Here is a 72089-nt window from a genome sequence, read left to right on the forward strand (position 1 = left end):
TCAGGGCGCTAGGACCGAGCGTGCGTGTAAAAACGTAAAATTAGTAAAAAAGTGCAAATTTCCGGAATTTTGAATTTTAAACCGCATTTATTCGGAATTACCCTCGTGCAAAGAAAAAAATATCAGCTTTTGAAACTAAAATATTTACGAATTCCGTGGGTATTTAGAGAAGTCTGTTAAACAGAGTTTTAGGTAGTATATTCAAGTATACAAAGCGTCCTTACATGACTCAAAATGACCTAACCAGTCCTCATAAATTGACAAAATACGAACATGTATCCAACTCACCCAAAAACCTTTCGGAATAACCCACCTGCACCTTATGTGACCATTTTGTTTGTATATCGTTAATCTCAGGATGTAGCTTAAACATAACGCAGGTGTAACGATACTGATGATATTATCGACATTGCATCAGTTGCGTGGTCCCAACACTATCGACACTCATATAGGGGTCAGACCTTCAATACCTCTGAGGAGGGGCATTTCAGTGAAAAATCTCATATCCCTTTAAATGTCTTATGAAAAATTACACATTTTGTAGTCAGTGCTCGCACTTAGACCTAGTGTGAGCCTGACTCCTTATTTATACATTTATTTATTTTATTAAGGCTTAGTGCCAATAATTAACTTTAACTACTTATATAGCTAGTGTCAGTTAGGGAAATAATATATAAAGAAATCGGTATTTAGTATCGTGTTTATTTTAGTGTTGTGTGTAATCAAAATGTGTCGTTTGTTATGTGCACTGTTGTTGTTTGCTGTGTGTTGGGATGTGGCTACAGCGTTTATTAATTGTAAGTTGTGATCATTATTACTGAAACTTGTGTATACGTGTGTCTATCCATGTGATTTTACAAGAATATGCCGCCCTCACTGAGTTATGTATAAAGACACGATAGCTTAAATCTAAACCTTTTGATGCAGTTCAGCCTACAGAATGGAATTTTATCAGTGATTTAAACAGGCAGGTCAATATACATGAACAATTCATGAAAATAATTTGGTAACTTTCCGAAATTTTAGATTTCTTATACAAGATTGACGAACAATTCGATATTGATAAAAAAACTATTCGTCTGAAACTATTATGAAGTCAACTTACAAGAAGATGAAAATTTTACTATTCTGAAGACTAAGTGGAGCTAGCTGTATCGTTTATTCAGTATCCTATACCATTGGTGACCAATCCTGCGATCTACTTAACTATGATTATTTTTTAACGGAACAAGTCTGCTTCGCCAAATACCTATCAGTAAACTTCACAGAAAGTTAAATAATAATAATAGTTAGATTTCGGTGGTATAATAATAATAGTTAGATTGATAATTAGTATAGTTAGTATACTCTTTATTTTTACACCGAGGACATATAATAAAAATACATTACAACTTAGTTACGGTACAAAAATCTTCCAGTAAACCTCAAACAGATTTTTGTACATACTTTATTGGCAGATCGCACATTCAGTAAAAGTCGACCTTCGATCCAATCAAGTAGGCTCAGCCTGAGTTCAAGGGCGGGCAAGCCTGCAGTAGGGCGGTAGTGTTGTCTCATGTTCAAGGTTGTAGAGATGACACAGTGTCTCGTAGAATTTCGTAAATTATGCAACGGGCTCTTATTATTAACTTCCGACAAAAATAGGGGTGTAATGTCTGTGTTTCTGTGTATCTGTCTGTGGTACCGTAGTTGCCAAACGGCTATACTTACCGATATTGAATTTATTTTTTGGGTTATAGGTAATGTTACCCCGAGTGTTCTTAGCTACATTTAACTAACTTTTCCATTGCTCGATACTTTATATTACTATACTCTATACTTTGTATTTGTATCTATGTATCAGCTGTCATCGGACATATTACCTCTAGGTACAGATATATACGCCGCCTAGTTCAAGATAGGCTGACCGTATCTAAAACCCCCCCACACATAATTATTACTACCTCCACCTAAAACCCTCTCCTTCTAGTGGCCAACACAGAGTGCGGACTCGACGCCACCCGTCGCGGGCGCATCGTAGGCGGCGTGGACAGCCTGCCCGCCGAGTTCCCCTGGACCGCCAGCATCTGGAGACAGGGAGCGCACCAGTGCGGCGCCACCGTGCTGACTGACCGCTGGCTGGTGACCGCAGGGCATTGCGTGTGCAGGTGAGTGTTAGATGGAGTGGTTGGGGTGATAGTTTGTAGGTCAGTGTTAGATGGAACCCTGAGAAAAGATGTTTGTGTTGTGTAACTGTACCAATTCCACTAATTAGGTACGTACGTAATGCATTATTGTTATTTTTTTATAAATCTAGTACTGTAAGTAAAAGGTATTTGCTAAAAGGAATTGTCTAGTCGGCAGTCAGATATTATTTAAAAACCTTCTTAATAAATTTTCTGATATTTCAACTTCATAAAAATTCCGAGCTTTCGAATATTAGGTATAATGAAACACTACTTACAATACCAACATTCTGGGAAATCCTTCATTTTCGATATTGTCCATTTCAGCATGACACGAAATCAACTTGATTGGCTGAAAGGAATATTGGCTATAGGTATATTCCCGGAACTAATAATGACAAAGCAATAAATAGAGTTGTTGAACTTATAAACGTTAGGTAGGTACGCGGTAAAATTTTATATACCTATATAAATGCACTATTTCCCCACCCTCACATATCAAAATATCCCATATTAGGAATACCAAATTAATTACTTTGAAGCAAAACGTAACAAAACGAAGGTACAAGCGAATATTACGTAGGTATATAGCTAGTTTTTTAAGTGCCCGTATTTCTAGAAGGGGTCGTGAACTTTCTATACTTACAATAAAAATATAAATTTATAGTTACCCCTGCTATAATTAAACGTACATAATGTCAGCACTTCTATTTCGTGCGTTAAAATGTACCAAGCATTTTTCCTTTCCATTTATACGTTAGGCTCTTAGAATTCGGAATCCTTTACCGAAACCCAAATCCTGTAAGATTACACCTCTGAAGCCTACTTTATTTGATGAATACGAAGATTACAGGTTGTCATGCCAACTCTTTCTATTACGAAATGTGAATAAAGGTTTTGTAATCTCAAGATCAAGGTCCTTGGCTTTTCAAGATCACTTGGGAAAATAAAGTGTATCATTTTAATAAAGAATGGCCGCTTAACTTTTAGATGTCTCTATACTTACTTTATAACCTTTCACATAAAATATAAGTACCACCAATTTGTATATTATAGGACTAAGACCCTGTTTCACAATGTCTGGTTAGTGGCAATGGCAACCTGTGAGATAAAATACATGATGTCACTCTCTGTTATTTTTTTTGGATATTAGCAATTATTTCTATCGTGTTAATTTGAACTTCATTAACCTGAGGTTTTCATAATAGGATTACAGAAAGGACAACAGAATACTGAATGGAATATGAACCAATTGATCCTCTTAATAAACTGAAATGGAGGCCTTTTTCACCTTCAGCACTCGCCTGAATAAACATTATCATTCAATTTGTTATTGTTTTGTTATATTTTAACGTGATTTCTCTGCAAACATCATGAAACTGTGTTATTATTTATCAAAATTAAATTATTTGTATTAATTGTATAATAAGTAAAAATTTCAAAATTCACATCATCATCATCGCAATCCACCACATCCACACTCCTGGGGCTCGGGTCTCCTTCCAATGAAGGGTTTTAGGCCTAGTCCACTACGCTGGCCTATTACGGGGTTGTGAACAAAATGCTCACTCCAATACAAAATGTTTTTTTTCTATCACACAGTGTCTTTGACGAGTTCTACAAAGCAAAACAACTGAGTGTGGTGGTCGGAGCCACCGACATCGCCTCTAAAGATGACAACGAGCCAGTCTCTCACATCTTACCTCATCCAGACTACAGGTAAGTATACTGAATCTAGGTATAAAAAGTCGTGGCCATAAAATACCGTCGCTTGCTCTCTATACTCATTTTACAGTAAACATGTAGGGATTTTGGTTAAGTGTGGATAGGCAGATGATTGAACAATTGCGCTAAAATTCGTCAAAGTTCTCTCCCATATACATCGCTATCATAAATCTTCAGAACATAATAATCTGACTGTCTGTCGTAACATCCGACATGAAGTGTCAAGAATGATGATAAATAAAAGCAATCCACTATCTCATCTACATCACATTCCGGGGTTTCCCGCCCCGTACCAATAACATTCTCCTTCAACACCAGATGCAATAAGAAGACAAACGATGTTGCGCTATTGAAGACCACGAGGCTCCTCAAATGGAGCAGCAACCTTCGGCCGGCGTGCCTGCCTCAGCCAGTAGCTCCAGACTTCACGGGAACCCTGGCCACTGTCGCTGGCTGGGGATTCACACATGAGGACAGAGCTAAAGGTAAGAGATTGTGGGAGGACCTGGAATTATGGACAAAGAGTTTCTGGCGCCTGTTATTCTTGGGTGGGTAAGCAGAGTAATTCTGAAATGGCGGTAGATTGAAAGTAGATATATTATTTTTATGAAATACTTTATAAAAAAATAAGATAAAAAATAAGCTGGGCTAGTAGAAAGCTATCATTGAAAATATTTTTTTTACTTGAGTTTAAAAATAATATTAGTGAAGCTTACAAAGCGAAGGCGTATCTTGTCGCCAAAAGAAAATTAAGTCAAACAATTTTATGGTTACTTTTAAGTCTTACGGATTAGGTACTGATCGAATTCGCATTATTATTTTCTCTTCATAGCACAAATTCGTTTCGAATAATATATTTTTGTAGCTACATTTTGCCTGAGAACAATAGGCTACTAAACTTTTTATTCCGAATCCCGTAATATTTACATTTCCTATACTCAACCCTAGAAAAAAAAGAAACAAAAAAAAAACACGCACTCACGCCTTGTACTAATGTACTCCCTTGCGGGGTAGGCAGAGGTGCATTGCTGCACCCACTTTTCGCCAGAGTGTTATGTTAGTCCCAATGTAATAGGGGGCGGGCCTATTGCCATTTTACGGGCACATCCAAGACCCGAGAACAGATATCTGTGTTTAAACAAATATCTGCCCCAGCCGGGAATCGAACCCGGGACCATCGTATCAGTAGTCAGGGTCACTAACCACTACGCCATTCGGTCGTCTACCCTAGATATTAGATAATTTATACTATAGATTATAGTAGGTAATTTTTGCATTAAAAAAATCCAAGTGTGTTATAGGGGGGCTTTACTTTGGTGATTCCTATGGTCAGCACATTAATCTTTTGTTGATGGTGATTATTTTCAGAGAAGAGTTTCTATGCGAGCTTTCCATCGCCTCTGAAGGACTACCTACTTACTTGAGAGAATTACGCTATAACGAGTATTCTTTATTCTGAAATCGGTCCTTTGGTTTAGGAGCCGTCCTATATTCGCTTATTCAATTAAATATTTCGCCTTTGTAACATTGTGTGGAATTATTCTATAAGATTCTTCTGTTCATGATGTTTCTTTAAATCCAGGTGCGCGGCCGAGCGTTCTCCAGAAGACTGACGTGCAGGTGGTGAGCAACGACGAGTGCAACGACTGGTACAAGTCCCAGGGCACCAAGGTCAAGGTCATCTCCACGCAGATGTGCGCCGGACACGAGGACGGCGGCAGGGACTCTTGCTGGGTACTGGTTTATTTACTTCCTTGTTTTTAGCGTGCGAGTGACCAACACTTGAGTTGGACGTGGGTTTGTTCAAAATTCAAAATTCAAAAAAATTCAAAATTATTTATTATCCAAAATAAAAAATTAACATAAGTGAAACATAAAAGGTACAATTTGCCTTACACTTTAACCAAATATCTTATATTAAAACTTAAAATATTTACTATGGCCCCACACTAAGCAAGCTTGTATCGTGGGTACCGTTTGAAAACATTAACCAGTGTGACATTTTCGCTGAGAATACCTAGTTAGGCAGTATTTGTGTCAGTCAGTCAGTCAGTAAATACCTAATCTAAACATGCAATACAAAATAATTATAAACAACTAAAATTAACACACACAGCAAGTAGATAAGTTGTTAACCGTGGTGAAAGGATTTGCCATTCAAATTAGTGTCAGCAAGCCGAGGGTCCGCTTTATAAAGTACTGGTGATACGATATTATGATATTGACCAATTCTTTTTGTGTAGTGTGTGTTTTACGTTTTACCCAAGGCCAAAGAATAAAATTTCAAAAAGCCAAAGGCAAACCTTACGTATAAATATTATTGTTATAGTATCATTGTATCGTCTTCATATTATCATAGTATCAACGATATAATAATAAATGGGTACCTTCACGCAAGAGTAAAATTGCAGGCACCTACCAACCAGATAGGTACATACCAGCAGTCATTTTTATCTCTGTGAATTTCACTGTACATCATAACATAAAACGGCATTATAACGGAATGGTAAACTAGGCCTCAAACCCGTCCCTGAAACCCGTGCCCCATCAGTGGAGCCTTGATGGGTAGTGATGATAATCTAAACCTTCTATCCTTATCTCCAGGCAGACAGCGGCGGTCCCCTCATGGTGCACCGCGAGGGCCGCATGATGCTGATCGGCGTGGTGTCCACGGGCAGCGGCTGCGCGCGCGCACGCCAGCCCGGCATCTACACGCGCCTGTCCCGGTATACTGAGTGGATCGCTGGTATTATAAGAGGGGAGGATGGGAAGGGGTTGAGTTGGTATCCTAGGTCTGGGTAATAGAGTTATGAATCGTTTGGATGTGGCGGCAGATGGAGCGACGGACTTGATATACACATTGGAGAGAGATAAGATGATGAGAGAAATAGAGGTGGGAATTGTTTATTTGTTGTACTTAATGATGTTTGAATAGATGAGACTATAGTTATTAAGTTATATGATATATGTTTACAGTAAGTTAGGTATGTAATGTAAGAAGAGGAAGATATGAGTATTGTTACCGAAATGAAATCGAAATGTGATATTATGAAACTACTTACAAAATAGTAGGGACAATAAGTGAATGTTCAAATTAATTAAAGTTGTAATTTATTAAAGTATTTATTCGTATAGGTAAATATAACGTAAGTACATTGTTAACTAGGTATTTTTTGTGACTGTGATATAAAATTTAAGACAAAGATTTTTAAGTAAGTATCTGGATAAGTACAAATGAAAGTAATATTGTTGATAGTAAGTGGTTAAGTTTATAGAAATACCTACAATAAACATGTTTACAAAGTAACTTTCTTTTCCTTTAAGAACTTATCAAAATCTCGTTTTGTCTGTACAATAACAGCAAAAAGTTTCTTGCCTGAGGACTCTTCAATATCATCTTTCAAAGAATCTAAAGCTTCTTCCACTGCAGCCTTGGCCTTTACCAATAAAGGTTTTATTTTTTCTTCAGACTTTTCATTACTCGTTTTGAATTTTAAAACCAAAGCCGAATGAAGTTCATGGTATAAAACTGCACTGTACAAACTCAACCTCGCATTACCTGGATCCAATATCTTGGTAATCTTTAACAAATCTTCGCACATTTTGATTTTCTTATCCAAAATTTCTGGCGACATCAAATTTGGGTGTCTCCCGTACAGCTGAACCAGAGAATGCTTTATCGAGTACAGATGATAATGGTTAGGGTGCAGGAAAGTCGACAGTCTACACAACAGATTTTCCAATGTTGGCACTGATCCTCCCATCATTTGCACGTTTTCAACTTCTTCGCCCATTTGAGAAATCAGCATGTTGACTTGAGAGTTCTTAACTCGTATTCTGCATTCACAGCATACCCAATCAGTTTCCTCATCCAACGGATCTTCTGGTAAATGAATACCATTGCAGGCATTATTACCATCGCCCAGACATTTCATAGCGCTTAAATATGTCCCCAACTCGGTAGGGTCACTGCATCTTGGGCATTTGCACGCAAAGTATTTGTTATCTTTAAGATGTTGCCTCCTAGCCTGTGTGCCCCAGAGAGCATGGCTGTACATAGTGGTGATATGGTCACCCTTTTGTACAGGAACTACGACTTTAACGGTGATCTTGTAGAGGTCATCTTTGCTTTTGGGTGTGATACTGAAAGTATGTTTTGTGTTGGGTATGCAGCTGTGTTCCATGATGCATGTGTTGGTGTAGAGTGCTAGAAGCTCCACTCCGTCGTGAAGGCGGATCTCTAGTGCGTTGGTGTCGATGATGCCACACATTCTGTGCAGGAGTGCGGTCGATATATCTGGAAGCAGTTTGCTGCGGACGTCATCGTCAAGCTGAGAGATGAAACTGTTCATAAGATATTCCACGACGAACTCGTTGGCTTCACTGAAAAAAATATTGATATTCTTCATTATACAAATTGTTTATTTCCAGTTTCACAACTGAGAGCGTTAAGTTAAGCAGAAATTAAGTATGATAGATTTGCAGCGATGTGGTTAATTTGACTAGTTCCTGTTCAAGTAGATCTTTTCCAATTAGAAATTGTGTCTCAGTCACCTTTAATACCCATGCAAAGCTAATGTTAATGATAAAATATAGCTCCTAGCTACGTGTATGTTCTTAAACTCGGGGTAACATTAGCTCGGACCCAAAAAAATCCAAATCGAAAATCGGTTAAGCAGTTTAGTAGCTACCTCACCACAGACAGACACACACAGACACGTTAAACTCACAACACCCCACTCTTTGCCGCTGATTAAAACCAACAGTCCACTCACTCATAGACCTCAGTGCCGGGCAGCCTGCACTCCATGTGCGCCTGCATGTCGCTCAGCCGCCGCCAGCCGTCGGGGTCACACAGACAGATAAACACAGACAGTCATGTCAAACTCACAACACCCCACTTTTCATCGGGGGTTAACAAATCACTTACTCGTAGACCTCAGTGCCGGGCTGCCTGCACTCCATGTGCGCCTGCATGTCGCTGAGCCGCCGCCAGTCGTCGGGTTCACAGACAGCTGATACACACACACACAACACATAACACCCCTCTTTTCCCCGGGGGGTTATAAACAAATCCTCCACTCACTCATAGACCTCAGTGCCGGGCAGCCTGCACTCCATGTGCGCCTGCATGTCGCTGAGCCGCCGCCAGCCGTCGGGGTCACACAGACAGATAAACACAGACAGTCATGTCAAACTCACAACACCCCACTTTTCATCGGGGGTTAACAAATCACTTACTCGTAGACCTCAGTGCCGGGCTGCCTGCACTCCATGTGCGCCTGCATGTCGCTGAGCCGCCGCCACTCGTCGGGTTCACAGACAGCTGATACACACACACACAACACATAACACCCCTCTTTTCCCCGGGGGGTTATAAACAAATCCTCCACTCACTCATAGACCTCAGTGCCGGGCAGCCTGCACTCCATGTGCGCCTGCATGTCGCTGAGCCGCCGCCAGCCGTCGGGGTCGCTGGCCTGGAGAAGGACGCAGCGCAGCGGGAGCAGGGCGTCGTGTCTGGAAATGATACGTTTGACATTGTATCAGACAGTGTTCGGGGCCCAGCAGTGCACTGCTGATGTGGTATTCTAGTGTCCTATCGAGGGAGTCCAGGGGTTTCAATAAATGAGAGAGTGGACTGTATTAAGTATTAAACAGGAATGATCGCTTTGACGCTTGCCGAGGGTACACTCAAGTTCCCGTTGTTCTATGGTATTGGGAAATAAATTTTAATAGGTTTGTTCTTGGTAGATAAGACTTTATCTTTATAATGACTTGGTATGTATACCACATTATGGTTATATTATATTTAAGGATGTCAATGGCAGTTGGAACTTTTTTATTTCTCGTGAGAATATTAATATTAAATAATAGGCATATGGGTACTAGCATTTTATGTCCAAATCCTTTTAGTTACCTAAGCTCTTATACCTACCTACTAGAAATTGTAATTGTCTTAAAAAGTCCGCCATTCTGCCTTTAATTTCTTAGCTTGCCCTCGTCGCCGCGTGGTAAAACTAGTTAACAGTTTGAAAACTAATTCTCAGACTAACTCGACTGAAACTATAAAAACCAGTAGCCTCTTGTGACAGTTAAAAGCTGGAGAAATTACCTACTTCAAATTTTAAGTGAGTCAGAAAGTATGTTATTATAACTAGGAAGACTTTGTTAAGAATCCCGTTGACTTTTATTGGAGGAGGCTCAGGTTTGACAAAGTAAATGAAACGGTAATATCAACTGAAAGATCTTCAGCTATTTAAAGAAATCAATTTGTCGAGGACTAAAAAACGGAGGCCGAAGGTATATTTTGTTTATCTTTTCTCAGCTGTAATACGAGACAATATCCTTGGCCAATCCTCGATCAATGAACAGCGAGCTATTACCGCTATTACAATAAAATAATATTGACCGAGTGCTCGGCCGAGGATACTGTCTCATCACTCCAGATCTCTCCTGGCCGTGTTTATTTATTTATTTATTTATTCTTTTATTGCACAATATACATATGTAATTATGTACGTGTTCGGTCAACGTAAGTACCAGCTTCTCTAATGTGCTCTCTGGTGGATATTCACTTTTTCCGGTAGGTGTAAGGTACCTGTAGTAGTCAGCCATGTTATTGACAGCGCAGTGGGGGCGCGCGCTCAGCACGCGGCACTCCAGCACGTGGTGGCACGGGTCCCGCAGCCCCGGGCAGTGCCCAGAGCAGACTGGCCGGGAATCGAACCCGGGACCTTCGGCATACGTTGATACACCATACATCGGTCGTGTGATAGCCGGGACAGGAGGCTTTCAGGCACCGCTCTCAAACTTTGATTACCTAGACAGTATCCTCGGCAGAACACTCGGTCAATTGCTAGCCGTTCATTGGTCGAGGATCGACCGAGGATACTGTATTGCCACTCTATTCGGTTGGTGTCACCACACATAACTGCGAATTCGCAATAAATCGCATCGCATCGCAAAAACTTCTCCCTCCAACTCGCATGTGTTCCATAGAAGAGAGTGTGACGTCACGGGTGTTGCGAGCTCACATCGCGTCAATTCGCACTTCTGTCTTGGAGTCCTAACAAGGGTATCCTGTAGTGCACCTGTAGTAGTCAGCCATGTTGTTGACGGCGCAGTGGGGGCGCGCGCTCAGCACGCGACACTCCAGCGCGTGGTGGCGCGGGTCCCGCAGCCCCGGGCAGTGTCCCGAGCAGACTGGCCAGCCGCAACTGGGGAGAAAATAGAAAACATCATTTTTATTTAAAGTTAGTGTCATTGGACAGATTTTGGCAGAGCAATCACAACACAAACTTGCTTGCATTGAGGTCCACCAACCCGCACTGGGCCCACTTGGTGGACTAGGCCTAAACCCTTCATTCATTGGAAGGAAACCCGCGCCCCAGCGTTGTGGACGTGATGGGTTGTGATGGTTCGTATCTTTACCCAGCAGTAGGAGAAGATAGAGGTTTTTTTATTTATTTAAAAAAAACTTTTGCTACAGATACTAATACCACTGCTAGTTATGATCATTGAATTGTTATTAGAGCAAAAGTTTTAAAATTAGCGATAACCAAATAGGTAAGTACTTAACTAAGTTTTTAAACACAAAACTAAAATCTAAATAGATAGTTTTAAGTACATTAATATGTTTATATTCTTAATGAAGAGTATCTAAATATGTATTACAAAAGCTCCACCCTTGAGCATTGCACTTAATTAGCCGTATTAAGTGCTGAATCAGCCTTGCTCTCAACTTAATAAGTTAAAGCTATGTTTAACGCTGACTTCAGCTATCTAGGTAAGCACATAGTTCGCTAATTAGAAGTAGCAGCTATAGTAGGATATGGTAAGAACCTATACAAGATACTTATACATAAGTAGTTAAAATATTTCAATATCTCTCGCCAACAGAAATTTAAAATTTCAATAAATAAATATTAAAATAAATAAATGCTGTTAAAACTTCCTTCCACTCGATCACTGATTAATTTCTACCCGGTTAATCTATCAAAACAATGTTATCGCTAAGTTAGCCACGATACTGTGTTACTATTGTCTTCAGAGAGATATTGGGATTTAGTCAAGTCACTGCTCAACAAAGCTCAGTTTGCAGACGTAATGTTAAGTTCGGCGCCAGAGGCTAAAACACTTCATTCTGTCTATTAATACAAATGGATAGGTATTATACCGAGTAGGTAGTTAATCTTAGATAAAAGTGAGGTATCATCATTTATCAATATTATTAATATCATAGGTATACAGGGTGATCCTGTAAGTAATGGAGCAAAGATATACCTGACCCCTTCTCCATTGCCAGTCTGAGATGGGTATGAAGAAAAACGAAGAGTGCTGCGAAGACTCTACATAATAATATTTTATTATCTCGTTGTATTGAACATGCCGATTGCACGACAGCTCTCGTTCGTTATATAGTTTTACGTCAGTAGGTAAGAGTAACTCTACAGACTGTACTTATAGTTGTTAACAAATGAGTACTGAGTATGTCTTTCGCACATTTCCGATGTTGTCCGAGTGAGATGGGTCATAGTTAGGACATAATATAAAAAACAATAGCAACACTGAAAAAGCAATTTCAGTAGGTACTCGTTTGAATTTTTTACTATAGTGTCATTACGTACCTAGCACACCGCTCCCCCGCCTCAGTGCTCACGGGCTTGTAGCACCCGACACACGGCATGACGGCATCAGGGTCGGCCAGGGCTTTCGGCGCGAACACCAGGGGGCGCTCCGTCAGCACTAGGGCTCCTGGAGCCAGGTCGCGGGCTGCCACCAGGTACCGACCGAGCTCGGAGGATGTGCGGGCCTGGGGAATGGGAGAGTGGAGTGTGGTTATTAGGGTGAGGAAAGGAGACTGATGGGCCGAAACTACAGGCGAGAGAATCGGGGTGAGTTGACGTTTTGCCACACTCAACTACAGAGATAATATCGCCGTGTGGAGACACCTTCTATGAGAGTATATAGAAATGCGTGGCACAAGACAATAGTATCATCGCATTTTCCTTGCCTGTGGAGACGGCCTCAGAGTGATGTATCAACTGATCGTTACATCAGCAACAGACATGGAAGTAATAAGTGCTGTATAACATCAATGGCGACCGACTCTAACTGTAATCTGACTAGTAGTTCTAGGTGTTGTGCTAAAATTAAGTTCTCATTACTGTATGTAGTACTTATGGTAGGTTAGTCTGTCTAACACTCAATATCCATTTACTGCCGGTCATAGCTTAGGTCATCCTAAGAAGCCCTACAACAATCTATTCATCCACATAACTCAGCCGGCTATCTGACTAAAATAAAGGTTGTCGGTCTAAAGGAATATCACATGTCTGAAATCTGAATCGTAATATGGGTTAGGTTAGGGATTTAGTTATTGTAGAAATAAATGTAAAAGTATACTTACATGTTCAAACCCAACGTTACTTTCTTCAATAAAGCGTGTCATGTTTTAAACGGTTTATCGCAAATTATAAAATGATTTACACCCGGCCACTGGACTCTCACATGGTCTATTTCAGGATATCAAGCAAAAATAACAAAAATTGCCACGTGTAGCGACATCTTTCCATTTCAGTTTTAAACTTTATTAATCTTGCAATCATGAGATGGGTATTAGTTATAGCTACGCGACAATAGATGGCGTTGTGATAGCTTTTGTTATAATTAGTTCTTCTACTCGCCGGAAGATGTAGTTAAAATGATTTTTATGGAAAAGCTTCTGAACGTGAAAGTCTTGGGAAAAGCTCAACTCGCTTTGATGTGAGCAAACCTCATACGGAGTATCATTCGGTTTCTCCTGACCCATGTTTCTGCAATTAAAATATAATATTATTGACATCATAAACATAGGTACTTAGTATTCATAAAACTTATAAAAATATGCGGTAATTCCTACTTATACAACAATAAATAAATGTTTTTAGAAGCTAGCAATGACCGAGCCGTCAGGATGGATATATATGGATAGGTTTATTTATTAGTTACCTACCTACAGTACATACTTAGGTCTCTAATTTTCTAGATTGGTGCCTAGTTTGTTTTTGCAGTGTACGCCAAGATTTTGGCATCCATTGATGAGATCTAGATATATTTTGTGTCAAGGTTATTATCGTGATCTTGGGCAGGGATATCGATCTATCTGCTCTAATTTTAGACTAATGAACACGCATCGTTTGTTTTGATAGTGAAGAGAGTCAATAAGATGGATAGATAGATACCTACCGGGGCTACATCAAATAATTAATAAATACTTATTTCTTAAATATTATTTGCACGCAAGAGATTGACTAGCCCTCAAGAGTTAACTAGACAGGAACAAAACTAGGATATAGGATAGATCTATGTAATATATATACGGCTAATGTCAGGGGGGTCACTCTCTAAATCGACGAACGAACGAACAAGAATTGTCAACGCAATATACAGGGTGATGCAAAATTGGTATACTAAGCCGAAACCTACATGTGCAGCATGGTATATCTAAGCCCGAATCTGAAATCAGAATTTGGAAATTCGCGAAAAAAAAAATTATTTTCCCATAGTAAAAAGTCACGTGACCAACAAAGTTTCTATGGATTTTTTTTTTTTTTTTCGCGAATTTTGAAATTCTGATTTCAGTTTCAGGCTTAGATAAACCATGCTGCACATGTAGGTTTCGGCTTAGTATACCCCTTTTGCAACATCCTGTAGAGCCGTGGTTCGCACAGCGCACCGATACTTCGGAACAAGAAATATGCAGTGATAACCACGACTCTATCTCGTTGTATTATGGTTACCTATTCCATGACAGCTCTTGTTCGTTCGTAAATTTTCGTAGTAGCCCTGCCGAGACGGCTACTCTCGCCCTGGCCATCCCATTGTTCTTTTTATTTTCACAAAAAATACAATAAATAACTACCTATTTGAATATATATAGGGTAAAACTGCCAGTTATTGGCCATCGTTCATTCTGCCATATTGACGATGTCGTCTGCGCAGCGGAGGTGTGACATGTGTCCGTTCCAGTCCAACGTCTTAAAGCCATCTTCTAATGCATCGGTCTTCAGTTTCTGAGATATCACATCTCCCTGTCTCACTCCTCGTTGCCTTTGGATAGGTCTTTTCTTGTGGTCCTGTACTTGGACAGTCATAGTAGCAGCATTGTATAGACACCTCAACACCCCGATATAGCGACAGTCGATTTAGCATCTCTCCAAGGAGTCCAAAACTGCCCGTCTCGATGGAGACGAAGGCTTTCAAAGGCTAGACAGAGAGGCTTATTATACTCTTGGGTCTTCCTATAATCTGCCTTACTGTGTAGATCTATTGTACTAAAGTCTTTTCGAAACCCAGCTTGCTCTGGGGGCTGAAACTCGTCGAGCTTTTAGGCAAGACGGTTCGTCGATCGATATCCTTCAATAAAATATTGTTGAATTTCTGAAAACTATTTTCTATTGTCTTATGTCTTGTCTTGTCTTTTATGAATTTGAAGGCTTTATTTAAGTCATCTGAAGAATACTGTCTTCGCTTAGGTGGCATCCCGTTGATGATGGTTTGCGCACTGTAACAAAATACATCGGTCGGATATTGGCCACTTCACCACTAAATACTGGCCACCTATGCCAGTAACTGAATTAAATTGATAAAAATGCGTGATATTTTGCCACACGATACTACAACTTATAAATATTGTGAAAACAGTCGATTTTCATCTAAATAGAGTACTTGCATTTTTATTTAGTTATTGGCATAGGCGGCCAGTAACAGAAAATTTGCAATTAATTGATTCAATTATTGGCCACCTCCAAAAACTCACCTTCCCAAAGGTAATTGCATGAAACTATAATATATTAATAAAACTTACCATTAACACCATATAAATATGCTAAAGAAATCACTTAAATTGCGTTCAATGACCAATAATGTCAATTTTGAAGAAATGTGTTTCGTTAAGAAATACGTTACTCTGAAGCGTACACGCGGAAGTCCGACCGCCAACTGTCAGAAAAAGGCGACATAGTATGGCGCTTTTTTTCATAGTGGCAAAAAATTGTACTAAAATCAAAGTCAGTTAGATAACAAAGTTCTATTAAAAAACACAGATGGCAGGTGATGCCTCATTCCTTATTTTATGATTTTAAAGTTTATAGTGGCCAGTAACTAACGATGGCCAATAACTGGCAGTTTTACCCTATATATATTCAAATAGGTAGTTATTTATTGTATTTTTTGTGAAAATAAAAAGAACAATGGGATGGCCAGGGCGAGAGTAGCCGTCTCGGCAGGGCTACTACGAAAATTTACGAACGAACAAGAGCTGTCATGGAATAGGTAACCATAATACAACGAGATAGAGTCGTGGTTATCACTGCATATTTCTTGTTCCGAAGTATCGGTGCGCTGTGCGAACCACGGCTCTACAGGATGTTGCAAAAGGGGTATACTAAGCCGAAACCTACATGTGCAGCATGGTTTATCTAAGCCTGAAACTGAAATCAGAATTTCAAAATTCGCGAAAAAAAAAAAAAAATCCATAGAAACTTTGTTGGTCACGTGACTTTTTACTATGGGAAAATAATTTTTTTTTTCGCGAATTTCCAAATTCTGATTTCAGTTTCAGGCTTAGATAAACCATGCTGCACATGTAGGTTTCGGCTTAGTATACCCCTTTTGCAACATCCTGTAGAGCCGTGGTTCGCACAGCGCACCGATACTTCGGAACAAGAAATATGCAGTGATAACCACGACTCTATCTCGTTGTATTATGGTTACCTATTCCATGACAGCTCTTGTTCGTTCGTAAATTTTCGTAGTAGCCCTGCCGAGACGGCTACTCTCGCCCTGGCCATCCCATTGTTCTTTTTATTTTCACAAAAAATACAATAAATAACTACCTATTTGAATATATATAGGGTAAAACTGCCAGTTATTGGCCATCGTTAGTTACTGGCCACTATAAACTTTAAAATCTTAAAATAAGGAATGAGGCATCACCTGCCATCTGTGTTTTTTAATAGAACTTTGTTATCTAACTGACTTTGATTTTAGTACAATTTTTTGCCACTATGAAAAAAAGCGCCATACTATGTCGCCTTTTTCTGACAGTTGGCGGTCGGACTTCCGCGTGTACGCTTCAGAGTAACGTATTTCTTAACGAAACACATTTCTTCAAAATTGACATTATTGGTCATTGAACGCAATTTAAGTGATTTCTTTAGCATATTTATATGGTGTTAATGGTAAGTTTTATTAATATATTATAGTTTCATGCAATTACCTTTGGGAAGGTGAGTTTTTGGAGGTGGCCAATAATTGAATCAATTAATTGCAAATTTTCTGTTACTGGCCGCCTATGCCAATAACTAAATAAAAATGCAAGTACTCTATTTAGATGAAAATCGACTGTTTTCACAATATTTATAAGTTGTAGTATCGTGTGGCAAAATATCACGCATTTTTATCAATTTAATTCAGTTACTGGCATAGGTGGCCAGTATTTAGTGGTGAAGTGGCCAATATCCGACCGATGTATTTTGTTACAGTGCGCAAACCATCATCAACGGGATGCCACCTAAGCGAAGACAGTATTCTTCAGATGACTTAAATAAAGCCTTCAAATTCATAAAAGACAAGACAAGACATAAGACAATAGAAAATAGTTTTCAGAAATTCAACAATATTTTATTGAAGGATATCGATCGACGAACCGTCTTGCCTAAAAGCTCGACGAGTTTCAGCCCCCAGAGCAAGCTGGGTTTCGAAAAGACTTTAGTACAATAGATCTACACAGTAAGGCAGATTATAGGAAGACCCAAGAGTATAATAAGCCTCTCTGTCTAGCCTTTGAAAGCCTTCGTCTCCATCGAGACGGGCAGTTTTGGACTCCTTGGAGAGATGCTAAATCGACTGTCGCTATATCGGGGTGTTGAGGTGTCTATACAATGCTGCTACTATGACTGTCCAAGTACAGGACCACAAGAAAAGACCTATCCAAAGGCAACGAGGAGTGAGACAGGGAGATGTGATATCTCAGAAACTGAAGACCGATGCATTAGAAGATGGCTTTAAGACGTTGGACTGGAACGGACACATGTCACACCTCCGCTGCGCAGACGACATCGTCAATATGGCAGAATGTCTGCTGGAACTCAGCTGGATGCTAAGTGGCCTAAATGCTGCTTCCCAACCTGTAGGCATCCCTCAAAGCCTGAAGACAATAGTCTAGTCAACCACTGCATCCTGCACAGTGATGACGTATGGTGCAGACTGGTGCACATGCTATGGAGAGAGCTATATGCTTGGGGTTGCTCTGATAGATCGTATCAGAAATAGGGTTATCTATTTAAAGAACTAAGGTTACTGACAAAATGTGCTTAGATAAAATGGCAGTCATATCTCCCGATTCTTCCGAAGAACCGATAACCGTTGCCGTTGGGTTAGACGAGCTCTCGTATAGAGACCACGAACAGGCAAAAGCAACGTGGGACGCCCTCCTGCCCGCTGGACCGACGATCTTAGGCGGGTAGCTGGTAGTGGCTGGATGAGGAAGGCCGAGGACGAGGACCGAGTGTTATGTTTGGGAGAGGCCTATGTCCAGCAGTGGATGAGTATTGGCTGATGATGATTCTATGACGATGAATAAAATACGCACGTACAGCGTCGGTAGATCTTGATTTGCTTGATTGGTTGTATGTAAAGTACGCAGGAACGGTGTTTATTAAGTAATTATATAATTATGTACACAAAAAACATGTAATTGAAAATGTTATATTCCTAGTATTTTATTCTTAGAAAGTTGATTGTTTTTTTTTTGTTTTTGAAGTTTAGCCGTGGTTAATATTATTCTGCAACTGATTTTAATTAAGTTTTTATTAAAGGAGACAACATTAATTTCTATTTTTTAGCAGTTTAAAGCTTTTTTATAAAATTATTTCCTGTGGCCAATAACCAGCCTATGGATGGCCGGTAAGTGATTTTTTTGGCCAATAACTGCAATTTTACACAGGTTTTCAAAAACATGCATTTTTTTATCGGTTATAGTTTTCTAAATAAACTATTGATTTACTGCGAGGCAAAAGTAGCTTTTCTAGATTACATTCATACACCATCTGTCAATTTTGGTTTAATCTGTATGAAATAATTCAGCTTTGAAGTGGCCAATCCGCTTAGTTGGCCTATAACTGGCAGTTTTACCCATTTTTTTAAACATTAAATTTTCAAATACGATCATTTTATAACTCTTATTTGTGTCAGGTGGTGACTCTAGCTTAAGAAAAAGGAACTTTCGGGATAGTGGTAGACCACGAGACGACTCTATCTCATGGCATTATACCTACGTACGATTGCAAGCTACCTATCTTTGGCAGCTTTTGTGCGTGTCAAAGCTGCCACCAATAAGAGTTATCGTCGTTCGTAGTTTGTGAACCCAAGATAGAGTAACCCACCGGATTCAGCGTCGTCGTCGCTCGGTAGAATTATCGCGTTTACCATCAAGAAAGCATTTTGGGTCACAAATGCTATTTTCAGTAACATTCCGTGTAGCGTAGTAAGATTGGCAATTCAAAAATGCTTTGGTGATAAAGTAGATTGGCCCTATCACAAAAGCTTAAGACAGTGTTTAACACATGCTTAGCGCTAAAAAAATACTTATAACATTTTGTTTTAAACCCTTGTTTTGGTTTAAACTATTATTCAATGTTTAGGGCGACTTGCACAAACATATTAAATCTAGATTTGGTGTTAAATCTCAATTTAAGAAACGTCAATCCATATAAATTTATGGCTTAAATGGAGATTTAACATTAAATCTAGATTTTATATGTTTATTGTGTTAATACAGTAGGTTTTACATATTTGAGAAGCAAATCTTAGAGACTTTCAAAATGCTCGAACCCTAAACACTTGCATTCCTTGCTACCATAGGATAATAATATTATCATAATAATGTTATTATCCAATGAATTAAATGAACCTATCACATGGAAAATGAAGACACGATAACAATAATACTTCAATAATAATAATACGTGGGTACATCTCACACACGGCCATCCGACCCCAAACTAGGCTGAGCTTGTGTATGGGTATCAGACTTGAGCTGATACATCTACACACATACATAGATATATACATAATTAACATCCCAGATAAGTACTTGGTGTGCTGGTGGTGCATTAATGACTTTACTGGACGAGAGCGTTTAGCCTCTTAAAATATCTAGGTGCATACATTATAAGTAAAACATACCTCAATAATATCCTTTTTGTTACAACAGTCACCAATTTATATCTTCCAGAAGTTGCAGCACTTATATATAACACTAGATTGGTCTATGAAAATGATAACCTCCTTGAAGAATGCACATACACTGAGCACGAATTCACCCAAACTGCCCGTAGGTCTGCCAGCCGGAGTGAACAACTAAGGTTACGTAACGCGCATATGTGAATGAACTAAAATGTGTCAGATCTTGGAAAAATATTTCAGTTTTCAGGGTTCTTCTGAGGTTGAGGCGAAACGGTTGGGTTTCGTGCAATCCGTGGAAGATAATTTGACAAAATGTATTGAGATTTGATGAGTTGTTAGTGTGCTTACCTGCTTTATTAATGGCAAAAAATAAAATTTACAAACGTAGAAATGTGATGAAAATATATATAAGAAGATACCTGAAAGCTCCTGTTAGTATAGACTTTCAGTTTATTTTGAAATGCATTGTTATTTGCGTTGCCAGTGAAATATAGGTCGACAATAACATCGACCTATACCAGAATACATTGAGGTAAAATGTGGGATGTACTATCGAGTATAATAATATTAACAACCAACTACAGTGGACAAATAATTAAATTAGGTGATTAATGTACCTATGTACTGAATCATTGATTCAAGAAAACTTAGTATTAAATAATTACAACATAAATTGTAATTATTGGAAACTAGCTAAGAAAAAGTTATATTGGGTCACATTTTCACCTTTCATTCACAAAGGTCACCTAATCCAATCGTGAATCTATTTAATTAAAAGAAAACAATAATAAAACTATTTATGCAATGCATAGAATAGACAATTGAACATCTCGCAGTTATTTGCCCCAAAGCGATTAAACTTCAATCTTGGCACAGCCGCCAAGACGACCAGCGGACTGTGTGTGCGTAGTGATAATTATACATTTATCGGCTCGAGACGAGTATTGTGACAGAAACGAGCCGAGACAGCCGTGTTTTGTGAACTATTGTTAAGTGTGATGCTAGGAGATGGATTACCAGAAACGTGAGATCCCCACCTGTGAGGTTTGCCAGAAACCTGCAAACCAAACCTGCGGAGGGTGCAAGCTCGTCTTCTACTGCTCCAGAGCTCACCAGAAGTTGGGATGGAGGGAAGGACACAAACTCAGATGCTGCGCCTTCAAAGTACAATTCTCCGACACTGTAGGCAGACACATGGTGGCCACAAGAGACATCAAGCAAGGTGAAATGATCTTGAAGGAGAAGCCCGCAGCCATAGGACCAAAAATGGCCAGCCCCGTCCAATGCTTGGCGTGCTACAAAAAGTTGGAACCAATCAAAATGGAAGATAACAAAACCTACGATTTTTACAAGTGCTCGTCGTGTCATTGGCCCATGTGTGGACCAAAGTGTGAGAAAGCTGAAGTGCATAAAGCCGAATGTAAGATTATGACTGACAGGCAGTTCAAGTGTACTATTAAGTATGAACAACCCGACAAAATTGAGTCTGCGTACTGTGTGATTGCACCGCTAAGGGTCCTTTTAATGAAAGAAAGTAATCCTCTGCAATATGAAAACGTGTTGAGTTTGGAGTCCCATTTAGACGAACGTGTGAACACACCTCTATACACAGTGCTGAAAGCTAATCTAGTGACTTTTATCATCCAAGTCCTCGGATTGCACATTGACGAAGAAACAATATTGAAGGTGGCCTCAATATTTGACACCAACTCTTTCGAAGTTCGTACTCCCGACGGCTCTAAAAGGATGCGTGGTATTTATGTGACAGCAGCCATGATGAACCACAGCTGTACGCCAAATACCCGACATGTATTCTTGGGTGATGAATATAATTTTGCCCTCATTGCAACGATGCCAATAGCTAAGGGTGAGCTCATTACTGCTACATACACACAAAGTTTGTGGGGCACATTAGACAGAAGAAGACACTTGCAAACTACTAAATGCTTTTACTGTGAATGCGCCAGATGTAAGGATCCAACTGAATTCGACACCCATTTAGGAAACATCTATTGCTCTATGTGTAACGGCCCTTCTGGTTTAAACAAAGGAGCAATGTTGATGTCGACGAATCCACTAGATGAAGGAGCCGTATGGAAATGTGAAAAATGTGATCACACTATTTTGAGTAAGCAGATGTTCTGGGGCAATAACGCCTTGAAAGGAGATTTGAATAAAATAAACAAACTGAACCCACGTGGGTTCGAAGAGTTTATTACTAAATATAGCCAGACGTTACATCCGACGAATCACTTGGTCTTACAAGCTAAACTGTCCTTGATCCAGATTTATGGGAATCAAAAAGGCTACACCTTATCAGGTAAGTAAAACACAACATTTGGTAATAATTTATTTTGAAGTCTGTGAACAGTACACTTATAAACCTTCATATTTTTACAGAATTACCAGACCACCTCTTGAAGAGGAAAATTGATCTTTGTCATGAACTTTTGGAAATATCTGACAAGATCGAGCCTGGTTGGACTCGATTGAGGGGCACTCTCCTTCTAGACTTGCAGTCAGCTATGACTGTTGAGACTAAGAGAGAATATGAAGCTGAAAAGATTACTAAAGCTGCAGCACAGGTATTGTTTACTTTTATACTTCACAATATTTTGTATGTAAAAAAACAAGAACATAATTATTTACCACATTTTTTTTATGTGTACCTATGCTTAAAATGTAAATGTTCACATCGTTGGCAGGAAGCGTCTATTATTCTTTTGCCTAACCAGCGCTGATAAGCGCGAAAAAAACGATCGTAAAAGCAATTGGCGGCAATATTGGTAACCAGCATACTTTTATCACTTGGGTGCATCAAAAAAGTTATAAGACATCGAGTTTTTATTTCAATAATAATATACACCTATAACATACCTACGCATACAAAAATAAACTTTGCCGATCAAAGGCCCGCCAGTATTGGCAGACTGCCTATAAATTTTAGATTTTAATGAGATGGTTTATTTGTTTTTTCAGGATCAACTGATGGAGAGTATGACATTGCTGCAAGAAGCCACAAATATTTTGAGAGTGGAGCCTTACATGAGGGAGACTTTAGAGGCGAAAATCCGTGAACTAGCGAGTCAACTTGAAGATAAAATGGAAGAGAAAAACGGATCAGAGCTCTCTGTTGATTAGATTATTTTTAATATAAATCTATTAAAAAAAATCATAAAGACAAACTGTGTGTTAGACTGAATTACTAATGCAATGTTAATATTTATTGACATGAAATTCCCTTTTTTCTAATAAACTTTTTTAAAACTTCATATTATTGACTTCATTACTATTGTTTCGACACACTAAAGAGCTTTTAAAGTCCAGTGTTCTAATCACGAATATTGTCGACTCTAGTTTCTAAGTAGTAATTCGATAGCAATTTGTGTTAAATCTTGATGAGCGCCCATGTCGGTAACGTTAGAAACTAATAAAAAATCCAGTGAACCACCTTATCGAATAACTATGGATTAAAGTCGATAATATTCGTGATTCGTACACTTATACGTGTTCGAATTCAAGTCCGATGAATCGTCATACAAATTAGTTAGGTATTTAGTCTCTCTACTGAACACTAGGAGAGCTGTAGTGCTAGCGATCGAACTGAATTTTTAATGTGACAATTGCTTATACTCGCTACGCTGTACTTAAATTCCATCAGTTTTCAACGGCGTTATTCTAGTAGGCTTGTTCGTATCATCTGTCTTCGGCACGCTGAACTCCAAGGAATCCTTGTAAATGTGGAGCATGTTCTTTATCAAGTATGAAATCCTCTTGTCTTGTTTCGGTGTTCCTTCTATGACGAAAATCTTTTCTGTGTTCTTTTCTTGCTGTGATACTGGTGGCTTTTTGACCTGAAATTGTGAAACGGTTATTAGTAAGACTTCTAAAGAAAAACCAACTCTTTTTTTAGGTAGTTCATATTGATGAACACAAAATTATTTATCATACTATTTTTTTTTTTTTTTTTTTTTTTTTATGTAGCCTGGTTAGTGTCCCACTGCTGGGCAAAGGCCTCCTTATAAATTGACCACCGGTCCCGATCCTGTGCCTCCTTCGGCCATTGAGGTAAAAACTTGTCGAGGTCGTCCCGCCATCTCCGTCTGGGTCTTCCACGACGCCGACGTCCATCATTGGGCACCCACTCAGTGACAATTCTTGCCCACCGGTCCGGGTGCATGCGACAGACGTGGCCTGCCCAGGCCCACTTCAGCTTCGCAGTCTGTGCGCCCACATCAGTTATACGAGTCGAGGAGCGTAGCGTGGTGTTCCGGATTCGGTCAATCCTTCGTACACCAAGTATAGTACGCTCCATCGCTCTTTGGCAAACCTTGAGTTTGGACTTCTGATGTTCGGTCAGAGACCAAGTCTGTGCACCGTAGGTTAGGACAGGCAGTATACACATGTCGATGAGTTGGCGTTTGAGTGTTAGAGGGAGAGTGCCCTTCATAAGATCTTTCATGGACCAGAAGCTCTTCCAGGCGTTGGTAATGCGTCTTTCGACTTCCTTGTCCTGCCTGTTTTCGAAGGATGCTATCTGGCCCAAGTAGATATAGGGTAACGTAACGTACCTTGGGACGCTTGTACCTCGGGACATTGATTGTATTTTAAAAACCGGCTAAATAAACACATTAAAATTCTACTCTAGGCATAGTATTTTACTCGCTTGGTAAAACTAGTGAGTCTCGTGAATATACCAGCATCGAGTGTGTGGTGAAGACAATATGAAGTTTTTTGGAGTCAAAAGTAGCTTTTGTATAGTTTTTTGTGTTGCTTTATCTCATTGAGGCATGCTCAAAATAAAGACATGGATGTCACGTATAACTTTTCAGTTATTTAATTTGATGACATGGCAATTATCTGAAAGATTCCTAAATTAAAAATAAAGATATTTAAATTTTTGTTAAATATTGCTTTTTTGTACCTTGGGACACGATTAAATTTGTACCTTGGGACACTGTTTACTATGGCTTTGTACTATGGAAAATGCAAACATCTAAATAACGCCTTATATCTCTGTTCTTATTAGTGCCAAAGTGAAACTAGACAGAAGAGAGATGCAGTAAATCAATAAGAACGGAGATATAAGGCGTTATTTAGAAGTTTGCATTTTCCATAGTACAAAGCTATAGGAAACAGTGTCCCAAGGTACAAACGTGTAACGTACCTTGGGTCAAAACAAGCATTTTTACTTTTATCTTAATTTAATAAAATCTGGCCACACTAAAGCTTTAGCACAAATACTAGTGATAATAGATTATATATCCTACCGAATAAAGAAAATTTCACATTAGTATCTTAGTTGTACGCTGCGATAGCTTCATTCAAAGTTGGGGTAGTCGAAAATGTCCCTAGGTACGTTACGTTACCCTACTCATCGACATATCCTATTTCCTGCCCGTCTACCTCGACCCTACTTTTGGCGCTATTGGTCATGACTTGTGTCTTAGACCTATTCATCTTCAGCCCCACCTCAAGGCTCGCCGTGCTAAGGTCTTGTAGCATTTGTGTCAATTCTGATGCGGACGGAGCGAACAAGACTATATCGTCGGCGAAGCGTAGATTTGTTAGCATTCTGCCACCAACGTCTATACCCTTCCGCTCCCACGAGGCCGCTAGCTTTCTGAATACTATTATCCTAACTAATATTATAAATGCGAAAGTAACTGTGTCTGTCTGTCTGTCTGTCAGTTTGTTACTCTTTCACGCCAAAACTAATGAACGGATTTGAATGAAATTTAGTATACATATTGTCTAGACCTTGAGAAAGAACAAAGGCTACTTTTTATCCCGGAATTCCCACGGGAAATTTTTTTAAGGCGAAGTGAAGCTCGCGGGAACAGCTAGTAATATTATAAATGCGAAAGTTTGTGAGTATGTGTGTGTTTGTTACTTCTTCAAGTCAAAACGGCTATACCGATTTTAACGTTTGGTATGGACTTAGCTAACACCCTAAAAAATAGGCTACTTTATTTCGCGGTATACCTACGGGAAAACTTTTTAGGGCGAAGCGAAAATCGCGGTAACAGCTAGTAATATAATAAGTATCGGCAATTATCAGGATAAATCAATCACTTACCGTGTTACAAACACAGCACCAAGAGCCGAATCTAAAGCAGACTAATCCGGGCGTCCTGTCCATTGCTCGCCGGAACCTCTCGTTGGTGAATCCGTAGATGAGCGGGTTCACCACACAGTCGATGTACATCAGACAGTTCGCTGCGAACCACATCTTGCCGTAGCCTTCGTCCACCTGAGGTAGGAGACTATTTTGTTAGTATTATGTTTATAGATACGCAATAAATATTACATCATCACCATCTACAGAGAATCTCTCCTAAGCTAAGGAGCGCCACTATTTATTTTCGGCTTTCTCATGCAAACTACAACCAGCTAGTCTTGGACTGTCAGACCTGTCAGTCCAGGCCTGTTACCTATCTAAATCCATCTGCATCGTTCCAGTCCTCTGAATACCACATCTGTTGTGTTTCCACGCAAGAACTCACACACTACAAAAACATGATGAAATTAACAATATACCTACTTACCGAGTTAACAACAGGCTCCAAACTGTTCCTCCAGTAGACCATCACAGTGTACGGGAGCCGGCACGAAGCTCCCACCACCAGCACACACGCGGCGATCTTCATGGCCTTCCCCTTGGCTCGGCCCACCAGCTGACCGCCCCCGCGGGTCTTCAGCTTGCGAGCGGAGCGCTCGAGACGCCAGAGAATTCCACCGTACTGAGAAAAATGTTCATTACAACAACCACGTCCCCACTGAGGGGCACCTGTCTCCTAATGACGGAAGATTTTTTAGGCCAGTCCACCACGCTGGCCTAGTGCGGGCTAGTGGAAAATGTTAGGAGAATAATGTTACAGGCAACTTTTATAGTTGATAATAATGTACGTCAACAGACTCAATAGTGGGTCGAACATTTTCATTGCTCGCGAATCAATAGTTTAATTCAATTAAATCAGTCAATCTTAGGTGAATCTTCAGTGAAATAAAACATAAAGAGGTCTGAAAAAACAAGAAAATCTAAAAACGAGCGCGCATTTTGCTATCTAGGGGCAAATAGTAGTTAACCTAGTAAGGCATACTGGACTTTAAGAAGATACACGCAAATAACATAATTATTATAACAAACTGATCTTACAGTAACGATCATCAGCCCGAGGGGCACCCACACGAGGATGGTGACCACGATGTGCCAGTACACCTTCAGGAAGCTGTTCTCTCTGCAGAAAGCCTCCAAGTAATCCAGCCATTGGCGTTCCTGGGTGAATAATTTACTATCGTTTATTCGTAAAAATAAACCTTTATAATGTACGTAAGCGTAGGTTCATAATCATCATCATCATCCACTGCTGAAGATTAGCCTCTCCCAAGGAGTGTTACTAGTCTAAGGTCATCGGTCGTTCGGGTCAGATGGCATCCCGCGCTGCGCAGCCTGCGTTTAAACCATTCTGCCTGAAGCCTGTCTATCATCATCATCATCACAACCCATCACGTCCACACTGCTGGGGCACGGGTCTCCTTCCAATTAAAAGAGTCAAAGCCTAGTCCACCATGTGCCACGGCCCCAGTGCAGATACCTGGAATCACACTCACAGTATACTCCCTATTAAAGATCCACGGCACAGACAGCCCCACAGCCAGGGCCCACGACCCCAGCACCACGCGGGGGGCGGCGGCCTTGGTGACCCGCGCCTCGGCGGTCAGCGCGGCCGACGCGAGCCGGTCGTAGGACACCTGCATGATGGCCAGCACTCCGGCGAGGAGGAAGGTGCCTGGAAGGGAGTTTGTTTGTGAGGAGAAGATGCGGTTGGTTTTCCTGTGGCACTTTTGGGGTTTGGGGAGCTTTAGCAGAGGTGTGCGATCTTTTAGAAGTACTTGAACAAGAACACTTCCAAAACGTTATGACATATCTATTTATTTCTGTAATTGAAAAGGTGTTTGTTAAAAGTCATATTTTTATTTAATGCCTTCAACCTATACAGCCTCGAAAGCTACATGAAACGGTCTCTTTTTTTTAACAACTGATCATATGAATAATCTTTTGGATTTAAAAATCTATTAAAACATAAATATAGCATACAAGCCCAAACTTACACTGCACGAAAGCTTCAAACTTGCATCCGACCTCCCCAATCACATAGCTCTGATAGAAATGCCTGACCAGCCACGGCCACGGGCACAGCACCAGCGTAAGAAGGTCCACGAGCGCCAAGTTAGCCACAAGGAAGTTGCTGGCAGACCAGAGCCACCGGTTCCTGGCGATGATGGCGAGGATGACGAGGTTGAGGAAGATGCCGATGAGAGCGATGGACAGCATGAGGGTAGTCTTGAGCGAGATCTCCCATTCGGGCCGCCTGTGCCAGAGTGTGTTGGGGAACGGGAACTCGGAGGTGTCCAGCTGTGGGACGGGAAAACATTAATAGGTACAATTTCAAATTGTTTTGTGTTGAAAACCAGACTGAAATAAAAATAAATACTTACTTAACTATTTTTAAAATTATAAAAGTAGGTACCTAGGTATAATGGAATTACGAATTACAAATGCGTAAACAAAAGTAAAAAATATGTATAGGACTTAACCATTATGTAAGTTTGTACCTAACATGCCCTACTACTTTTACATTTTCAACTAAGAACTTTGGTTCGGAATAAAATCCCGAAGTCTTCCTTTTTAAAAGATAAAGTTTAATACTTACGCCCTCCAAATAGTCAATGCTCCAATTAGATTGTGATAGCAGGGCCAGGGCACCAAGCTCCTCTATGTCTATATCCTCATCCATTTTGCATTTCCTTTTACAATATTGATACTCTTCTTACTGCGAAAAACCATACGCTGATGTTAAATTTAAATGTATTATTAATATTATTATAATAATAAAAAAACAGGTATCATACCTACATGAACTCCAAACTTCAAGTGAGGTGAATATCCATTAAAATCACTTAATCACTTACGAATATGCTGACACAAGCACAAACACTATCAAACTGAGATAAACACTAAACGACTAGGTAGTTGTCTAGATTTTCATTAGCCGTATATGACTAAGCCGAAAATCTATAAATTCACAATATTTTGGTGCTATCAGACCACTTCAGATTAGTCACAGTAGTCCATTACTGTAAAAGCTTTGTTATCAAAGCTTTATTCTGTACAAAAGATTATTGTTAATGCCATTTGACTGTAGCTTTACTGGGTACTTAGATGGGTACCTATAATATGACTGGTAATTTTCTGCTCGCAAAAATCCAGAAACAGCTTAAAGCATAAAGGAAAAAACATTTAATGACTTAGAATTAGCATGTAAGCACTTATTAATTTAAATATATTTTGTGTAGATAATTTTGTCATGTTTTCGAGTCTAGACGGGTTTTCAGATTTGATTTCTTTCTAATTCAGATTTTATTTCTTGCAGATTGTGCCATGATCATCATCAGTCAACTATCGTCCATTGTTTCCATAGAACAACGCGGACTCAGGATTGTTTCCCAAGTTGGGCCTCGAGTGTGAGTTTTTTCACCGTAAGAGAAGCGGTGAGTAAATATTAATTTGTATGGCGCGGGAAAGTCGCCACCTAGTTATGATACGAGCTGCACTAAATCGGCGCCATACAAATATTGAAGTCGATTTCGCCCCATTTAACGATCAGCCTAAATAAATAAAACGTAATTCTATACTATGCCATCTACCGGTCAGTAGAAGAAGCAGAGTACACACTCAACTTCACTCTCCACGCTTGCCTCAGCGCTCTGTAATGAAAGAATGGTTCTGAAATGGTACGGAAATTTCTGTTAAGATGGAGCTAAACCAAATATTTTATGAGCACGAGGATAAAATAATTTTGTAATCAATGAGGAACCTACTTACTAAAATCTGAAATTAGTTTTCATTCCACAAATGATCCCAAAATTTAATTCCCGATATGAAATAAGGTACACAGCAGTACATAGAGTGGAGGCATAGTTACTTGAATAGTAATATACCAAATAATGTTATTACGTGACTGACGGCCACCCGAATCCGACCCTAAGCACTAAGCTAGACAGAGCCTATATTATGGGTATCGCACTGATATAATTATCTACACTACACATACAGGTTACTACATAGATAGATACAGAAAAAAGCCAAGATCCGTATTTACGTATTACGTATACTTATTTTAACTAATGATAACAAATTTGGGTGACCCCTAAATATGGCAATAGGCTATTTGCTACCCCCATCTAACATAATAATAATATCCTATGTTTAAAAAAATACTTATCTGCCCCGACCGGGGAACGAACCCGAGACCTAGCAATCAGGGACTTAGTGTCCCTGACTACACCATTTGGTCATCAATAGTTTGTTTTGTTTATCAATGTTTACATGATAATTGATAATCTAAATTAAATTTAAGTTACTTATGTGTAAACTTTGTAAAGATTGTTCAGAACCCCCCCCCCCTCCTGGCTACCCCCTTTTGGCTTACTATACCAACTTTAACGCAATATCTTGTAGATGAATTATATTCAAGTAAATAACCTGATTAAAGTAAGGTTATACACTGAAAAACTCCCAGCAAAAAAAAAACAAAAAAAATACTCCTAAACGGAAAGGCCACCGTCTACAATTTTGAAGGGCATTTAACAGCGCATAAGAATATTATCAACTAAAAACGTAAAAATGGTGTACAAATTGAGAATTCATGTTTTGAAAAATTATGTCATTTCGGATTTGCCAAAGACCCGAAAGAGCTGGAAATGTCCGACTGGTCAAAATTGGCACAGAATAGGGAAGATTGGCACACTTTAATGTCGGAGGCCAAGATCCACTTCGGGTCGCTGATCCAGCGGAGTAAGTACGTATGTCATTTCACACCGATTAATGACATAATTTTTCAAAACATTTTGGAATTTCATGGATCACGAGTGAACACTATAAATAGATCTACAGTCGCATTACGATAACGATCAACACGCGAGGTCCCGAACTCATACATCAAAATAACATTTTCACAACAATGTCATGCGAACAACATCTCCAGACAATAGTATCGTCTTCATTATAATACACTTAAGCTTTAATATCACATGAAATATCTGGTAGATTTGAATAAAATATCGCAATTTTAATGATGATGTAGGTATCTGAAAATTTGAACATGAGTCCGTTTATACAGGGTGTTGCAAAAAGGGTATACTAAGCCGAAACCTACATGTGCAGCATGGTATATCTAAGCCCGGAAATGAAATCAGAATTTCAAAATTCGGGAAATAAAAATAACATTTTCCATAGAAACTTTTTTGGTTACGTGACTTTTTACTATGGAGAATGTTTTGTTTTTTCGCGAATTTTGAAATTCTGATTGACAACAATTTAATGAGCAATTTAACTATTACCTACCTACATTACGTAAAACTTTCTTAGACTTTAGTGGCTTGAATCAAATACACTCACCAGCAAGGAAAAAGTTCCAGTGACCTTCTTCTTCTTCTTCTTCTTCCTTGCCTTATCCTTATTTAGGGTCGGCTTTGTGACCAATAGCGCCAAATTACTCCTAAACGGAAAATAATCCATCTGCAATATTGAAGTACAGTATAATATAATACATAACCAACTTAAAACCAAAATATTTTGATCAAATACTAAAGGGCTGCCTGAAAGAGATCGCTTTTGGCGATAAGGCCGCCCTTAGATTTTAAGTCTTAAATGTTATTTTAAGTGTTTACGTACAATAAAGTTACACTACTACTACTAAATTAAATGTTTTTAAAAATTGGGGATAGTTGGGGTCAGCATTTTATAAGTGGAACTTTTGCCTTGATCGTGAGTGTATTTGACAATTCTGATATGCATATTTTTATATTTGGGAAGGCTTATTCAAGGCTGTTTTTTTAAATATGCTTACACCTTCAAGAACCAAACCGATTACCATCGCAAATTATGTATCCAAAGCATACTTTTCATATGCATCATAGGCACTTTTTGAGGATATTTTTTTCATAAAAATGGTCTTACTATCAACCTACAAATAAAACAACTACTTACCTATAAAATAAAATACTTCACTTAAAATTGTGATAACCTAAATACTTCAGTCAAAGATTTCCATTGAACTCATTCTTTCAACGAGTAAACGTTAGGTACATGACTTGATATTCTTAGGAGAGAGAATGTAATATCTGTAAGAATGAAAGTGCATATTGTCGTCGAGTTCAAGAGACTGCGGTGTGTGCCTTTCTTATCGTGTGCCCGACATGCTGGCTGTACCGATGTAGGGACAGACAGAAAAAAAAGTTAAGAAAAACAAGTAATTTATTAGTTAAAGTAGGTAAATTTGATTAGAAATAACCTTAAAATTAAACTTACATCGTGTGAAAAACTCAAATTTCTAAAAATATGTAGTTAAAGTCATAAGTTAAATTGCCTTTTACATAGGGTTGTATACTCAATAAAATAGGAGTTAAAATGAAGCACAGTTTGTTAAAACACTAGTTAAACTTTAACAGAATTTGTTTAAATGTATTATTTATAGATGAAATGTAATATAAGTGTCAGTACTTAGTTTTTAGTTTAGAACTAAGAGCGTCTGCCAACCAACTGTTAGGCAGTTTGGCAGAAAAAAATTGTATTAGCCTACGTTTTTTATTATAAATAAATAAAAAAAAAAGTTTGACACGTTTTCTTAAACTTGCTAAAAATTTAAGAAGCATTTTTTCTGCTGACTGTCCCCTCGCGGGCAAATATTCCAACATATTATCGCTGCCATCGAGCACATTTGAAATATTCATACGATTCAGAAAGCATTAATGTTCAATGAAGCTCTATCATGTTCTTCAACTGTCTCGGCGACTTAGGGGCGTCTGGGCTTTTGCAAACGGTACTTTCAGCTTATTGATTTGCAAGAAGTACTACCTACATGAATTAAATAAGGATTCTAATTAAGTACTTTTAGTGTTTGTGACGAATCTTTGTTGGGATTTAGAGTTTTTGTAACTTACGAGTCTTGCTTTTACGCATGAGAAACACTTCACAAAGCTACATTATACTGGTTGATTTTTATCCCAGAAATCAAAACCTTAGAAGGCGATGCTAAGCTCTCGAGGAAAACCTTATTATAATATAAATAGACAAATTGAAACATACAAGTTGAATTGCCTAGCTTGGGTCGGATGGCGGTGTGTAAGATATCCCCACATATTATAATTTATTAAGTACACTCACGGGCAAAGAAACAGTTCCACTTACAAAATGCAGACACCAAATGGCGTAATTTTTTAAAAACATTTAATCGGACATTTAAACAAAATATTCATATTTTTAGTTGGTAGTTCTGATGCGCCGAAAGCAGAAAGATTGCAGAAAGTTAGTTTTTTCCGTATCGGTGTAAATTTGTAAATTTCTGAAAATTGAACTTTTTCATTGCCCGTGAGTGTATTAAGTATATTATTTTTAGCATTACTGAAGATTCACCGTTAATTTCTGATTCAGTCTCTTTAAAATGTGTTCGTTCCATCGTTTCATTTGACTTCGCATATTCCTGTAGACGCTCACACGGGCGGATGGATCGTACATTCTTGCAGACACATTTTATTAGATTCCTTTTCAGTCTGAAGGACTTATTCCGGTTAGCTTTGTCTGTGGGGACTATTTTCTTTCCAGTCTATGCTGATTTAGTTCTTTTTATTGATTAAGGACCTGGTTTGTTTAACGTTCAGCTGTGACTGTGCTGTATTTTTATTTTGTACTGCATGAATTGCATGATAGCTTGCGAATCGTGTTGACGATTAGATTGAGTACAATGCACTATTTTTAGTATACTCAGTACTTACACAATGCTCAATTATTTATTGCATCCATAAGTTTTATATAGGTACCTATATGTTAATATACAGGGTGTGGCAAAACGGGTATACCTCAGCACGCGTAGCACAGTATGGCGGTGACAAGATATAAATGACAGCTAGTTGCAACAAATTGTGTGATACCAGTTGTCCTCACAAACGCTAACATGGCCAACACGAAATAATCACTACATGATGTGAGTTACAATTTTGACAGCGAGATTGGAAGATTTGTCTTATTTGCTAACATGGGTGTACCAATTTATCCACACATGTCTCAGTTTGACATTTGTTTAGGTAGCATTATATCACTCAAGTTCGAAGGTGGTGATAACATGTGACACCAATAATTATTTGTTTAGTTTTTGTTAATTTCATCCTTGCTCTACAAGAAGAGATGCACGAAAGGAAAATTACTATAATACTTATAGGGAGGATGATCCGGGACTCTAATAACCCGTTGAAAATGCTTTAAAAACAACATTTGTCAAAACACACATCCTCTTTTTTATTTGACTAAAATTATACATTAAGTAGGTATAAGTATTACTTATATGTAGCGGTGTTAGCTCAGACGGGTAAGCGCCCGCCCCTCACGGAAGAAATGTGGATTCCAAACCTGTCGCTCACATGTGCTAAGAAGTTAGATAGATAGACATTAGTTTGTTTGGAAGCAACTCAGTGCATATGTTTGCCCTTAGGAACAAACCACTGATTTTCAGTTGTCTCCCATATACTTTAAGTTTGCCTATTCACGCCAAAGTATGTAGGTAATGAAGTGGCTAATTAAATAGTTTGAATGCTAAATGTGGAGTTCACGAAATGTAAATCATATACATTGAATAGGTCCGGCACACCGGGCAGTCAGCGACTGATGCTATGATGACTGGTTGTCCTTTCACCACAGCGACAAACCCTAGTCAGGCTTTATTATTTATCAACAACACACTAACTAAAATGAAGTGGCTAATTGAATAGTTTGAATGTTAAATGTGGAGTTCAAGAAATGTAAATCATAATATAAACTGTACATTTAATAAGTCCGGCACACCGGGCAGTCAGCGACTGATGCTAATCCTTTCTCCACAGCGACAAACCCTAGTCAGGCTTTATTATTTATCAACAACACACTAACTATAAAAAAATAAGTGGATATGCTAGCATGTACAACTAAATTAAATGGTTATAAAAATATAATATTTTCTTTAGGTAAGTAAAACATTTATTAAACTTTTAATTAATAAATTATAAAAAGTATACTATTTCACACACCATAAAAGCATATTAGGTATTCTTAGTTATCAACTATCACAATAATCAGTCTGAACTTGGCTTATATCAGTCATCAAATAGGTCTCATAGTATGTATGCCAAGTTTTTCAACTTTTTCAGTTCGGTGCCGCTCCGGTTCATTGTATCACCACAAGGTTGCTGATGTCATCTGACCATCTTCAGGTGGTTTCTGCCAACAAGAACTCTCCAACCGTGTCTAGGCCATCATTTTCTGACCGGTTTTGACCATCTTCCGTCTTGCCTACGAGCCAATTTCAATGTTCTGTAACAAACAAAAATGTTTCATTAGATTTTAGTTATACTTATGAACTAAGATTATGACTCCTTTTGTCATCTTCATCATCATAGCCCATCACGTCCTCACTGCTGGGGTACGGGTTTCCTTCCAATGAATGGCCTAGTTGACCAAGTACGGCCAAGTGAAAAAAGTTTTTTGAGTTGTTTTGTGTGCATGTGCCCAATTATAATAACATGTGACTGGTACTGGCACTTACCTACTGTTTTTTCCTTCCATTGATTATATAAATATTATTCAGTCAGGCCGTGGGACAAGCATCGTAGATGATATTCTGTTGCGCCCGTCAGAATCCTGCCCGAGCTTTTGTCTCAAGGCCTTCTAGCTCCTGGGGCCGGGTAAACGGTGGGTGGGTCATCAGTCAGGTGGCATGCTGTTTTGTTCTTCGTCTCATGGAGCCGGTGCATAGAAATCGTCTGCCGAAGAACTCCCAAGGAATCTGATCGTGCTTGGTCGGGAGCAAGCTCGGTCGTATATTATTTCATGTGACGATGTCCAAGAAACTCAAGAAAGTAGTTAATGAGCCAATATGAGTCCATGGGGTAGCACAATGCAAAAATGCAATGGTAATATTACCAAAATATTTCACTCGAACGCACCAAACAGCGAAAATTTTCTTCAAATTTGACGTTTGGTGACATTTAAATTGTCAAAAAACCATAGACAATACAAACAAGAGCCACAAATGAGGGATTTTCAAAAAAAAGAACGAATGAAATACATATTTCCACAGAGCAGAAAAGTTTCAGTGTCACTGTGGCTTATATCCAATCACACAACTAAAACGAGTCCCATGTACACCCTATGCTAACATTTAAGACTGATATCAAAAAGTGACTCAATTTAATCAGTCACTTCACATGTTGTCTTATTATGGCCATACTAGCCGTGCAGGTACACGTAAGCTTTGGCTTAGTAGGTAGGTATATCCTTTTTGCAAATAGTATAGTTATTAAATTTGAACTTTATGGATCCTGTCGGGCATAAGGTAAATTAAGTAAATTATGTAACTTGGTGTATAAATAATTAAATATGTGTTAGATGACTAGCGTTTTTGAAATAAATGTATACAAACTATAGGAAGGTAAATGAGTAACCCTGAAGATAAGTATCTGTATTAAGGGTGGATTTCAACAAGTCCTAAAAAATCTTCATTTCCGTGGACTTTTTTATCTTAAGGTTTTTTATATTAGAAAAACGCTTTTATTAAAGTTTTTGTTAACGTTAGTGTTCTTACTAAATGGGTAGCAGATAAGTTAAAAACTGAATGAGATACGGATGATTAAAAATTTCGTGCCACGGCGATGAAACATGCGTTCACGGCAATGAAACAAGCGTCCACGGCAATGAAACAAAGGCCCACGGCAATGAAACAAACTTCCACGGCAATGAAAGAACTGTATACAATGCAAATGAAAGAATCAATCCACTGCAGTTTTTTAAAAAGACTGTGTGGGAAACGCAAACTTAGACAGTGTATGTATGGCAGAAATATTTGGATAGATATTGGAACGAAAGAAAGAACGACAATATGTATAAAAAAATAAGAATATAGTATGGAATTCTCTAAGTAGCATTGTGGGGTCTGTATTGCGACGTATAAAACAAAATGTTTCATTTCACACTAATAACGTTCACAACATATGATAAACCTTACCTATAACATCTATATTTTCATAAGGTATAATATACAATTCGTATACTGTTCATTTTATGTAAAATTCATAAAATATACTATAATATGACATAATCTGTGCTGAATTAAACAACACCGGCAAAACACCTAGCACCAAAATACAAAGATAGGTGCGGTTTGGTGCACATGTTGGTCAGCTAAGCGTCTCCCTACATAGCGCCAATAATAATAACGCAGTCAAAACTCCTTGCACCAAAACCTAAACATAGAGCGTCTCCCCATGTAGCCCCGCTTCGCTTTTGATGAACATGTGCACTTAACCGCTCCTCCTCGCTTTTCTCGTCATCCCACCTATCTTTAGGTTGTGGTGCTAGAGGTTTTGATGGTGTTGTGTAATTTAACAGATTATGTGATATTTTATGAACTTTATGCTAAATCATAGTATATTTTAATTGGTATAATAATATGAAATGTACATGTTATCATCATCAGCCTATAATCATCCAATGCTGGACATAGGCCTCTCCCAAGGAGCGCCACAACACTCGGTCCTCGGTCTTCCGAATCCAGCCACTACCGGCTACCTGCCTAAGCTTGCATATTTTGACAGCTATGTTGGTAACCTTAGTCCTCTGACGTATAACCTCTTTTCTGATACCATCCATTAGAGAAACCCCAAGCATAGCTCTCTCCATAGCACGCTGAGTGACTATAAATCGGTGGACCAGTCCCACCATTAGTGTCCACGTATATGCACCATATGTCATAACTGGCAGGGCGCAATGGTTGAAGACTGTTGGATGCGCCTTTCAGCCTTCTTGTCGAAGTTGCTTCTGCCTAGCTGAATAGTCTGCCTCAGGTAGTCATATTATTGCACAACTTCGATAGTTGTCTCACGAACGATCACCGGCTCCGGTTTTATGTGAACATTCTACATGACTTTTGTCTTGCCCAAGTTCATACGGAGGCCTACACGGTGCAAGCAGCATTAAGGCCACTTAGCATCCTGCTGAGTTCCTGCAGAGATGTTTGTTCTATTATATTCTATTCTACTACCTGTGGGAGGTGTAAGTACTTTAAACTATGGTTTTTTACTAAGTACCTGCACCTGGCTCTCTCGAATGGGACCTTTGTGCAATGTGCATATCCCCAAGGTCTAAGCTGCCTTTCTAAGCTTGGACTATTTCCCACCACGCTGGTCCACAGCGGGTTGGTGGGCTCACATATTATCTAGATGTGCTAAATCTATAGGTAGATATGCAGGATTCTTCACGATGTTTTCCTTCACCATGGTATACATTGTATTTAAATTCAAAGGAACACATTGGTACATGTCAGTGCCGGAATTCGCACCCGCATCATTGGCGTGGGAAGCGGGCGCTTACCCGACTGAGCTACCACCGATCTTATTTATACATAACGTTCATTATAATAATGTTGTGATTGTTATTATTAATGTAATATTATATATTTCGTTTTTATACATCGCGATACGCACCCGTTTTAACGCACTGCAAAAAGAGGTAATTTGACTAGTCCTGTAGGTATTGTCAGTGATCGGTATTACCTGTATTACAGGTAAAAGATGGTAAAGATATGTTACTTTGCCTAATCATACATACCACGGCGATGAAAACATAAGTCACGGAAATGAATAATCTGGCCACGGAAATGAATAACCTAACCACGGCAATGAATACAAATTATTTAACAAGACATGGCAATGAAATTTTTTTCATTGCCGTGGCTTTTTTTTCATTGCCATAGCAAATATTGGCCACGGAAGCCACGGAAATGAAAGCATGGCGATGAAAACCAAGGCATTAAATATAAATAACTAAAAAAGTATTAACTATTCGAAGAAATAAACACTTTATAAGGTAAATATTTTCAAAAAGCTTTCTTTTGAATGCTTATTCTAGAAGACAAACTTAATTTTATAGAAGTTATATCTATCCACGGCAATGAAAGAAAAATTGTCCAGTCCCCAAAAATTTTACTGATTTTCACTATTGCGCAAAAACGCGGGCACTGATGAACCTCCTGCCACGTCTAGCAGTTAGGCGACACTTGTAAGAAACGATTAGCGCACTCAGAGGGGCACCCAAGTTCATAGGTAAAACAATATCCTTGATCATGTTTAGGACACGGCGATGAACAGAAGTTCTGGGACACATGAATTTTCACTTACCGTTCGTTATATTCTTTATATATTTCAATAAATGTATTCCGTGACAATACTTTAACTATTAATGTGTCAAATGAAACTAAGTTTAACTATCAATACGCAATAATTTTTTTTCTATGAAGAATAATAAAAAACGTGATCACGTGGGGACAGACACGGCAATGAAAGATTTGGAGGTTTAATATTTTATTTAATAATATCCATTAATCCTATTAATACAATATTTAGTGCTACACATAGATAACTATTTCACTTAACCGGAAAAAAATATTAGAAAATTATAACTTGGTTTTTTAGTACCGATTTCATTGATGCCACGCAATTTTTGGCCGCGGGAAATTCACCCTTAAGTTTTCAATAAGCATTCACGGTAGGTAGATAGATAGAATATTCTTTATTTGTACACACACATAAAATAACCTTACATAACTTAAATACTAACACATAATTATGTTAAAAATGGCAGTCTTATCACTTAAAGCGAGATTTTTTCAAGACAACCTTAGGTAGCACAGCGTCTGAAAGGAGAATGGCGATTTCTCTATGGCGCCATGACCCAGAGCGGCCATTGATGAAACATACACTGATGTGTAGTCCGTGACTACAGCATATACTGGTATTAATTTTATTATTATGAGGCATGGGACTTGGGAGAACGAAGATATAGGTGATGAAAGATCAAGTCTTTCTACTGTACTAGATGTTACCCTCGAGTTAAAAATTGATTTTAAAAGTGTTCCCGTGGGAATTCCTGGATAAAAAGTATTTTATGTTACTTCGGGATAACGGGAACTTGAATAGAATGAAATAATTTTTGAAATTGGTCTCTTTATAAAAGTAGGTTTCTGAGTGTGAAATGTGCAAAAATAATTATGATATTATTTGCATAAATAAAATCATGTAATACATTCTGTGATGCGCTATGTATTGGGAATCCCATGATTTAGATTATAAAACTTATTTGTCCTTGTACCATTCATCAAAATCTTATTTAACGAAAAAAAAATCTTTAATTAATTTACTTTTGAACCCTAATATCTCAAGAACCCCATGGTTTAGATTTTTCAAAATATTTTTCCCTGATAACAGTCATTTTTATCAATAACTTAAAATAAGTTTGGTTAGTGGCTGCTAACTTATGCAAAGCGGGTCAGGTTTCGCCATTCTTCTTTACTTACAAAATAAACTTATTATTATTTACATTTGTAACACGAGGCGTCAACATGTAGCGATCACGATTTCTATTATAAAACTCACCCACCCATTTCTTTCCATCAAATTGCACTTTGTGTTTCCACAAATAAGGTTGATTGTTCAGTTTGTGTAGAACGGTGAATTAAAGTTTGAAGACGCGTGGGCTAACCCCATTCGTACTAAATTGCAGTAGACAGTTGTGGTTAGCCGTCGCCGCTGCGCTATTCTGGATATCCGAAAGATTCCATTGCGATTTCGTTATAAGTACACAACCGTATTACCAACATGAAGACGTGTTGAAAGACATTTCTTGAAACCTTTTACAGGCAATGGCTGAAAAATATTGCCACGTCATTTTAAACTCTATGACATGGAGTTAAGGAGAAAATACATCAGGGTTCTGTAAATAGGTACCTATTGCATGATGAACATTTTTGCGAAAGCTTTACATTAGAAAGGTCAGATTAACTTCAGCACTCTCCTTTATACCAATTGAAACTTGCAAAAGCTTCTCTCACTTCCACAAATCGACTTCAGCAAGTTTTATATCGTTGCTAAAAGGTCCAGAATACCCCCTTTCCTTATGTCGCAACGGCGACGGAGTGCGCAAGGAAAAAATTAATAAGCGCATAGAATATTAACACCATTAAACAAATGAGACGGCGGTCGTATGAGATTGCACGTCTGTCACAAATTAACTTTGAATCAGGGAGCTACGAAAGTAGCAGGAAGAATGATTAAACATAATAATACACGGTCAATGGTCATATCATGATGCTCTGTTAAATGTACTTCAATTTTGCAGAAGGCGTCGTTAAGCTAGCCTTTTCCGTTTAGGAGTAATTTGGTAATTTTCTCAGTGTAACCTTTTCATTGCCCGTCAGTGTATTATGTACCGGGTGTCACAAAAAAAAAGTAGAGCAGGACGAAAGTAGATGACCCAGGGTTGACGATGAGAAAAAAGTCTTTGTAGAAACTTACCTATTTAGTCTCTTGATTTTTTACTGTGGGCAGTTGTTTTCTTCAGCAGTCAGAATGATCTGTTTAATTTCCTTTCGGCTTACTGTACCAGTTTTGATGAAGCCTCCGGAAGGACTGACATTGGTGATTGGTCCCCTGGGAACGTGGAAGGAGCTTCTTCTGGGATGCTACATGTGTAAATTGTGTAAGTACATTTGTGGTTTCTCTTATTTTAGCAGTAACAGTCAGAGCGGTGAGCTACGCAGTTCAGAATGCTGCTAGATTAAAGCACCAAAATTGTACGGACTTGAAAAACCACTACATGTTTGTCCCCGTAGCTATTGAGAATTGAATATCATCATCATCATCATCATTAGCCTATGGCAGTCCACTGCAGGACGTAGGCCTCTCCCAAAGCACGCCACTATGGATGTGATCTTTAGGTTTCCGCATCCAATCATAATCAGCGACCTTTCGCAAGTCGTCACCCCATCTAGCCTATCTAATTGAATATCACAGTCATGGAACTCTGGATTCTTTGTGAAAGCTGCAAATTTTCCACTTCCAAAAAGGAATGAACGCTATGACGGATTATGTATCCGGTATCATTAACTATGGTGGTATCTATTGTATTGATACATCACTCCACAAAGGCTTCTTTAGTGCATCTCAATATACCATGTCCATTCACCTTCCCAGCTCCGAGTCTCAGACAGTAGTAATTGCGCATACAGTTGACGTTTCGGTTTTCTTTACTTAAGTTTTCTGCAATTTCGAGTTTATTTTCGTCCTTATTATATTCTATGTGCAAATGTAAGGACAGAATGAACATTCGAGCAATTGTGGTCACATTATGTCTCTTTGTAATGTGACGCTAATGTCGAATTAAGTTGGAATTAGTTTTGCGTCTGTGACTTGCCTTGTTGCTTGGTTGTTCGAATAGAATGAAAAACGATGTTTTGTAGATGAAAAATAAGTTTAAGCGGTAAGGCCGCCATTTTTTTACATATTTAGAAACTTTGTTGGTCACGTGACTTTTTAATACTGGGAAAATAATATTTTTTTTCGCGAATTTCCAAATTCTGATTTCAGATTCGGGCTTAGATATACCATGCTGCACATGTAGGTTTCGGCTTAGTATACCAATTTTGCAACACCCTGTATATATATATGTGTTAGTATTTAAGTTATGTAAGTTTATTTCATGTGTGTGTGCAAATAAAGAATATATTCTATCTATCTATCTGTTCAAATGTTAAATAATGAAAGTAAGGAAATGTCTGTGTTTATAAATATACCAGAAGATACCTAATTTAAGATGACTAAACATGACATAGAAAAATATACTCCGAAAACACCGAATATTTTTTTAATAAAAAAAAAAGTTATTAATAAAACCTCGACGAAACAAAATGAAAATTAATAACCAATTCGATCAGCTTTTACTGTGAAACAGAACAATAACACACACAAGACAATCCAGTTTCCAATAAAAACAAAATTAAATTAGACACACTCTTATTTTCGTAACAAACTTAATTTCGCTACACAATGGAGGTAATTACGGCATGTGTACGTATAATACGGCAAAAACAAAAAGGTACCTACAATGTACAATACTACGCAACCAAAATACAATAAAGTTTTCAGTCAGCTAGCTTTTTGGCGCGGCTTTGCTTGTTATTTTTAAAACAATGCTTAATTGAGGGGTATTATCAAGGTATTATATGTATTTTTGATACATTATATACTTATTTCTGTGGTTGTAAAAGGATGGTCCCGTTATTATAATTCAATTTGGGTAAAATTTTAAAGAGTTCAAACTTACATATTGTGTATTATTAAACAATCCACCCAGAATATATCAGCTAATGATAAAAGTTGGTACTAACACTAACCTAAATGAGGACAGACAGATTTTTGTAATTGTATCTCTTTGTATAGATATATTCTTAAGTAATAACACACGTTTCGGGCTTCCGTCTCGCACGAAAGAGAATGTAAATAAATTTGAGAAATAATTTAAGCTTAGTCATTCATTCACATTCATTAATTAAGTTCATATGCGGAGCCTAAACCAATCTTGGGAACAATTGGCTTTAGATGAAGGGGAGTAGGGTGTCCATGCGTTATCTCAAGTAACAAGAAAGTACTTTTTATAATTTATTCGTACTACATTGCATATTTTGTTGTTTTCAAATTCAATAAAAACAAATACATGTAAGTAATTTAATAAAATACACAAACTGCTCGTGAGTACACTTCAGATAGGTCTACGCTAAATTAAAATAAAAACGTTTAATGTTCGCCACGGGTTCGACTTTACAATCTTTACGGTAGGAATTGATTCTCATTATTAGAGAACAAGCGAAAAGAGAGTTTTAGAAACCTACTTAGTGTATATCTAAAATAATCACAATTATTTAGTCCAGCTCTACCGTTTATCACCGACACGCTAAAAAGATTTCCCGAGTACTTACCAACTAGCTTTTTCGAACGAGCTTTAAAACATGTTTAATGAGTTTTTGTGGGAATTTCATGTAATAATTATGTAAGTACAGTATTGTGCAAATTAATGTGAACACGAATGAAAATTTGAAAAAAAATACATTTATTAGTTCTAAAATGAAAAAAAAACAGAGATATATTAATACAATTTAAGTAATTTCAATAGAAAATGTGTCCTCCCTGGGTTTTATAACTTCTTCAACACGTTTTGGCATAGAATGGACATTATTTTAACAGTTTTCTGATATTAACAGTTTTCTGTAATTTTCTTAGTTCAACTTCTAATCTCCGTTCTAGCAAGTCACTGTATTTTAGCGAGTCCATCGTCCCTTCGATGGGCACAAGTCATCCGGTACCTATATAAGAAAAACAGCCCCAAACTAAGAAAAGTTGATGCTAACGGTCAATAAGTTTTTCAACAAAATTCGGCTCCATGCCACGTATCTAAGATTATGCTTAAATATTTCAAGGACAACAAGATATCATGCCTTTGCATGGCCAGAGAACTCACCGGCACTTAATCCCATTGAAAATAAGTGGAACATCGTGAAATTTAGACTTCGTAAAACGGATTGCACAAGAAAAACTATAGTGATTGAGGCTGTCATTCATACAAGTTTTTTAGACCAGTAAATATCGTAAAACTGTTAAAACCTTGTCGATTCTATGCCAAAACGTTTTGAAGAAGTTATAAAAGCCAAGGAAGACACATTTTCTATTAAAACAACTTAAATTGTATGAATATATCTCTGGTTTTTTATTCCAGAAATAAAAAATGTATGTTTTCAAATTTTCACTTGTGTTCACATTAATTTGCACAATACTGTAGGTATTATTTATTGTTTACAAAGGTGCAGACTGGCAGATTTTTTGTATTTACAAAAACATAATATTTTTGCCACTTTATACCATGCTATTCGTATGAGAGACCCATGGTTACCCTACAAATCTGTTCCCACCAAGTTGCGTGTTCCTCACTCAAACTTTTGTATGGAATCTGATGAGTGTATGGAGGACGGATTTTCAGTAAGTACACAATTAATTATGACACAACAATTCCACTGAAAGAGGAAAATAAGGGAAATTTCGAAACACTCTTAGTACGTAGCAACTTAATAATAATATGTATATGTATTCTTGAAGGGGTACAGACAGGTATATTTTTACTTGACTATACAAGTTGTTGCAAAAAGTGTATATTTAGCCGAAACCAGCAACCAATGTGCAGCATGTTATATCTTAGCCCGAAACTGAAATAAGAATTTCAAAATTGGTAAAAAAAAATATTCATTCTCCATAGTAAAAAGTCACGTGACCAACTAAGTCTCGCACGATTGAAATGTAACCGTATTTCAAAGTGAAAAAAAAAGTGCCATAAAAAATGGAACTTGTGAAAAAGCTAAGAAAAGTAAGATTCACGTAGTCTGTTTATTTTTTCAGTCTCTACTTACGTACGTGTTCTCCTATCCTATATTATAACGTTGGCAATTCTTTGCAATATTAAATTTTATTATTTAGTTTACTTCTAACTGAGTTTAATCCTGTACACTTTCAATTGAAAGACCAAAAAAACATCTAAATACCCAATCCAACTTATAGAACCCCTAATTTTCTTTCTGGAGCTAAAAATCCTTACTCCATTTGAATAGAAAATCCGAAGCTCGGCAAATCTTGCGAGTTTCTCATAATAATGCTTTAGCAATACATTCATTAAAGCATCTTTTGTTCGCGCGCGAATATATTTGGGGTAGCAAAAATTATAACATAGAGTCGTATTGTGTACGCGACGACACGGAATAAGTGGCAAAATATAACCATCCGGTGGCACGTAGGGTTGTCACATACAACGAGCAATGAAAAAGTTCCAGTGACAATAGCACTAAATTATTTATTAACATAAGGCAAGCTTACTTAATGGCGCCGTCTCCAACATTGAACTACATTTAAATCGCTCATCCGAACATTACAAAATAAAAACATAAATATTTTAAATTAAATACTATAAAAAATTGGGGTCTTTGGAGTTGGCATTTTAAAAATGGAACTTTTTCATTGCTCGCGATTGTAATCATTTCATGACTTAGGTAGGTAAGTAGTACTTTTTTACTACTGACGTGTTGCCCGAGCACAGGATTCGAAACCTCCGTATTCGTTGCGTATCGTCAAATGTCACTGTCAAAATGTAAGGCAAATTTGTTAGTTCCAAAAGTGGCATTTTTTTTCCATGTTAAGTGGAATTCCACCAAACGCTAAACGTATTTAGTAGCCTGTCATACATCTGTCAGTTGGTACAAAATGTATTTAAAATTTGATTTAAATACGTTTCGCGTTTGGTAAAAGCGACCTTTCGTGTAGATTCGAAAATAGTATCGAATCCTATGCTCGCGCCTGTGATTTCCTGTTAAAGTAATACCTAAGATTGATAGATAAGAGAGCAACACTCATATCTATCAATCTTAGGTATTACTTTATCTCATAACAACATACATATTTATATTTGGTCATATTTGTTTTAGTAAACAAATTAAATATTGATTATAAATCTGATTGATCCATATTAATATTTTCTAAAACAAATATGACCAAATATAAATTTGTTTGTGGCACCCCTACTGCGCGTATGAAGCAGGATTTGGGAGGCTCGCGCTAACGTTAAGAAAACACCCCGTCTACAGGGTGATCTAAATTCATTTTCGTGCAGATATTTTACGTTTGGATAGAAAATTGTGCATTATTAGCTCATGTGTTCTGGTTTTGTTTTTGAGATAATGGCGTGAGGAATATTTGTGTAGTTGATTTGGTGAATTTAGCAGATAAGGTACTACTGTAAGATAAAATTGTCAGTCGATAACTAAGTAAGCAGATGCAATTGCGTTTATTTGACCAAGAATAACTAAACACTGAATAGTGCAGCGTTTCGACTGGCTAAGTGCCTGTTTCTTTCACAATAACTTAACAAAAAAGTTATCTGTGTATATGAAATCATTTACCTACTTACTGTCTAACATACGGCACTCATACGCACGTGAAAATCTTGAAGATCAGTTATCCCAATTATCCCATTTAAAGGTTATGTCGACAATCGTCGTTATGTTCTTCCTATTAAAACATCAGCATGTATCCAACATTTGGAAATCTGAAAATTTGGAGAGTCTTTCATTCAGATGTTTAAACCGCGTGAGTACACAAATTAAAGCTGGAATCACGCGAGATGCATTGTTCTCTACCCTGTCATTATTGTATGTGTATCTACGTCTTTTCTTTTGTAATTAACCCTCCCTAGAAATAGTGGGGTGATGTAAATTTTTAGAGGTTGTATCTGTATTGTGGCTGGATGAGGAAGGCCGAGGACCGAGTGATGTGGCGCTCCTTGGGAGAGGCCTATGTCCAGCAGTGGATGATTAGGTATTGGCTGATGATGATGATCTGTATACGCCACATAGGTACAAAATTTATGGGCCAATTTTAATACGGATTCTACTACTACTGAAACGTGTATTTATCGTATATAAAGAAAAAATATGTATACATTTGCAAGGTTATTAGATATTTAATTAAGTAGGTAGGTACATTGAATTGAAAAAAATAATTAAACACTTGTGCTTACTAAATAATTAATAAATACATACTTTCACATTTAAATCCGTTCCAGCTAGCATTCATCTTTTTCACATTATACTCCTCAACAGTGCAAGTCTCAGCGTGAAGTGTGTCGACTTCACTCTGCGAACACACGTCCACACATTTCACATCTTATCAGTGAGTGTGTGTTTGATGGCTCCACAATGCTTAGAGGGTGTACTACTAAATGCCAACTTCATTGCAATACGATACTCTTTATTTGCACCAAAAGGAAATAATACAAAAAACAACTTTACTTATAAACTAAAAGTAGAACAGTACAAAAGGCGGCCTTATTGCTTAAAACAATTTCTGCCAGACAACCTTTTGATGTAATGTTTGAGGTAGCTGCTACACTGATTATAATTTCGTCATCATCCACTGCTGGATAATTTGGACCCAAGTAACGCAACAACAACATTGAAAAGGAAAAAATAAAAAGGGTTTATAGGATAAGTACTTCTGTTATTTAAGTTAGATTTAAGTGTTGCTATTAAGATTATTATGAGGCAATGAAAAGTTTCCACTGAGAAAAGCACCGAATTTCTCGTAAACGGAAAAGGCTAGGCTTTGACGCCTTCTGCAACATTGAAGTACATTTAACTAAGCATTAGGATATTACCATCTAAAAACAATAATATTTCGTTCAAAATTTAATTTAAATATTTTGAAAAAATTGGGGCTGTTTGGTGTCGACATTTTGTGAGTGGAACTGTTTCTTTGCCCGTGAGTGTATTATTAATTCGGTAGTAGAGTCACACGGCTCTGAAAGACGCTAAAGTTTGTCCGTATTGTTTCAGGCGTGTGTTAGACGACACACAGACGCTATTGTTCGTCTCATTACACAGACATTGTTCACGAAGGGAGGAACAAGTTTGAAAGACGCAAGACGCAGTGAAAACAAGAGTAATGTAATAAATTTAAACCGCATTTTTGTTTTGAAATCCCTTTTGGTATTAATCAATGTTCTTTTTAAATCATTTAACTATGTGCGAAAATGGGGACCGGAATTAAATTATTATTCGTAATAAGAAAGAGTTAAACTTTATTAAAATTTTGAGCACACTATAATTATTTTGATGAATCTTATAAATTTTACTATAGGAGTATCGTCTGAGGGCAACAATAATATTGTTGCTACTCAACAACAGATGGCGTTAGTATGCAGTTTTCTAAATATCAGAGCTTTTATTCAATGCTGAGAGTTTGACATTGTGTATTGTTTTTGTAAGTTGATAATGTTGATACATGGAAGTAATAACTACTTGAAGTAGTTAGATATTAAGTACATTATGTATGTTTTTGTTTGTCATCATCATCATCAGCTATAGAGCAGTCGACTGCTCTCCCAAAGCACGCCACTGGATGCGATCTATAGCTTTCCGCATCCAATCATAACCAGCCACCTTTCAAGTCGTCAACCCGTGTTTGTAAGAAGTAGACAATGAAAATATTATCAAATTTTGTATGCCCTAACGATCACACACAGAAGTAAGTACTTACCTACTCCAAATGCAATATGCTATAATTTATGTTTATGCTATGTGTATACATTTGTATCAGCTATATCTTTGTTTCTGTTAATAAGTTGTCAGCATGTCAAAATATCATTATCACAAAGCATTGTTCGAGTCTTATCTTACATTTTGATTATTGTATGAACATCTAGGAGGTACAGACCTATGTTGTATAGGATAATAACTACCAGAAAGATAGTTTATCATTTAGTGTTATAAGAAATAAGGAGGTAAGAGCTATGTTGGATAAAATCATTATTAGTTAGGTATATAGGTTACTAGCTGTGCCCGCGAGCTTCGCTTCGCCTTAAAAAGTTTTCCCGTGGGAATTCCGGGATAAAAAGTAGCCTATGTTCTATCCCAGGGTCTATACCATATTATGTATACCAAATTTCATTCAAATCCGTTCAGTAGTTTTGGCGTGAAAGAATAACAGACAGACAGACAGACACAGTTACTTTCGCATTTATAATATTAGTTAGGATAAAGATAATTAATTTTAATTGAGTACCTACGTCAAGTTTTTCGTGGAAGCTGTTTTTATTGTATCATTTGCAAAGTGATATGTTTTTTAAACTAAACTAATACATTTATTTTTAAGAGATTTAGGTATACTTATATAGTAACAGTACAATAAGTCAAAAATATTCGATGTTACCGATAGAATAGTAATGTTGCTATTTGGTACTAGATGGCTCTGCCTGTCTCAAAAATCATAATTACAAACTAGGGAATGAGATTTTGCAGATGGAAGCCATCCAAATTCATCATCAACATCAGCCTTCTATCGCCCAATGTCGGTTATAAGCCTTATTTTCTTGTATGCCTATTTTTCCGGTCCATGCCGCTCTGGTCCACTGCTTCCCCGCAACCCTACATATTATGTCATCGGACCATCTAGCAGGTGGTCTGCCTACAGCTCTTCAACTGTCTCTTGGCCACCATTCTGTGGCCATCTTTGTACAACTTCCGTCCTACCGACGAGCCAAAGGGATGAGTTCCCCCATAACCTACTAATTTACCTTCAACCTACTTAAAATAAGGTTTGTTCTGAAAGTTCTGAAAACCTTTTCGTAATTTCACAACCCATCGCTCCTCATTACATTTCGTTAGTTTCTTACTAATAAATTCGGAATGTATTCAGACTAGTGAATCGAGTTATTAAAATCGAGTTCAAAGAATCGAATCGTGCGATCCGACACTAGAAAACTAGACGGGTTGATTGGAGAATTACGAAAAGAAGTGATTTTAATCACAAATTGAGCACGTTTTTGGATGGATGAGCAGTTCTATGCTGCTCCATGACTAATGATAAAGCTCCTTTACGAATACAGCTACAAGGCTCTTCATTGTTCTCATGCAATTTTAATAAATAATTATTCCTCTAATTTTATAAATTCTAAAGCTAGTGAGTAGATTCATAGGAATATTCAGCATGCAAAAGCTAAGTACAAAAATGTTGAAGATAAAACTTAACTTCATACTACTTAATATCAGATATATGTTTTTTTTCGAAATATTGTGATTACTATTTACTTACTATAGATTAATATCAGATATATGTTTTTTTTTTTGAAATATTGTGATTCTCACAGAGAAAAGACTAGCTACCTACTAATAATGTAGGTAATATAAAAACTGAAATGTTTCAACTGCGTAGTACCTATTGTTTTATGGCTTCTGTAAACCTGTAGCTACCCACCGACCGATATTTCTCTTTTCTTAGCTTCAGTTTCCGTTCAGTTTCAGTTAATTGTGTAAGGGAAGTTCTGTAAATTTTCCAAAGACCTAACCATACCTAACGGTTATGTTACGAGTATAGCATATATTTTTTTGCCCTCCAGCAGGTAGAGTAAGTATTTATGAAAATCCGTTTGGCCCGATACGTACGATACCAATAGGTGGACGCTTACCTTTACATCGCTACGCAAAGGCATCACCGACATGTCACTCTAGAAAAAGAATCGATACCCGATTTCCCGAGTTCTCGATTCTATCGAACAATAGGCAGGACGCGGCGGTCCGGCGCATGCGTCGGGTCGCGTGCGTGCAAATCGATTATCTCCGTTTATCGATCACGGGAATCGATATCGGCGGTTACGTCTGAGGATAGCCTGTTTGGATTTCGCTTGTCGAGGCCCTTTTGTTTTAATGGATCAAGATATTCAAGATATACGTACGCATTCTGCATCTAGATCTGACAACTTAGGCTAAGCATACGCTTTATCTGAGATACTTGAGCAGCAAAGTTAATGTGATATAGATAACTAGTTCCTAGGTATTCTTATTCGTAAGTTACATAAGCAAAACTATAAAATGCTATGTGATAAATATATGGAATAAACTGTAGTCTCTTAAAAACATTTTAAGTACAAGAAGGATCACCTTTATGCTCTTCACATCTTTCCTTAAAAATCTTAATACAATATTGTAGCCGAAATATCGTAAGACTCATCTCAAGCCTGTGTTCTCATTTGCATCAGTGCATTTCCTAAGCTTCGATCTTTGTTCCCACGGCCACATCAAAAACTTACCTCCGTTCTTATGGCTCACTATAGTTTTACCATCCTCAAATTAATTCACTAAACTAAACCCAACCGTAACATCTGAACTTTAAGCTCAATTCACGATGACAACGCTTTTGGAAGAAGACACTTTTTTGCACGACGCTTAGTAGCTTAAATTTTTGGATTTTTGTCTGTATGTGCTGGATTCAAAGTCGGGATTTGAATGATTGGGTTTGCTGGGACAGTTTCGCCGTGTCAAATGTGTGATACAAAGTTCTAGAATGATCTGTGAATCATGCGCAGTCGTGGATGTAATTACGTTTTTCCCAAACGGTAAATGCATTCTACTTTTCAATAATATTAAGCAGAATCTACTTTTAATGGCTATATTTCGGTTTAGTCACGATGTAGGTACTCATTTTTATACATATTTGTGTGATATTTGATTTAACAATACTTACCTAATGAAGTAGGTACTGTATAATTATTATGTGTATAATTATAGAAGAAAAGATGAAACAAGAAAAGAAAAGTATCTATTTTTTTAAATTACTGACGACTGACATGGCTGTGTAACCAGTAAGACATATTTTAAAATAAAACGTTTGTGCTTTTTTAATGGTAAAAACTGTAGAGCGGGTAATAGGTATTAATAGATTACAATACCTACCTACATGATAATTGTGTGCTTTATCACCCTGTATGGTTTGGATTATGATTTCCACTTATACTTACTCTGTATACGTTCATAACAGCGCTATTAAAAGGCAAACAAATATTGTTTACCAATGCCAGAGTATTATAAACCGTTGCACCGAATTTGCATTCGGCCAGTACAAACGTAATTTCGTTCAATCGATCTGTGACCTCCTTAATTGGACTGAGCATTCTGCCGGCCATGTTTGAAATTCGAATGTTCCAATGTTTGTATACTGGCCACTATTTAAAAAAGAAACAATGTATCCTTTAGTGTAAAAGTTTGTGTTTTAAAACATTATAAGTACATTATTAGGTAAATCTTTTTATGCCAATTTAGGCATATGATCGAAATTCTAGAAAGAACACAGTCCACATTTCAAACCGTCGCAAATTTATTCCTTTTTCTCTCACTGGCTTTCCAGCCAGCATGTTCGCAATTTACGTTTTAATTTCCACGAGGACTTTCCCCGCTCAGCTGATACCGTCAATAGTTGAGATAAATATTGCTTGCAACCCAGTTTGTTAATTTTAGCGTGTCCACAGTAAAATATAGCCTGCCCGTATCGACCACGATCTAGCCGTCAAGTGAGATAATAAAACAAGTATTACGAGTCAATACCTCATTCATATCGATTCAATAAAGCGTTGCCCCGTAAAACAACATATGGGCTGTTAGACAGCCAATTAATGTTGAGCCGCGCGATCTCTTTTGGCGGTAGATTTTCCGCCGGATTTGGGAGTTGTCTGGGGTCAGTTTTAATTGGAGGTTTTCTTGACGAGTTTCATTGGTGTGTCGGCCTCTCTCGTGTTCATGTAGAGTGGTTGTCGGAGTGTGTGTGAGCGATTATTTTTGTCATTTAGTGGGCGTGGTTTGAGGCGGATAGCGTAGATTGGCCTGTGGTCCGCCGTTGCAGGTGGCTGCTTGAAATTCGATCCATGTGTGGCGTATGGTGCGGTGGCATACGTACTTGATACAGTTAGTCGAGTTACCTAGTGAATACCTAAACTTAGGTAACGGCTAGACCACACCCATACCTGTCGGGCTGAATGATTGCTCTCATGTAAGTTAAAGTCGTACATAGGTACCAGTAGTAGTTATATGTAAGAAGGTATAAGTAGTGATCAGTGGCTTATAAACGTTGATCATTTGCAAAAGCTCCGCTTATCGAATTGTGACTGTATAAAGGGTACTAACTACTAAATACTAACTACCTAAATTGTATTCAAGAAATTCATTACGTAATAGCAAAGAGGTCGAAAACCTCATACAAAAACTAAGTCCCCTCCAACGCGCAAAATTAACTAGCGAGCAATGAAAAAGTCACACTTTAATGGCACCAAATTATTCCTAAAAACCTAGGTAGTTCATCTGCAATATTGAGGAACATTTACAACAGCGCATCAGAATATATTGTGGTCAAATACAAGAAATATTTTTTTTAAATATTTCATGTAGGTATTTGACCACAATTGTGTTATTTCAGGATTGGGTAGTTGGAACTTTGTATTTTTTGCCTTTGAGTGTAATAACACCAACCATAAGCTATTTACCCACAACAACAGCGCAAAACATGTAAAAACAAAAGGCTACACACATCACACCATCTCGCTAGCAGTTCGGCGCTATCGCACACGGACGCTTAGCATTAAATATATGTTTTACCACCTTATAAAGATTGCGAGGAGATGCTCGCGGCGCGGCGCACGATGCGCCTACGACAGTCTGCGCCGTGTATACGTCTGTAGGCCGGGAGCTGGCTGATTGAAAAGGTTTCATACTTACTTTAAGGAGTTTAAGGTATTGTAATGCGGATTCGTTAGTTTTGAGGCTGTAATTATGCTGTTTTAATGCAGTTTAAGGTTATTATTGTTAGCGTGTCGGTGGCAATCGTTTCTAAAGCTGGAGTTGGGGTTATCACCGTGGTAAGAGCAGTTGCCATCAGATGTGTGCCTACGAAAGTAGCGTAGATGAGATAGTGCTTTCATTTGTCACGTGATTCCGTCATTTGTTTTAAGTATCTTAGTACCCGAATACGGTAACTTTTACACACCAGATGAACAGTTTGTCAATCGCTGACAGCCTTCTACACTCCTTTCGTCCATCCTATCAACTGTGTTACATTATCAGAACTTTCCACCCCTCACTCTCCCGGCCTACAACCCTGTATCGCGACACACTACGCCTATGTGTGTGTGTGTATGTGTGTGTGCGCCCGCGGCCGCCATGTGTGAGCTGGACGGCGTGACTGCAGCAGGAATGTTTATTGGACGGGCCGACTGTACCATGAACTTAACTTCAGGTTTAGACCTGGGTTAAGGATTCGACGGGTTTACCAAGATTCGGTAGGCCAATAGAGGTAGGCCACAGGGCCAACTTATGGCTAATGCTAATGATACAAATGGAAGATTTGTGACAGATTCCGGTAGAGATGTTTACTGCTGGTTTGGTTATTGGATACAGCCTTCTTTCGCTGCATGAGAATCAGCCACAGAACTGAAGCAACCCATGAATGACACATACAATCACGAAAATATCGAATATATTTCAGAGCGAATCATTAACATTTCCAAAATATCTCAAGTTAAACCTAACCCTAAACTGCACATTATCAAGAGCGAATCTTCGCTCGGAGCAGTGGGCCCGCGAGACCGCGGTGTGATAGATACATCCCTAACCCTTAGCCGGTTTAACACTTTAATGCGCGGCACACACAATCAGATATTTGTTTTAAATTATGGTAATAAAATGTCCGAGCGAGTCACGAGCGGCTGAGCGAAGTGCGCGTGGCGAGAAAGAGCCAAGAAATGGACTTTATGAGTAAATTGGATACGTGATGCAGTTTAGTGTTAAGTTCGCGATTTTAAATGTTCGTTGTTTTAGTTGCGCACGCGGTATGTAGGTACATTAATTTGTTTTTTTTTGTTATGTAAGTGTAACGTGCATGGGTGGTAAAATGATGAAGCATGTGGATTCTTTACAATGGCAATGTTGTGGTACTTTATTAGGGTAAATTAGATCATCTACATACATAGGTGATTTTGTAAGAAATTCATCGAGTACACGATGGACGTCAGTCATGTCGATGTCAAAATGATATTTTCAGATAAATTATGAGATAGATTAATCATGACCTTATTGATTACAAAATCACCTTGCAGGTAATATAATTACTATAACATTTAAGTACTTAAAAAAAATTGTTGCATGTACTTTTTACGGCAAGTTTAAAAAATAAATTAATACGAAATTAATAAAAACGCTGTTGCAGAAACAAATTAGAGTAGATACCATAGCAGCGCTTTACCATAGTTATAACGAAATCAAACATCAACATTTCCACCTAAACATCCAACTAAATTATCATTCAAACAACACACGTCCCAACACCACGCCCGCAAGACAGATGGAAACTTAATAATCCAGCGAATCGATACATCGAGTTGATGTCGGAATCGAATAATCTGATCGAATAGAATATATTTGTAACAATATGAGAGGATGCAGTTAGTTTGGAGATGTCTGCCGCGTTCTAAATCGCACCAACAATGCGGCTCGGGGCTGCTCTGATTCTGCTCTGTACTGGGGACAGGATAGTGTGGATGTGGTGGAGGTAATGGTTTATACATCCTATACTATCCTAACTAATATTATAAATGCGAAAGTAACTGTGTCCGTCTGTCTGTCTGTCTGTCTGTCTGTTACTCTTTCACGCCAAAACTACTGAACAGATTTGAATGAAATTTAGTATACATACGGTCTAGACCCTGAGGAAGAACATAGGCTACTTTTTATCCCGGAATTCCCACGGGAAAACTTTTTAAGGCGAAGCGAAGCTCGCGGTAACAGCTAGTAGGTAATAAAGTTGTGAGTCTTTTTGGTCGAAGGTACGAAGATAATCAGCCATTTACCGTAGCCGTAACGTGTAAACGTAAAATAATTTATTCGCAAGCTTTTTTACATACCTCCAGCATGATTTGGATGAAGTTTATTTTTTTTTCGCTTTTTCAAGGACGTTGACGTTCTATTAGATTAGCTCGCAAATCTTTGAAACTTAGAACAATTTCAGCGCGACATGATAATCCCAACAGTGATTTTGAATCACTTCCGGCTATACTTCCGACATACACTATCTTTCCGACTATATCATCATCATCATCATCAGCATATTATAGCAGTCCACTTCTGGACGTATACGCCTCTCCCAAAATACACCACTGGATACGATCTACATCAATCCGCATCCAATCAGCTATAATGTGGGACTTATTATATGACGATCCCTCTATCACAGTTACTTCAGTAACAGGGAAACATGAAAAGACTATCACATCAGTCCATCCGTATCCACTCTATGCCCTCGTCAGTAGCCGGGCGCACAGCCAGCGCTTACAAAGTCCGCCCGATCGGCTTATCGCTCACTGCGCATTTCCTACCGTCCATCCACCACAAACTAGCCTCTTCCACCATCAGTTCACAAGCAAATCCCAACGTTATTACCACCAGCTTGAGGTCACGAGCTGGTGAATTTAGGAGACAAGTTAAAATGGACGGAGCAGCCGTCGACGCGTCATTCCACACACAGTTGATAGTCAGATTGTGAGATTGTTGATGTGTTGATTGGGTGTTTTATTAATTTATTTTAATTGATTTAATTTCCTATAGAAATATGTTATAGCCACTCAAATCTAATATGTACCTAACTAAAACGAACCCTTCCTCTGGAAATCTGGATATTGAAGCAGCTATTCAACCTAAGACCACCGAGGCTTTTCGTATATTTTACAATGATAAAAATCGTATAGATGTTGCAAAACGTCTATGTTTCCACAGCAAGCGCGTCATAGAATGCCAAAAAAACCGACGATATTACTTTTAGGTGGCGTCATTATTTATTACCTAGCTACGTCACATTAACATTCATTCGACAAGGTTCTTACGAATAGCAATTTACGCATCTCTCACAAACCATTTGTGAGTCCCAAGAATCCAAGGATAGATTCCTCCGAAAGATCGATTAAGCTGCTCCCTATAACCCATTCCTGATTGATTACACCATCTTAAAATCTACATCAGGTGCTCCCGAAAGTTTCAGGACGGACATTACAAACTAAGGACATAAATAGATGCGTTCTAATCGACCCTAAAGGAAATAGAATATAAGCGAAACGACCAAACTATAATAAATCAGGCAAAGGGCCAACTGACCAACGTCTTCCAGCCCTGATAATGTATTTTCAGTTCGGACATTCTGCTTTGGCAATTTAGGCCTTTGTGCCTTCAAAGATGTTCTAGTATAATTGTGCTGGAGGTATGGTTTTTGGGATTTATATAGAGTGGTTGGTGTCTCTGTTGCCGTGTCTATTCTAAACACATTGTAAACGTAGAGTAGGTATACCCTGATTACAACCACCGAGTAGAGTGGTGAGACAGTATCCTCGACGAGCACTCGTTCAAATGCTTTAATTGGCCGAGGATAACTGCTAGCCACTCTTCTATTCGGTACGTGTAATCAGGGTAAAAGCATTCATAAAATAGCAACGTTTTAGCTAGATAACTGTCTTACTACGAAAACCAAATATACTCGTAACTACTCATTACAAAAACTCTAAATTGGTTTCATCGATACTTATTTATTTGAATATTTGCCATTGTTTATGTGCCGGGTACGTGGGTATTTTTTTCGCTATGATCAGAACCATAACATTATTATTATTACTTAGAGCAACAAGCAACAACGAAGCAATAACGTAAGTATTATGTAGCTGTAACAACCGCTCTATATATCTCCGATGACTTAGTTATCTCAGGAAAGGGTAAAGGTCCGAGTCCGTTTACAAATCACAAACACTGACCACCCCCGCCCCCTTCCCCTCCCGTCCCCCCCTCACAATTATAAACAACCTTACGCCTCACCTTTGCATACTTGTAATATTGTTAGAGGAGGGTAGAGTTCTGGGATATTAAATATTATACTTACCTACATAAACAAAGTGTACATAATAGTGATAACAATTTTACTAAATACACTCACGAGCAATGACACAGTTCCATTTACAAAATGCTGACTCCAAGTGGCCCTATAATTTACTAAAACATTGACTTTAAAATTTGAACTCATTATTTCAATCCACCATCGCTTTAAGCAAGATTACATTATATTCGTCCAAGAGTAAATCATTTATTGAAAAACGGTCAAATATTTTTTTTAACATTAGTTTCTACATTATAATACAAGGTGTAATTGACATGCTCCTGAAAAATTAACAAAATGATCTAACAAATTGATTTTTTTTCCCAAGAAACCAAGCCTCGGAAATGCATTATTTTCCAAAAAAAAATCCATTTTTTTTTGTATATAAGTGGTATACGTTATGTTAGTTTTGTTCATGTGTCATAAGCAAACAACAGAACGCTAAAAACTTCTTCATAAGTTTTACTCAACATCCTCATATTATTAATCTACCTCGAAAGCCTCAAAAGTCGAAAACCCTGTAAGGTCTGCCCACACTGAGGGCGAGGGTCTGAAGAACGTTATTATCATAGGCCGAAACGAAGTCATAATATTATCATCTTCGGTCAGTACACACAAATATTGTTATAATTGATTAGCTTGTCTGAGATAAAGGGAGGGATACACTTATTTGCAAAGAATCTGGTAATATTTGACTTCATATAATATTATAGGCAAGATGCGTACTTTTATATTTAATTTAAAGAAGTTTAAATGAAGGTTACGAAATGATGAAATTGCATAAAATTATTATTTAAGCATTGATCGGAAGATTTTTCCATGTGCATAGCACCTAATCATTTTCAAAATATCATTTAATTGGTACCTATCGTCCCAAACTACCACTACAACGTCACACAATAGTGTCCAATGCGCACACACCTTTAAGACCCTTAAGCTGGTACTGTCGGTCAAGCGAGCAGTTCTAATTAGCGAATATCTTAATTGGGCGTCGGTTTGAAGAGGCTTGCTCGCCGGACCGGCAACTGATACGGCAGGTATCGAACTGTTATTAGTTATTAGTCCTAGTTTATTCGGAAATTTCTAGAAGCAGCCACGTGTAAAGTGATGTAAAGCGGAGTATTTATGTTGCTATTCTACCAATGTGCGGTTAAAAAAATGGGTCATGTAAAAAAGGACACCGTTTGGCGGCACTCTTTCAGAGAGCCATGAAGTCGTGTGTCATCAAGGAACATAAATAATGTCAAAAAGAAAAAAAAAAATAACTATTTTTATTATTGAATAAAATCCGAAACTTTATGCGCCGATTTTGTAACTATTTTATAAAATCGGCGCATAAAGTTTCGGATGTCATGCTCGCGCAGTATAACTAGTGATTCATAATTATTCTACATACTATCACGTATAAAACCAACACATATTATTATTCGTATTTTAGCAAATACAATGACATCTCCACTAATTCTATTCCACACCCAGAATTTACAATAGCGTTCCAAATTTGAAATATATGTCGCTATCCATCGAGTTCCGGTCCAGTTTGAATTTCCCGCTCAAGTTAGACTTCCGGTGGCCGGTACAATATGGCCGACGTCTTTATCTGAAGAATTAACTGGCCGATAGTTATTCAAATGTGATTTCGGTGAATAGATTAGCTTTTAGCAAGTTTAGTTGTTGGGGGTGGTGTGATGTGTACATTTGGAGGTACCTAGGTACATTTCGAATGTTTATTGTTATTATGAATATGATGGTATAAGTTTGGACCAACTCTGAAATCGCGAAAATTCTAATAAATTAAAAAAATAACCATAAACGAATTAATATCGACTTCAACCCTACAAATTCGTTAGTTTGCAATCACAACACCCCAAGACAACACATATTAAAATTCCGTAAGACGGCCATACGTCAATCCGGGCTTTCTTACCCCAAGACGGATGGGCTATGACGACGGTCAGCGGCTAAGATATGGTCGAATTAATATTCATACGGTAAGCCCAGGTGGACGTCACTCAGTGAAAAGGGTGGATTTTGCCGGACAATGGTCGGTGATGAGGCAGCGCAGATGTGACGAATGCTGGCGGGTGAAATGTTACGAATGCTGACTAAAATGAGCGGTTTAAATAAAAATGCAGAGGATTTTTCAGAGAGTTGCCAAAATATTTATGTTACTAGAATTTTATGTCAACATGACAGTTCTATGAATGATCGATTTCTATAATTTTATCCTTGACAATTCTGAATATTTTTGTATGTTATTATGTACCCATACCTGTTTTAAAGCAGACTAGGTAGGTAATAATTATACCTGCCCATCTATACTTACCTATTATTTCATGTAAATAACATAAAGTATATCTCTCCATATTTACAATCAATAATAATAAAAAATATACTATACCTAACTACTTCATCTTTTCCCACTACTAAAGCAACTTCAATCCCTCGTCACATCTACACCCAACTCTTTGTCAAAGGGTGGGCAAGACTTGTCAGTGTGCCCACAGTGGGTAACTGTGGGTCGCAAGAATACGGGCCGTCTTATCTCGCCCACGCCCGGGGCCGGCCTGATGGATTAACTTCATTGTTCTAGCGTCACCAAGTGACTCGGAATTTATAATTATGTGTTGGCGACAGTGGGGTTTTTCTTCGGGTTTTCCGTGTCCGTTCTGCGCTGTCTCTTATCTTTGGTAGCGTGTGCTTTTGATCGAATGGTGTGTGGTTTTGCGTGATTGTTGTTATGAATGATGAGCTAGATTGCTATTTCGATTTGTTCTAGATTTTTTATAATATAGTTAGTATATAGTTAGGTTTATATAAATAAAAGTTTGCCGGAACTGCTTGTACCTTATCAAAATAGAGGGTTAACGGTCAGATATACCTACCTAATAGTTAATTTAAACCAACAAGTCCAACCGAACTGCTGACACGCACCAAAACAAAGAAGAACCACATTCGAATTTCAAACTCAGCAATTAGAGAACTGGCTGGAAATCTTCAAATATTAGCCCCACTGACCCCACCTGAAATCCTTAAGACGTGTAGCCAACCCTTCTCAAAGCTAAACTAAATTAACTGCCCAAAACATCTTGACCGAGCATTGGCCATTGTGCGCGGCGCACTCGCCCGTTCCTAATTTGAAAAACAAACATTCGGCCGGTTGGAGCAGGGATGTGTGAGTGTGAAAGATGTGGCTTTCACGCTGGTTTCAAAGTATTTTTTTCCGTGCCATGAACTGTTATTTTTGCAGCTACACGTATAATCGTATTGATGATGAAAATCATGAGCAATTTACAAGTAATTTGTACAAAATATTCCTTAAATTATAAGTAGTTTTGATTGAGCTATGTATGTTTTTTAGAAAAAAAATCAATAAAAAACACATCCCGGCTAAATACCTATGTAGTTTGATCCTAAAACTCAGTTTACGAAGTCTGGGTAAAGGTTATCGTTGTTTAAATTATAGTTTCAGGCCTGAAGAGTGAAAGATAGATATGAAGCTGAAGTTAAAACCAATTCATGCAATAGTGGTAAAGATGAAGGCAGGGTAAAATATAGATGTGGTATCCATTTCATAACTGTATTCGGACATCGTTGTCGTAATAACGCGGACGTATGCAAATATGCTCATAAACCAATTATAGCGAAGGGCGTCCGGTGGCCAGTGTCGGGAAACTTCGGAAATCTTCGTCAATTTAACCCCTAGACGGAAAAAAGGGAGTATAACATCCATAAGAAGTATCCGTAACACCCTGTAGGTGATGCAAAAATGGAATAATAACCCAAAAGCTGGCTTAGGGAGTCATTCTGGACAATGTTTAGTCCATAACACGAACGTGGAGATCGGTGGGTCCATCTCAAGCGGCTAAGCCGATTTAAATGTATTTGCGATATAGGTAGGTATTTATGTTGTATATCACCTCTTTTTTATTTGGGAATGATGATGGGATATGAAGAGTAATAAAAACTATAGTACCAGCTAAGAAAAGCTAGGAAAAACAAGTATTTAATATCTGTTAAGTTTTTTTATTACAAACATTTCTCCGTAATAATAAACAAGCAAGACTGTTTCATTCGTCTATAAAACGTAATACCGTATCGTCAAGGCAACCGTGGCCCGAAGCTAAATAGTTGATAACAATGTCAGCAAATTGTTACAGTATAATATCTACCGTTGGAATTACCTGATATTATTATTCATAACGACATTTTTTTAATAAAATGTCTAAAGAATTTTCTTTTGTTTTTTGGCAGTGTTTGCGACGTGTTCTAGAAGTTTTTGACGACTGGTTAACTTTTGGCAGCGATTGTTAATTATTTTATTTTTTTTATTTTAAAACTGTTTAAGATAAGATAACTTTACTTATGTTAGTGGAAGCAAATAATGCTAATATTAAGAATATAATGGAGATATAATATTCGTAACTATGTAAATATTAATTACAAATCAAAAACGGATCAACAAACCTATTTTGCAATCCAAACATCTTTTAAATAGCCTCCTCCATTATTTGAATGCGGTTAAAAAGAGAACGAAGAAATGAAACAAACAATATACTGTTGAAAATACTAGTGTCATGTCAATCATTACAGTACCAGAACCATGTATTTTATACAAGTCATCGCCACATATGCATGTCACGTAGAATCAACTCGCAGTAGATTGAAATAAGTGGGACATACGTTGAGTTGTTTCACTGTAACATAAGGTATGATTATTATGAAAAGGATAGTACAGGGTTATATGCATACTTTTTTTTGTTATTATCCAAGAAGTTTGTTTATGCATTAAGAAGTTGAGAGTAGTTTTTTGTGATTTTCACATTTATAATTATTTTCATGACCCTTATAATGACTCACTGTTTCTCTTTATAAAAAATATCGTCCCATGTGACGAACATACCTTACAATAATAACATACCATAGAATTTTTAAGATTAAGAGCGAAAAAGTTCACCTTTGAAATTCAATATTTTTTGTAAGAATCGAACAAATTTTCAACATTCTTATTTCCTAGGTTGCCAGTACGCTAACCCGTGGGTGCACACTCCAAACAGTTAAAGGGTAGGGTGTGCCGAGGCATAAATGATCACCGGCGGAGTGACGAAGACAAATGATAGCGATGTCGAACCCAACAAGATAAGGTAGGCTCTCCAAATTAGCTACACTTTCGGTAGCTGTGACGACTTCGGGTATTTTTCAGCGTCTTGAGGTGGCTGTGGCAGTTTAGGGTTAAGTTTCAACCGTTTTAGGAGTAAGTTTGACTGAAACCTTCGTTTATGTTGGACGTTTGGAGGGTGAGTTTTTGGTTTGTGCATGTTTAAGTATTATAATTATGTGAATACTTATAATTTAAATTTCAGAGGGTACGAGTATATTACGCTGGACCGACGACCTTAGCCGGGTAGCCGGTAGTGGCTGGATGAGGAAGGCCGAGGACCGATTGTTGTGGCGCTCCTTGGGAGAGGCATATGTTCAGCATTGATTATTGGCTGATGATGATGATGAGGGTATATCGACCCGTAGTCGGCTAATTCACTCATAAAATTGTATCCAGTATAAATTTTTTTAAAATCTAGCCTAATTCATAGTTCATTATATTTAAAGCTTCAATTGAACTTGCACCTCCACCCCACACGTCCTTACCTCCCCATGTCTCTACCAGTATGTAAGAGTGACCAGAATATATCTTCAATAATCCTTTTAAGACAGTATTCCCCGGTTTAGGGAGGGCGCTGGGAGGCAAAGCAAGGACTAAGGTGGAGGACGTTTGTTCGGGGATAACTCGTGCTAGTGTTTTCAAATTTGAAATGGGTGAGTGTCCGTCTTGGATAGCCTTTGGAGTCGGTTAGAAGTGACTTGGTAATTAGGTTGGGTTGTGAATTGAGATAAGTATAAACTATATCTAAGCTATTATTTTAAAGTAAACACACCTGGAATTTTATTATGCTGGTTATTTTCAATGTAGTTTCAATGCTAGAATGCAATTCTCACAAAAAGTTATTTTTTTATAATCAGAAATCCAATTCATAGAATCAAACAGTAAATTGCTCATTTTTAGCATTCTTGAGTTTGAATAAAATACAAAGTTAGCTGCTACAGTGGGGTTTCCACCAACGAACATTAGCAATTTAACAATCCTTAAGCAGAGCGTCTACTTATGGATTGTCAACTGCTAATATGTCGGTGGTGGTACGGTACCTGCTCTGTCTGTACATTCCTAGGTGCAGTAAAACCGTGTTCCTAAATCTTAGCGCCCGCACCTCGGGGTATCGCGGGAAGACGCTTCACACACGCCCCTGCGGAATAACGACGTATGTTGCATTTTCATTAACGACTTTTCTATTTTAATTGTTTTTTTTTAATGTTGATTGATTTTTATTATGGATAGTAGGTAATAATCAGTCATTTTAACGTCAAATATTTTGTAAGTAATGCATTAGAACTTACAGGGAAATTGAGGCACTTCAAATGGATTACATCTAAATCTAAGTATTTTAAGATAATCGGTTTTAAAATAGTATTTTTTTTATTTCACAGTTATAAACACAAAATGTTATTAAACGCAAACATGAAAAACAAAGCGCATCTATTAATTTGTAATAAGTACATACTCATCAATACCAACGAAACATGCAGCAATCAAAAATTAAATTTAAAACCGCTTAAAAATTTCCACGTACCCCTTTATGCGTCTCACCGGACAATCCAACCCTTTCAACTGACCACCACCCTGAGGTCACTGGGTGGTCCCCCTTACCCCTTCTTACCCCAGGGGGAGGGGGGCAGTCGAGGAGTTACCGGCTCATCCCGACTTCCAATACATTTCATATTCCAATGACAGTGGGCACAATAACCTACCAGCAGAGACGGACTCGAAGTTGGGCATAGTTGGCGAAGTTGGGCATAGTTAGTCTTGAAGATGTACTTAATTTATGAGTTTGCCCCCCTTGGGTGGGCAGTTTTGTACATGTTTTGAGGTGCTTAGGGTAGAGTTGTTATGTGCTGGTCATTGTTGGCGGTAAGGAGGTTGTACGGTTGTTATATTCCCTAAATACCCTTACCTACCTGTGAAAAGAACTATATTAGATATATATTATATATATAGTAGATTTTATGTGTCCCGAAATGGATAGACCAAATTGTAATTTAAAACATATTCGTATCCGTTTCTTTTGAAAATTCTATAGTAAGGTATTTTCTAATGTTCCAAGACAAAATATAAATATTTAGTTTCGTTTCGCGCTCTCAACTTACGAAAAATATTATAACATTTCGAGTAAGTTTGGTGAATTAGCTAACCAAAATTAACCTCTGAGTTGTCTTTACAAATAAAGTACAAGACGTTACTTACTAAGAAGTGCATACATACTGTAAAGTATCTAGTATTTTACAAATATAATCGCTACCACCCAGTCCACAAAGTACCAGGCAATCATAACACCGCCGGAGTAACTGAAAATCCTATATATTCGCAAAGCTAAGAACTAACAGTTACAATAAACAGGCGAATTAATTCCAAGACTCCCCAGAGAGGTAAAACTAAAATTCACACCGAGATGAATCGAATATCTCGTGCTACATCTACAATATATCGCCAAGAGGATAACGTGAATAGTTTGGTCAGGTCACTAGGACTTAGGTTTAGGATTTTTATTGTATCTATGTTTTAAATACTTACTGCAGTTTTGTATGGGTAGTTTCACTGGGAAATCATACAGTATACATAAAATACTGTATGGTAAATATAAATTATTGTATTGTATACCTCTTTACACATAAAGATAAACGAGTTTTTTAACTGTTTAACTTGTATTTTTTTGTTTACTAAGACCCACGTTTCAATTTCTGCTGTTGGCTTCTCGAAGATTTTTTTTAATGCAATCTGACGAACTCATAAGTATTGTCGGTAGATCGACAACTGCAGGACCCTGAAAATAGTTTTCACGTATTATGCTCATTGCTCAGTGGTATGGCAACTGAATTTACTACTGAAACTATTATCAAAATCAAATCAAATGAAAATACTTAAGTACTTAAATTATTTAACACTCCAAATGGACCCGTTGCACAACTCATGTTACCCAAACGGTCAGTCGGAATTTAATATAGCACCCATACACAAACGTCGGTGGCTAGTTACAGCGAATTGGACGGAGACCGGACTGTCGAGGTACAGGGGGCTCGCAAATTAAATACATTATTTGCATACCTTGTATTGATGAGATAAGTTTTGACCGAAAATTTGGTAAGTACTTACAGGTTAATAGAATAGAAGATTTGCAAATGTGATTCTGCACTCGCAAGTGCAACAACGGACAGTAGTAATAAAATTTATAATTACACCAAAATTCAGTGCAGTAGGTAGGTCATTGTCACAGAGCAGAACATGTTTAAGTAACAGTGCTTTTACATTAAACATAGCCTGTCTCATGAAAACCGTTAACCATCTAGCTACATATTAAGAATTAAAACATTAAAATAGTATCTTGACCCAATATACCGACACTCACGAGCAATAAAATTGCATATAGTCACTGGAACTTTTTCAATGCTCGTAAGCAGACTACTTAAAGATTTATTAATCGTCTCTTCACACAATATAATCTTAATCTCAATTACAAATCCTACATTACTGTACATCTGAATCCCGACAAAGCAAGCCGAACGATAACTTTCCCAGCACCCTGTCAGGTATCCAAAGACACTCGAAGACTCTGAGGAGGCCAAAACATCTACGTTATGACCGCCGCTGTCCAGAACACTAGCCAAGTTTACCCCCCTTTACCCTACTGCCTACCACCCCCCACCCCCCTTTGGTTATTAATAAATCTATCTGTGCATATTGGAGCTAAAGACATTTGGTCGTGGAGAATGACGGAAGCGCTTGGCTAAGTTATGACTTGTGTGCTGTTATTGAATTTTAGGTGCGCTTATGCGTTATGACGTTATTGAGTAGTGAATTGATCTTTATATAGGATAATAAATTGATCTTCTTATACTTAAATCAACCATCTGTATATGTATAAAAAACCGGCCAAGTGCGAGTCGGGCTCGCGCACAAAGGGTTCCGTAGCAGCAAATATTAACCAAAATTACAGTTAAATCAACCTATCTCAAAAACTATAAGAGATACTTTGATCAAACCAAAAATCGTTGAAAGAGTTAATTAGCATGCATCACCTCTATTTTTTTTAGAATTTTATACCCCGTAGTTATAAAAATAGAGGGGGGGGGACATACTTTTTACGACTTTGAGAGCTGATATCTCAAAAACCGTTCACTTTAAGAAAAATGTTTTTTAGAAAACTTTATATCATTTTAAAAGACCTTTCCATTGATACCCCACACGGGTATGTACATCGAAAAAAAAAAATTCATCCCTCAGTTACATGTATGGGGGGCCCCACCCCCAATTCTTTTTTTTACTATTTAGTGTCATATTTTTGTAGCGGTTCATACAACACATATTCCCATCAAATTTCATCACTGTAGTACTTATAGTTTCCGAGTAAATCGGCTGTGACAGACGGACAGACGGACAGACGGACAGACGGACATGACGAAACTATAAGGGTTCCGTTTTTGCCATTTTGGCTACGGAACCCTAAAAACGGCCTACAGTAAATATCTAAAGTTATATAGGCCTTGAGTAAATTTAAAAGACAATGATAGGTACCGCATATTTTTTGTATAAATGAACTTTTTTGTCAAAACATAGCTATATAATATATAGTAAAAAAACGCGATCTTTACCCATTTGTAGCTTCATTCGCAATCATAATCCTTATCTACATAATATGACATGACATTGTGTGTACTTACAATACAATACAATATAACTTTATTGAACAAAACACACAGTTGTTTTACTTACCTGTTTATGAAAATATTTTTTTAAACAAGACTATTATAAACTCTAAACTTTATATTTTTGTGAGTCACAATCACAATTTTATTACAATTTCAATGCTAATTATTTAAGTACCTTCAAAAGTAGGTAGACATTCTAAGACTAAACTTGGCCAAACTTACACATACTAAGACTACTAAGTAGGGTAACATTGAAACTGAAGCATTTAAGGGCACGAGCCTAGACACTTGAGTGATCGGTCCAGCAGCTTAACCTTAAATTAAGTAATTTGTACACTTAACTACAGTTTGGAGATACTTTGGTACACTTGGAGAGTCTAGGAAACTCGTGGACTGGGCAGAACATCGTTAGAACGAATTGGTGCACTTTTAACAACAATTTATTTTTGAGTACTTATTTGCAGCTATTCTGTTTATTATGTTTTTGCTTATTATATTATTAGATGGTTTGCTTGCTGATAAATACGAGCTAATAATACTATCCCATAATGACATTGAATATATAATTTTTCATGACTTTCGAAACAACGTTGTCAACGGTACTAGTTTTGGGGAGCAGTTTAGTTTCTATATTTAGGTATAATACATAAATTAGTCTAACAAATAGTTACAAAAATTGCGGTCTTATCACTTAGAACGTTTTTTTCTAGACAACCTTTGTAAGGAAGGTTATTTAAGCACAAATTGTGTCAAGTGTACTAAATATTTCGAATAATGATTTTAGATACCAATTCAGTCGCTAAAAAGTCTAATCTATCTAGATAAGTCTTCTATAGCCAACCTGCAACCACCTAACATTACTCAAAGCTCAATCTCAGAACATTCGCATAATGCCCGCTCATACAGGCCGTATATCAAACAAGACCTTTGCCTCCAGAAAAAGAAACAAAAACAAAAGCTCGCGCAAACATACACAAACGGAGTTCCACGGCCGGGGGACACTTTAGCTTAAGAAACATGAAGTTTTGGAATGATGTTGTGCTAAACAACAACTTTACATCCTGGCAAATGAGTTTAGGAACTAAAAACTTAATTATTTTTGTCTGACATGTATATATATGGTTACACAAAGATATATGGTTATGGACAATGTAAAATAAGGGATACCGTTTATTAATTTATATGTAATTAGTAAATTTTTAAATAACAAATTAATTGAATATCCATTTGAATTTTCTAAGGTTAGACGAGTAAGTACGACAGCTAATTAATGCATTATAGCTCTCATGAATTCGTTCTTTTTGCAAAGCGAGAGTGACCCTCCCGATGTTAAATTGCAACCACGAGTGAGTCGAGCCAGATAATTTATTTATTGTTGTTCTAATTCACGCAAAATCGTGTTGCTCAGACTCGTTGCTGCGCATCGTACAGTAGATGTGGACGGTACTGCCCGTTCCATTGGAGATTGCCACTTTTTAGGTGAATAAAATGGGGTGCAGAGACGAATTAGCTTTTCCTGTACAGTCACTGACGATAATCTGACTGATGTTTTCACCATAAATTAGCTTTTCCAGTACCGCTGACTGACTCTTTTCATCACCATGGTGACAAATGAAAAAGTTCCAGTGCCATAGCACCAACTAATAACTACTAAACGAAAAAAGCTAGCTTTAATGAGGCTGTCTGCAATATTGATGTATATTTAACAGAGCTTCAGAATACAAATCTACATAATATATGTATTTATCTATCTACAAACGTAATACGCGCGCCTTGATAAAGTGCGAAATGAGCACATCAGAGGGTCCACATTGATCAAACCTCAAAATAAATGTTTGGAAAAAAATTTGATCGTTTAGTGTTGGCACTTTGTAAGTGGAACTTTTTCACTGCTCGCCATTGTAGTTCGAATGGCAACTCTAGTGAAGCGGGTCGTACTCGCGGCTATTGTGGCGCATCGCGGGAACAGACACATCGCATCGCGCTCTCCTTTACTCGTATTCATAGTCAGGATGTCGATAATTATTCTGGTTCTAAATATACAGGTTGTTCGGCACATGAACCGACAAATTTTAGGACATACGTGTCAAAGAAGAAAATACTTCCCATGGCCATAATAGAGGATATCGCCGAAATAAATTGGCGAACACCGTTTAAATACCAAAATGTTATAATAATATAATATGTTATAGGTACTTACACAGTTAGTATTATTATGATTTTCATAAGCCAAAAGCTCAACAATAAAAGTTGCTCACTATGACCATTTCTCAACTCATCCTCTTTTGGCCTACAGCCATTATAATGGATTAATTTTGCTGCCTTGTGTTTGATTAAATTGTGTTGGTATATATCTTAAAAATCTAAACTAATACACTATATCTAAGCCCGAAAATGAAATCAGAATTTCAAAATTCGCGATTAAAATATAATATCATTCTCCATAGAAAAACTATGTTGGTCATGTGACTTTTTACTAAGGAGAATGATTTTTTTTTGTTGTGCAGTGATGTCTTCAGATGACTATGAATAAGTCACCAGTTCGCCAGGAACTAGCCATTTTAAGTGGTTCAGTGTCAGATCTCGCAGTTAAAACACGAATTTCACAATGTTAATACAGTAAGAACATTAAATAGGTGTTTGCTTGAATCATAGCGTTGTATTAACGTGGTTATGATGATGGACTGCTGGCTGTTGCCTTTACTTTTATGGCAGTAGTTTACTTTACTCAGACAAGATTGATAGAAGCGATCCTTGGTTTTGCGTCTGCTTTACTGTAGAATAGAATAGAATAGAATACTACTTTATTGACTTAAAAACAATTTACACAAATAACAATTTACAATATAACGCAATAGGCGGCCTTATCGCTAAAAGCGATCTATAAACTGTACCTAGGTTTGTTTGAGTAAATCTACCCAATAAGGTTAGTACTTAAGTTCTGCTTAACGACGATTCGGCCTAATACAGAGCTGCATAGACATAATTAAGTTCTGCTTAACATGACGTTTTCAGTGTTGTGTAATCGACATCCATACGGAAGAAGGAAGAGTCGCACCTCTACCATAGTTATGAAACTACTTAAATACTAATCATCATCAGCCAATAATCATCCACTTCTGGATCCTCTCCCAAGGAGCGCCACAACACTCGGTCCTCGGCCTTCCTCATCCAACCACTACCGGCTATACCCGCCTAAGGTCGTCAGTCCAGAGAAATACTAATACCTACTCAAAATATTAACATACCTACTCAAAATTACATAGGTACCTATTATATTTCTGTTTAATTATAAGTGGCTAAAACTTAGGGTCTGGTACATTACAAGGCGTGAGTGTGGTGTGGTGGGTAGTACAATTTACTATGACCCTTTTGCAAATTACGTAGGTATGTACCTAATGTGAGTCGTCAGTTTACTTTAAAATTTACAGATTTATTGAAATTTATAATTGACAGGTAATTTATTAATAAGTTAAATAATATAAAAACAACAAATATACTCCCAGAGTCGCACCACTTCACCAAACAAACCCATATTTGCCAATATCCTTGAACACTTTAGGATTTCTGTCCAAACTGATAACAGTTTACAAATGCCATTCCTTGAACGTCGTGTCTCGTTTGTACTATCCGATACTCTCCATATACTTACACGTGATCTGATAGATTATAATACATTTCTCTGAACACCTACATCACGAAACTAGATGGCGTGGGGTAACTGGACTATTCTTTTCTGGTACTAGTTATATTTTTAAAAGTAGGTACCTAATTGTAATGCAATGGTTAGAACCTCCCTATTTTTACCCGACTGCCGAAGGAGGATGATAATGTTTTAAATGATTATCTCGCACAAAATCAAAACTTTATTTGCGATCTTATAATTCTTTATGTAATCTTACTTGTTAATTA

At 37.7% G+C, this 72089-nt stretch overlaps 4 protein-coding genes and 1 long non-coding RNA gene across 5 annotated transcripts; 2 read left to right on the forward strand and 3 right to left on the reverse strand.

Moving 5' to 3' along the window:
- The first annotated feature begins 564 nt into the window (after positions 1 to 564).
- Positions 565 to 6918, forward strand: LOC105387307 (trypsin-1). The gene is made up of 6 exons (XM_048624976.1): positions 565 to 797; positions 1970 to 2147; positions 3768 to 3884; positions 4209 to 4375; positions 5473 to 5624; positions 6495 to 6918. The coding sequence occupies exons 1-6, from the start codon at positions 728 to 730 to the stop codon at positions 6690 to 6692; spliced, it is 882 nt and encodes a 293-aa protein (XP_048480933.1). The 5' UTR covers positions 565 to 727; the 3' UTR covers positions 6693 to 6918.
- Positions 6919 to 7013: 95 nt separating this feature from the next.
- On the reverse strand, positions 7014 to 13651 carry LOC105387306 (SET domain-containing protein SmydA-8). The gene is made up of 5 exons (XM_038117323.2): positions 13303 to 13651; positions 12521 to 12705; positions 10985 to 11110; positions 9288 to 9410; positions 7014 to 8273 (listed from the first exon to the last, which is right to left on the reverse strand). Exons 1-5 carry the CDS (start codon positions 13342 to 13344, stop codon positions 7187 to 7189), a joined length of 1563 nt encoding a protein of 520 aa, XP_037973251.2. The 5' UTR covers positions 13345 to 13651; the 3' UTR covers positions 7014 to 7186.
- A 7344-nt stretch (positions 13652 to 20995) lies between these two features.
- LOC105387290 (SET domain-containing protein SmydA-8) lies at positions 20996 to 23395 on the forward strand. The gene is made up of 3 exons (XM_011557994.3): positions 20996 to 22443; positions 22524 to 22708; positions 23103 to 23395. Exons 1-3 carry the CDS (start codon positions 21132 to 21134, stop codon positions 23262 to 23264), a joined length of 1659 nt encoding a protein of 552 aa, XP_011556296.3. The 5' UTR covers positions 20996 to 21131; the 3' UTR covers positions 23265 to 23395.
- A 39-nt stretch (positions 23396 to 23434) lies between these two features.
- Positions 23435 to 29174, reverse strand: LOC105387305 (substance-K receptor). The gene is made up of 8 exons (XM_038117110.2): positions 29044 to 29174; positions 28841 to 28960; positions 28239 to 28542; positions 27738 to 27916; positions 27283 to 27402; positions 26672 to 26866; positions 26203 to 26376; positions 23435 to 23977 (listed from the first exon to the last, which is right to left on the reverse strand). Exons 2-8 carry the CDS (start codon positions 28922 to 28924, stop codon positions 23771 to 23773), a joined length of 1263 nt encoding a protein of 420 aa, XP_037973038.2. The 5' UTR covers positions 28925 to 28960; positions 29044 to 29174; the 3' UTR covers positions 23435 to 23770.
- Positions 29175 to 35173: 5999 nt separating this feature from the next.
- LOC125489204 lies at positions 35174 to 36459 on the reverse strand. The gene is made up of 2 exons (XR_007266815.1): positions 35762 to 36459; positions 35174 to 35529 (listed from the first exon to the last, which is right to left on the reverse strand). It is a non-coding gene; the product is annotated as an uncharacterized LOC125489204 (long non-coding RNA).
- Positions 36460 to 72089: the final 35630 nt, after the last annotated feature.

The sequence above is a fragment of the Plutella xylostella genome, chromosome 3 (assembly GCF_932276165.1).
Source record: "Plutella xylostella chromosome 3, ilPluXylo3.1, whole genome shotgun sequence".
Lineage (NCBI taxonomy): Eukaryota > Metazoa > Arthropoda > Insecta > Lepidoptera > Plutellidae > Plutella > Plutella xylostella.

Excerpts from the sequence above, each read along its gene's own strand:
- LOC105387307 (XM_048624976.1), top strand. The coding sequence starts at position 728 with ATGTGTCGTTTGTTATGTGCACTGTTGTTGTTTGCTGTGTGTTGGGAT. Across the intron at positions 4,376-5,472 it reads ACATGAGGACAGAGCTAAAG|GTGCGCGGCCGAGCGTTCTC; the intron begins GTAAGAGATTGT and ends CTTTAAATCCAG. Across the intron at positions 5,625-6,494 it reads GCGGCAGGGACTCTTGCTGG|GCAGACAGCGGCGGTCCCCT; the intron begins GTACTGGTTTAT and ends CCTTATCTCCAG.
- LOC105387306 (XM_038117323.2), bottom strand. The coding sequence starts at position 13,344 with ATGACACGCTTTATTGAAGAAAGTAACGTTGGGTTTGAACAT. Across the intron at positions 9,411-10,984 it reads AACATGGCTGACTACTACAG|ACACGACGCCCTGCTCCCGC; the intron begins GTGCACTACAGG and ends TATCATTTCCAG. Across the intron at positions 8,274-9,287 it reads CCCGGCACTGAGGTCTATGA|TGAAGCCAACGAGTTCGTCG; the intron begins GTGAGTGGAGGA and ends TATTTTTTTCAG.
- LOC105387290 (XM_011557994.3), top strand. The coding sequence starts at position 21,132 with ATGGATTACCAGAAACGTGAGATCCCCACCTGTGAGGTTTGCCAGAAA. Across the intron at positions 22,444-22,523 it reads AAAAGGCTACACCTTATCAG|AATTACCAGACCACCTCTTG; the intron begins GTAAGTAAAACA and ends ATATTTTTACAG. Across the intron at positions 22,709-23,102 it reads TTACTAAAGCTGCAGCACAG|GATCAACTGATGGAGAGTAT; the intron begins GTATTGTTTACT and ends TTGTTTTTTCAG.
- LOC105387305 (XM_038117110.2), bottom strand. The coding sequence starts at position 28,924 with ATGGATGAGGATATAGACATAGAGGAGCTTGGTGCCCTGGCCCTGCTA. Across the intron at positions 28,543-28,840 it reads GCATTGACTATTTGGAGGGC|CTGGACACCTCCGAGTTCCC; the intron begins GTAAGTATTAAA and ends CCCGTCCCACAG. Across the intron at positions 27,917-28,238 it reads GTTTGAAGCTTTCGTGCAGT|GCACCTTCCTCCTCGCCGGA; the intron begins GTAAGTTTGGGC and ends ACTCCCTTCCAG.